This window comes from Akebia trifoliata, chromosome 9, assembly GCF_017979445.1.
Source record: "Akebia trifoliata isolate Shusen 1 chromosome 9, ASM1797944v1, whole genome shotgun sequence".
Classification (NCBI taxonomy): Eukaryota; Viridiplantae; Streptophyta; class Magnoliopsida; order Ranunculales; family Lardizabalaceae; genus Akebia; species Akebia trifoliata.
The window spans coordinates 2,437,752-2,498,699 of NC_141383.1; the positions used below are offsets into that span (position 1 = coordinate 2,437,752).

The 60,948-nt window shown below is 36.8% G+C and overlaps 3 protein-coding genes across 4 annotated transcripts; 2 read left to right on the forward strand and 1 right to left on the reverse strand.

The window, feature by feature from the left end:
• Positions 1 to 32,698: 32,698 nt before the first annotated feature.
• LOC147394049 (uncharacterized) lies at positions 32,699 to 36,698 on the forward strand. The gene is given in 5 exon segments (XM_086454535.1): positions 32,699 to 33,505; positions 33,796 to 34,123; positions 34,840 to 35,421; positions 35,424 to 35,857; positions 36,687 to 36,698. Coding segments are annotated over 5 exon segments (2,163 nt in total).
• Positions 36,699 to 46,228: 9,530 nt separating this feature from the next.
• Positions 46,229 to 51,921, forward strand: LOC147394050 (uncharacterized). Its single transcript, XM_086453177.1, has 7 exons — positions 46,229 to 46,749; positions 48,585 to 48,826; positions 48,917 to 49,039; positions 49,459 to 49,575; positions 49,709 to 49,891; positions 50,256 to 50,397; positions 51,554 to 51,921. The coding sequence occupies exons 1-7, from the start codon at positions 46,284 to 46,286 to the stop codon at positions 51,718 to 51,720; spliced, it is 1,440 nt and encodes a 479-aa protein (XP_086309303.1). The 5' UTR covers positions 46,229 to 46,283; the 3' UTR covers positions 51,721 to 51,921.
• A 2,255-nt stretch (positions 51,922 to 54,176) lies between these two features.
• On the reverse strand, positions 54,177 to 58,910 carry LOC147394051 (GDP-L-galactose phosphorylase 2-like). 2 transcript variants are annotated; one of them, XM_086453178.1, is made up of 5 exons: positions 58,398 to 58,910; positions 57,007 to 57,422; positions 56,739 to 56,924; positions 55,613 to 55,873; positions 54,177 to 54,761 (listed from the first exon to the last, which is right to left on the reverse strand). In XM_086453178.1, the coding sequence occupies exons 1-5, from the start codon at positions 58,501 to 58,503 to the stop codon at positions 54,402 to 54,404; spliced, it is 1,329 nt and encodes a 442-aa protein (XP_086309304.1). In that variant the 5' UTR covers positions 58,504 to 58,910; the 3' UTR covers positions 54,177 to 54,401. The 2 variants fall into 2 exon arrangements, with proteins under 2 accessions (XP_086309304.1, XP_086309305.1); XM_086453179.1 differs by having other exon boundaries at positions 58,416 to 58,909.
• Positions 58,911 to 60,948: the final 2,038 nt, after the last annotated feature.

Below are 60,948 nucleotides of genomic sequence, written 5' to 3' on the forward strand. Positions count from 1 at the left end.
TGATTTCTTCAACTGCTTGATCACAGAATTATCTTCTTCGATTTTTTCTTTGATAAGATCTTCTCTTTCTTTTCTTGCCAGGACTACTGGATTATCAACACAGAGTTCTTGTGGCTTGACAACTCTTCTTCCTCGAGTCATATATCTAACTTCATCACTGGAGAGGAAGTAAGGCTCATCTTCTTCAGTTAACAAGTATGGGTCTTCATTTGTCAAAGATACTGGACTTTTTGGGTTCATCTGAGCTAACAGGTAACTAGTGAATGCGGGACTACTGTAGCGAGATGGGGATAAATAATATGTATCATCCAAGGTTAAATCAAATGGTTCATAGTTTGTAGTGAAAACCTCATCAATGAAGGCCATCCCGACAAGGGAGTAACTAGGCGGTTTGACTTAGATGGGATGGATAAGAGAAACATGATCAAATGGCAATGGTGTGTGAGAAATCATGTTCAGGGTTAGTAGATGTTGATAGGTAGGTAGTCGATTAGTAGTGACATTTGGTGGGCTAGGGATTGTGACCTTTTTGTTGTCAATAAGGTTTTGAATGGCATGGCGCAAGGTGATACATCAATCCGTGTGATAGCTAGGATTTTGATGGAACTCGCAGAACAAGTTAGAATTGTGTCCAGCTGGCAAGGGATTAGGTAAAGGTCAGGATTGGATAGGGGTAAGAAGCCATTTTTTTCACCAATTTGTGAAAAGCTACAATGAGACTCATCCCTAGATTGGTAAATTAACGCAGAGTTCGAGGTTGACTTGGGTGAGCCTGGTTATTAGTTCAGACTGGGGGTTGAGCTAGGGTAGCTGACGTGTTGGCTATGTAGACATGGTTGGTGCTAGGTTTAGAAACATAGGATTTCTTAGGCTTGTTATCCGAGGGGTTAGAGAAAATCCCAGAGACAAATGCATCCTCGAGTTGGCTTCCGGTTTGTAACAATGACTTGAAAGTAGAGAGATATTGGGCCACTAAGTGCTGAGCATATCCTTGTAAGAGGTTATTTAGGATAATCTCCACTTGTTCCTTTTCCGAAGGTCTATCCCACATTTGGGCAGCCTTGGCCCTTTAGCGACCAATGAAATCAGTGAATGTCTCCCCATTTTTCTGATTAGTTGGCTCCAAATCTCTTCTTGAAGTCTCAATCTTGATACTGTACTTATACTGATGCCAGAAGGCCTTTGACATGCTCTCCCAGGTACCCACAGTAACTGGATCTTGAGACATTAACCAGTGTAGTGCTGATCCTGATAAAGTTCTCTGAAACAACAACGTCATATGTTCGTCGCTGAGCCCCATAATGCGCATGTTAGTAACATACACCTTAAGGTGTGTTTTTACACACCTTATACCACTAAATTTGTCCATTTCCGACATTACAAACTTCTCTGGCAAATGGATTTTAGGGATACGATTCAGAGCTTCAATGTCTGCTGTAATTTCATCGATACCATTTATACTCTTCATAGCTGACTCTAATTAAGACATTCTCTTAGCTAACACCAGATTTTCATCAACATACTCTTCGTCTCTATTAAGTTCGAAGACTTCACGTAGACGTCTCTCTTCTGCCCTCTTTCCTTTTGGGTCATCTAGGGAATTGTCCATTGATTTCGAGGTCTGTTCTAACACTTTCACTTTGCCTTTTATACTATTGATATCATTGGCAAAGGCTGCCAAGATCTTATAGATTTCTGTGAGTTCAGATTCTGAAGCCATCTCTACTTGTTGACTTGGTATTGTAGCTCATTCTAATCGACTGGACTTACGACTCTAACTAGGAGGTGGATACTTGAGTTTGGGCGCAATGATAATCCTTCATGACCCCATCAAAGGTAAATTTAGTCAATTTTGGTATTACCCTCCTGATAACATTTTAAGAAATCATTTTATTGAGGTTTGTGCACCAATCCATTAATTAATCCATTCATACAATGAACATTCAAATAAATATTTATTTGAGAGAAAAAAAAAAGCTTTATTGAAAATGATTGACAAAGAAATGTTCTTATTAAAAACATCTTTCAACAAATTTGACTTGAACTATTTTTACATAGACCATTGGCTTTGTCTTGATGGTCATCAGGATTGCTGTCAGGCTTGACCCTCTTGTTCCAAACCTTCTCAATGAAATGCACTAACTTTTCAGTCAAAGGCTCGGGGGAAAAAAAGCTTTGTGCTGAGGTAAAGATAACTCTATAGGTACGTCGTACTGTTCTGGGATCAAATTAGGATGGTAAAAAGATGTTTCTTCTAAACTGATCAGACGGACATAGTAGGATCTTTTGGTTCCTAGAACAGGGGGATCAGTCACCCACCAAGGGCTCCTAAAATCGATATGACAAGCAAGGCGAGAGTCTAACCATTTGCTCCAAGCTTTGACTGAGTTGCAACGCACTAACAGTTTCTCTTGGAAAAGTGTTCTGGCCCATATTCGAGGTTTGAAGGAACATCTACAATTTTGAGATGATCACAAAGTCACATATAGAGTAAGTAGGGGCTTCCTTTGAAGCTTTTCCGCTCACCATTTTTTATGGCATTTAGACCTGAGAAAGTTTCAGCTAAGATGAGAGGTACTAGGTTGGCTTTCTTGGAGAGTTGAGAGGTTATATCTATGAAGGACTCAGGGATAGTTTGGCCATCACTATTAGAGGTCAGTATGTATTAGGCTAGGATTCCTAGGCACAATCGATAATCTCTAGTGGCTCGTCAAGCTTCGGGTTTTACATTGATAGGATGACTGCGGGAGCGATACGGACCCAGTAAAGGTACTAAGTCCAGTCTCCCGTTATGAACTAAGGCCTTGGCTTCTTCCTTGGAAATGTTCAGTACTGTGGCAAGGTCACCAGAATATCTAGTCTTCAATGAGGGCTTGACTAGAGGTCCTGAAGTGGATATCCCCATGATGCCACAATAATCCTCGTGAGTGGGGCACAAGTGCATATACCCCATATGGAATATATGAAGATAGGGGTTCCATCGCTTAGCCATAGAATGTAAGAGGTTCCAGTCTATCTCAAACTCGTAGAAGTAAAGAGTACTTTTCAACATGAATCTCCTAAAATTGATCTTCTCTACAAGGTGCATCCTTACGACGGTTATTTTGACTAACTGATTGATTGGGTTATCGCCTGCGACTAGCATCTTGGTTTGACACAAAAGGGTATTTTAATACTCTTCCAAGGTCCATGTAAAATATCAATTTTCTTTTTATTTTATTTTTAGAAAATATTTTCCTTTCGGAAAATCTTGTTCTTATGGAACACATTTTTTTTCTAAAGAACACTTCTTTTGGAAAACATTCTTCTCTAGAAAATATTTTCCTTCTATAAACTATTTTTTCTTTGAAAATTCGATTTCCATGTGGATTTAAATGGTCCGGTCCATCATGATTGTTGGATTGGGATGGACTGAGTCATTATTATAAAAGAATGGATTATTTATTAGGTCGGTGCACCCATTTTAATCAGGTAAAACAAAATCTTAATCATTGAGGACAACAAAATATTTTGATCTCATACGTACATTTTAATCTCATCATTCACATCAATCACAAAGTCTCATAAGGTTCCATTCAATGAACAACCCAAGAACACCCACAATAAGTTTGAGTCGTGACCTATAGGGAAGGTTTCTAAACTCTAAGTTTACTATGTGCAATGCATTTTTATCTGGCCACACTTGCCTAAGCACACTTATATACCTCTCGATACGTGGTGACTTGGTTTGATATACTGTATAGATGATAATCTAAAACCTCAACTCACTTCTTTGAAGTCAAAAATAGCCAGTTTGATCTCCAGTTAAGAGGTGGCGTACAATGCTGAGCAAGGGCCCACTTAAATACCTCTCGCCTAGAATAGACGTAGTCTATCCCCCTCGTACAGTAGGGTACAGCGGGGCAAGATTCCGCTTAGGCACCGATTTTGATCAAAAAGTACAATTGATATACTTAGATTATCTTTTACATACCTATGGGTACGAGTCAAGAGTTGTAGCTTTCATAAATGGTTTGGCATCCCACGAGAGGACCGACCATGTACTAGTACTACGTTGGCAATCAGGACATGTGACTGTGTGGCTCATAATAGGTCAAAGGCTCAGGTTGCTCCAGCCTGGGTGCATCAATATACCTTTCAGAATCACCTGATCAGACAGTATTGATGCCCCAGTTTGATATACCCTAAGATACGTGACTGGAGTTGTGGTTTTCATGAATGACGTCGCATCTCCGAAGAGACCGGACCACGCACTAGTGCCACGTTGGCTATATAGGACGTGTAAGTGTGCAAAACAGTAAACGTGCATGTGGTGTATGCAACACAAGGTGGGGTGTGCCCGGGGCCTTTTCAAAACACATGGGTCGAAGGGTCCAATTACCAATCATTATAACATGAGCCACATGAATATTTAATCAAAATCAACACCATTCCAATCACATAAGTAAAGACAGGCACATTAAGCATATCAAACATATATCAATGTTAGAAACAAGTAATTAATTTGAAATATTTCTTTATATGTTCCAATCAAGGGTTATTTTGGATGGCCCAAAATAATTCAGAAGCATATTGAATTGAGGATAAATGGATAGTTGCTAGGATGGAGATTTTAAAATCAAATGACCCTTCTTAAAAAAAAAAAAAAAAAAACAACATCCTAATAACAATTAGCTAACACGCGGATTGTTATTGACATACCATCTTTTACTAGTGTCACCCCAATTTCTATGTAAATCGTTAAATAATTACTATAATTAAGGTGACATTAGAACAATTGGTGCGTCAATAACAACTCACAAAGAAACCATAATCATTCTCTATTTAATCATAGGGAGGGCTGTTACAATGTTTGGGATAAAATTTTGAGACATTATTAGCATACCCATTATTTATTTACAACACCCCAATTATCTTCAAAAGTGAATAATTGTTTACATTTAGATTGGTGTATTATAAATAAACGATGGTGTGTTAATAATAATTCTCTTAAACTTCTCATCAAAGAGTACTTCAAAAATAAAAATAAAAATTTAGGTTGCTGCCAATACTAACAATCTATTTGATTTTTTTTCAAAACAAACTCTCTTCGATTATTGCCAACACATGAGTCCATTCTTTTCTTTTATCATATTGCTGCCACACGCCAAAACTTTTTTTTTTTATTTTAAAAACACATTCTCTTTGCTAGATTTCAAAACAATATGTAATAGTTTGCTTAGAAATTATATTTGAACGCAGCCCTACTCGATGACCTTAATCCAGCCAAAGGGCAAAGATGCATGGTTCTGTTCTTCAAGCTTGGATACAACCCAAATCAAATCTCCAAATTTCCCCTTTCATCTGACCACATTAATCTATGTCCGTCCAATTTGTGATGTTATTACAACATTCGATTTGAAAAAACAAAACAAACAAAAAACAAAAACACAAAAATCTGATTTACACATGGATTAACGTTCAACTGGTGCTGCCATTGCAGCTCGAGATCAGATTCTTTCTTTCTCCTATTTTTTTTTTTTAAATGAAAAATTGAGAACGAAAACAAAACATCAAGGATTCATCGAGTTCATCGTCGAGATGAACATCCACAATAATAGGTTAGAATTCGTTGGTCCAAATCAGAAGAAAAAGAAAGGAAAAATCACATGAGAGCCTTTTAAAAAAAAAAAAAATTTACCGATAAAAACAAAGAGTTTTCCCCTTCAATCTCGACAGATTCAAACCAAATTTCTCGTTGTTCCTCAGTGACTTCAAATGGACAGATCTTAAATTAGATCTTCCTTAATTTTGATCGTCAAAATCCAATCTCAACAACTTGATTAAAGTTCTTCGACCCAACAACTTCTAAGTTTTGTTCCGAACAAGATCTGTTCTTTCACTTTGGATCCACAATCTCTTGTTGATCTGAACCAACATCTCCAAATTTCTCTTCGGCCGAAGGAAAAGAGATCGATGAAATCACTTTAATTTGAGTTGGTTTCGACAGGAACTATTGGTTCCAAACTCTAAATCAAGAAGAATTAACTATTTCAACCAAGAGTTACAAATCGATTGGGCAGAGATTCCAGCCGACCGAACGGAGAGATTGGTTGGTTTCTCTGTTAAAAAATGCTGAAGCAAAGTTGATCTTTTAAAGAAGATGGTGTGCAAAAAGGAATATATTTATTTTGTGTGTAACACACCTCTCAAACATTAACGTTGTTGCCGTCAAAGTGGTGTGAGACGAGAAAAAGAACAGAATTACTCGTGGCATACTACACAAACAGTATGCTGTTTCTGTTCACAGAACCTTAATTTTTTTTTTTTTTTTATTTTAATTATGGGAGATTTTTAAAAGGATTGGCTTACTTTGTTACACATCAAATCTCCCAGCCCATTATTATTATTATTATTATTATTATTAGAGCCTAGAAAAAAAATGAAAAAATAAAAATAAAAAATGTTGAAGGATACATCGCCTACAAAAAAACTTTATTTAAAAAAAAATGAAAGAAACCAAACCTACGTGATTACTTAACCATCACTCCATCCTCAATTAAACTTCTTGATCCTTTTAATTATTTAAGGTCATTCTAAATAACCCTCAATTGAGCCATAATAATAAAATAAAACGAACATGCAATAGCGGAATATTCAGGATCCAAACACATGATCAAACATTGAACAATAGGATGAAAAAAAAATTAAAATAAACAGGTGAACAAATAAATAAACAGATAAGCTAACATCTAAAAAAAAATTAGATCGCGTTAGCAATGCTCCCATACTTGGGGTCTTTCAAGTCTGATCATCAATGGTCCCCAGTGGAGTCGCCACTGAAAACGCCCTCGATTTGCTGGGTGCGTGGATCCGCTTTTGACTCTTGAGGTTTGGGAGTCGCCACCTAGTTCTTACGGTCTAGGAACCAGATGCTAACTCTAAACAAATAAAGAAACTAATCTACTGAAGAAAAATTGAATTCGATGATCATATTACGGGGTTGGAAGGTGTTAGGTACCAACCTCGCCCGGCCAATGTCGATCTCTACTTATCCCAAATAAGACTACATTGCTAACAACAAAATCTAGATAGAAAAATAACATAAATTTTACCTTCGATACGCAAAGATCTTATTCCCTTAGATCTGATAAAAACTGCTCATTGTACCGTACTCCTTGCTTCGTTCTATCTCTGGATCTGATTTCCGATCTCCGAGGTAAGCTATCTCTTTCTTGGATCTAGATTCTTCGAATTTGTTATGGATTTTGGGGTGTTTTTGAAGGGCTTCTAGGTATTTTTCGGGCTAAAATCAAAGTATGGGTGTTAGGTAAGGAGTTGGGGCTTCAAAATTAGGGTTTTGGGAAGGTTGTGGAGGCTTCTTGACCTACTTCTCTTAGGATTTATGATTTGATACGAAAATAGGGTGTGGAGGCTCCTATTTTTAAAGTTTTTTAGAAGAATTAGGGTTTGATTAGGGTTTCAATTAGGGTTTTAACTTTAGTCTTATGAGATTGACTTAGTCTTTAGGATTTTAATTTAGGGTTTTGACTTTAGTTTTATGAGATTGAGTTGATTAGTTTAGAGTAGGGTTTTGACTTTAGTCTTATGAGATTGACTTGATTAGTTTAGATTAGGGTTTTGATTTAGGGTTTTGACTTTAGTCTTATGAGATTGACTTTAATATTTTGACTTTAGTCTTTCTTAGTTGGCTTTTAATATCTTGACTTTAGTCTTACTTGATTGACTTTAATTTTTGGAGAACCCCTTTTTTTATTATATCTTTAATTCTTTGGGCCCCCAAATGAAAATATCCTAGCAACCATCAATAATTTTGCTTGAAAGCCTGATTGAACGATTTTTTGGTTTAAAATTTTAAATTAATTTTATTAATATTTCACTTTACATTTTTAATAGTTTATTTATTAATTTTAAAATTTTTAATTATTAAAATTGTGAAATTACTGTTTTGCCCTTGGAGAGGATTTTTTACGTTTTAAGTCATCTTTTAATGTTCCAGGATATTTTGGAATCAATTTTTCATAAGGAATTCAATGGAAATGTTAGTTTTTGTCATTTATAAAGTTTTTTGTATGAAATGATCGTGAACTTTATGAGGGCATTTTCGTAATTTTGTCAAATTTTGTGAAAATTGACGAAATGATTTATTTGATTTCAATTTGTTATTTTATGTGTTTGAATGAGTTTTGTTAACCGTAACGTAGGCTCTAGGGTTATTTTGATGTTAGGGGTATTTTGGTAATTTAATCATTTTTAGTGATTTTTATCGTGAAACTTCTTTTTGGTCTATAAGATGATGATTTCTATGTTTCTGGGGTCGTATTTTCCTAGCGTAGCGTGATTTCTAAAGTTTTGTCAGTTCGAGATACCTCATTCGGATTTTTGAAATATATCTGGTAACAAAATAAAGCATCGGAATAAACATCCATTATTGGGAACCGTTGCGATCAGGTTGACGAGTTGATTAATCAGACGAGTGTAAAAATGGGGTGTCTATAGATGCCCCTCTTTGGCAGAGGGTTGAAGTAAACTAGATAGCAAATTTATTTTCGTAGATAGTGCGATATCCGAATGCCAAAGCTAGTGACGGTTCATTTTGCAGCCTGATTTAGCAATTCGTCGGGGGTTCGGATCCTTGAGGGTAAAGCTCTCCTCGAATTAAAAAAATGTCAGGTTCAAAAAACCTGCTCATTCTATGAGTCAAAAAGTTGGAGTCTCGTTTATTGGACTCAAACTCAGGTTTGTAGGCACTTCAAAAAACCTACTCATTATATGATTATAAAAGAGTCGGAGTCTCAATTCTGAACTCGAACTTTGTGGAGCTACGCTTCTTGGGCTTGAATTAGTTAAAGACTCGGTATTATCGAGTTCTAAGTTTGAAAGATTGGCCTTTATTGGCTTATCATGCATCTGGATTCATAATTATCATTGGACTTTTAAGCTTTTGTAAGATTTTATTTTTATCATGTGATCAAGAATGAAAACTTTAGAATCACAGTTATTCTAAAAAAATTCCCCTAGTTTCAAGGTTGTCTTATAACTGGAACTTGACTATGAAACTGACGAAATTGATTGCACTTGAAAAATATGAATGAGTAACTATGGACTCTGATATATGATAGACAGAAGAATCGACATTCCTTTAAATTCAAGACTCTTAAAATTATAATATGTGCAATAAGGAATTTGATTAATTTCTTTTGAGAAATACTGAACTTAAAAACTTGATGATTATTATAATAGAAGATCTTTTTTTCAAAGTGGTCGATGGTTCTACATTTTCCTTTGGTGAACACTTGAACAAGTAAGCATACTCTTAAATATCCTACAATGTTCAAGATGACTTCTGAGTTTCTTCGACTTCAACACTATCTTCATCAGATATGAGCTTTCAGCTGAAAATGAATGTTGTGACTTGAATAATTTTCTACATCCTCTAGTAAACTTCCTTCTGGATTTTTCTTTTTGATGGGATATTTCCTCCCATTTGATGATGTCCTAATTTTTGCCTAGATCGCCTCTTCAGATTTTCAATCTAGCAGGCTTTGTTTTTCTTCTTTTGATGATGTCTTGATTTTTGCCAAAGTCACCTTTTAGGTTTTCAACCTAGCAGACCTTATTTTTTATGATTATGCCCTAACTTTTACCTAAGTCACAATTTCGAATTTTCAACTTAACGGTTTTCTTCTTCTTGATGATCTTGAATATTCAACTCAATAATTTCTTGGTTCCTTGGACCTTAATCGAGTCAATTAGTATTCAGAAGGACTTAATAGGTGGATTTAGGATATGGTTTAGAAAGAAAAGGTATAAGGCTCAACTTCCCAAAATATCCCTAGTTTTGCATTTTTTTTTGTAAATTTTTTTGACTCTTTTTTTTTAAATGCCATTAGTTTGGCATTTTTTGTACCTTTTCAATAGGGGATTTTCCTTTTGGATGACACTTTTCTTAAGAGAATACATTTTTTTTTGTGACCGAGCTTGAAGTAATTTCTCAGGTTAGTTACGTACCCCAAATATTTTTTTTCTCTTTTGGGATCAAGTCAAAATGTAGTTCATACTAGACTTCCCTCTCAAGGTTGGTCGGTGTGGTTTAGAAGGAAGAGGCTATTGATTTTTTTAAAGGCTACGAGGGGCTAAAGAAGGTTATCTTTTATTGGTAAGACAGGTAAATGGTTCAACCAAAGAAAGCCTCCTTTGATGAAATAATACTTGATTTGGTCAAGATTCTAGGAACTCGATGTCTGGATTGTTTTGTTGAGTACGATATTCTTTTGAGAAGGAGTAATCTTCAGTCTTCTTCTATGAAATTGAATGTGATTGAGTTCTTTGTATTTGACATTGGTTCGTTCAATATTTTCAGAACTTCAAAAAATCTTTTATTCTTTTGTGAATGAGAACTCTCCTCATGATGGATCCCTTCATACGGATCTTAGCACTTTTGTGGATTGTTTCAACTGCATTATTCTTGATCGATGAACTTTGACTTTGAAAATCACCATTGACTTTATATCTTCATAAGACCATGTAGGAACGTTGTTGGATTTTTCAAGTGAGTTTATTATTTTCTCATATTCCCCTGAGGATAATGTTATACCAATTTGCACTTCTTGAGGTACTCTTTAACTCTAATATTCATTAAATTTGATTAGTAAGCTTTGAGGCATTCCTCATGTCAAATTTTATGTTTACGTCATTATTACACGCATGATAATCCAAAGTTTCTTTATTTATTGGAATTAAAAAAACATAGACTGACAAACCTGACTAAAAGTTAAAAATTAATAAATCCTAACATAAAGGAATTGACCAACTAAATTTAAAGACTGACGCAACTAACACTTAAAAGAAAAATCAAAATGGAGATATGATTCTGAATGAGAGGACACAATGCTAGGGTCTATGCCACTTTAGATATCTTCACGATGGATGATTCGGGCTCGTCCGCTTTTGCCACATTTTCATGTTCTGATTCAGGCCTATTTGATATTGAAAAATCTATTTCTTCAATACTTTCGCTGTTTTTCAATTCTGCCACTACCTCAAGGTATATGGGTTCATTCTTGCATGGTGAGAATGTACTATTAAGACCAATCGAGTGAATGAAGGAAATCGGGTTAATGGATTCAAGTTTGTTTATGGATATTAGGTTCAAAGTAGGAGGGGGTTGATTTTGAAATGTAGGTAAAGGGTTAGTTTTAACACTGGACGTAGTAGGAGTGGGTATAGTGACCTTTCCTTGCTCAATAAGTCTTGAATGGCATGGCGGAGACTAAGGCATCTATCAAGAATATAACAGGATATCTGATGGAATTCACATGATTGCCCATTTTCCATGTTTAGAGGAAGGGGATTGGGCAAAGGCTTAAGTTGTAATGGTGTCAGCAATCCCTTTTTCATCAACTTTTGATAGGCAACACTAAGGAAATATTCCAAGATTGACGAATTATCTCTAGGCTTGGCTTGTAAGGGCTGGATGGCTTGAGGGGTTAGTGTGAAAGTTGTGTTGGCTACTTGTAAGGAATTGACACTAGGTTTGAAATGTTTGGGTTTTGACTCAGACGAGTTACCAAAAAGTCCCAAAGAGTAGGCATCCTCAACTTGATTTCTAGCCTCAAGGAGGGATTGAAAAATGGGAAGGTACTGAGGCATCAAGTACTTGGCATAATTTGGAGTGAAATTCCTGAGAATGATCTTGACTTGTTCCTTCTCCTGAGATCGGTCCCACAATTGAGCAACTTTAGCTCTCCATCGAGTAATGAACTTAGTGAAAGTTTCTCTGGACTTCTGTTTAGTAGTTTATAAATCTCTTCTTGTGAGTTCAATATCCATGTTGAATAAATACCGACCAATAAATTCATTTATCAATTCATGTCATGTTCTTACCCGTGATGAATCCAATGACATTAGCCAGCGTAGGGTAGGACCTGTAAAGGTTCTTTGAAAAAGTTGTACCATATGTTCTTCACTCAAACCTTGAGATTGCATGATGCCGACATATACTTTTAAGTGAGTCTTAGGGCATCCAATCTCATCAAATTTCTCCATGTCTGACATTGTGAACTTCTCTGACAGACGAACCATATAAAATAAAGTCATTACCTCTAATCTGAGAGTAAGATCATCGGGGTCTTTGATATTCTTTAAAGTAGTTTCAACCTGAGTTATTCAATGAACTAAAATAGGGTCGACGTGTAATTAATCATCTTCTTGGTCTTCGACAAAGTCAAACACATCATGAGGTTCTATAGCTTTATTTTTTTTTTCAGTCTTCAGGGCTTCAATTTGTATTTAGACATAAGTGATAATTTGTGCTTGAAAAGATTCTAAAATCTGACGAAGCGCTGCTTCATTCATGGTACTTGTTTTTTCTTGTGGCAAAGACTGACTACTTGGCAATGGTACTCTGGAAAGACGATTTTTTTCATAGACCTAAAGTGGTACAAATGGAGGTTTAAAACGTTTGAGACCAATTATCACCTGAGTAGAAGTATACCAAAATTAACCATTGATTTTGAAAGTTTGATTCTTAACCACAAGATTAAAATTTTGAGAGTAGCCTAAGTCCGGTAGGAAATATTGAATCCAATTGTACTATAAGTCTATAGTAATCAAGAAAGTGAAAAAAGGTTAGTCACAGGTCTACCTCTGATTGGGATAGAACCTTTAATCAGACAAAATAATTTGACACTAAGCTCGAATATTTTTAGTATAAAATAGTTCGAGTCTTTGAAAGTAAAACCAATTGGTCCAACTGGTTTGATGTTAATCAATTTGATCCATTTGTTTATTGGGCCAATTGATTTACATTTCACACATTGGGTCGGACTGATATTGTGGGTCTAGTTTAAACGGTCTAGATCGGTTCGTCCACTTATCTATTTGTTGGATTGATTAGAGCAAGTCGGGAACAGCCATAGTCAGTTTGGGTCGTGACGTATAGGAAGTCTCTTAAACTCTAGGTTTACTACGTGCAAAACAATTTATCCGGGCACCCTTGTCCAAGTGCACCTATATACTTCTCAAATGTACTTAATCAGACGGTACGTGGTGACTGGGTTTGATATACCGTATTAGGTGATAATCTAAAACTCCAACACAAATCTCTGAAGTCAAAAGCAGCCAGTTTAATCTCCAGTTGAGATGTGGCGCACGATGCTGAGCAAGGGCCTACTTAAATACATCTCGTCTAGAATAGAGGTTGTTTATCCCCCTCGTACAGTAGGGTATAGCGGAGTAGGATCTTGCTTAGGCACTAATTTTGACCAAGAAGTGCAATTGGTGAACTTTGATATACCGTATAGATACGAGTCTAAGGTTGGTGATTGGGACATGTGACTTTACGGCTTACAATATGACAAAGGCTCAGGTCACTCCAGTTGGGTGCATCGATATACCTTTCAGTATCACTTGATCGAAAAGTACTGATGCCCCCAATTTTATATACCCTAAGATACGTGACTAGAGTTGTGATTTTCATGAATGACATCGCATCTCCGAGGAGACCGGGCCATGCACTAGTGCCACGTTGGTTATAAGGGATATGCAAACGTGCAAAACAATAAATATGCTAGTTGTGTGTGCAAAATAAGGTGGGGTGTGCCTGGGGCATTTTTTCAGATAAATTGGCCCATAGGCCAGACCAGACCAGATCACAAGAGTATGAATTCCAATTATTGATCAAGAAATACACACAATATTCATAACATCAAGATCGAATCAAGGCATGTACATCAAGGATATGTATATTAAAGATCATAACATGTTAGATAGGCAAAATTTATAACACAAGAATAATCAATATGATCCCACATTGAAATAAGCAAGGAGGAGAAATTTATTTTTAATCCAAACAAAAGAAATTTTTTTATTTTATTATGGTCCAATCAAGGGTCCCTTTTGGGCAATCCAAAATAAATTGAGATTTTAATGAATATTGAATTGAGGATATGATGATAATCGTTGAGATAAGGGGTGATGACTTTTTTTTTTTTTTTTTTTTACAATTTTTTATTGGAATCCTCTCCTCATCACGAACAACATTAAAAATAATAATTTTTTTTATTTCTTAGCGCATTACTCACAAATAATTTATTTGAGAAGAAGATGAAAAATAAAAAATCATTTTTTTGCTAATGGCACACCACGCATAAAAATAAATTTTTTTTATTTTTTATTTTTTTTATGATTTTTTATTGGAATCCTTTACTCATCAGGAACAACATTAAAAACAGAAATTTCTTTTTGTTTCTTAGCGCATCACTCACAAATAATTTATTTGAGAAGAAGATGAAAAATAAAATATCATTTTCTGCTAACAGCACACCACGCATAAAAATAAATTTTTTTTTAAATTTATTTTTTTGTAATTTTTTATTGGAATCCTCTACTCACCACGAACAACATTAAAAAGAACAATTTTTTTGTTTCTTAGCGCATCACTCACAAATAATTTATTTGAGAAGAAGATGAAAAATAAAAAATCATTTTCAGCCAACAGCACACTACGCATAAAAATAATTTATTTTATTTTATTTTATTTTTTGTGATTTTTATTAGAATCCTCTACTCCTCATGAACAACATTAAAAAAGTAATTTTTTTTGTTTATTAGCACATCATTCACAAATAATTTATTTGAGAAGAAGATGAAAATTTTTTCTACTAACGGCACACCACGCAGAAAAAAATATTTTATTTATTTTTTAATTTTTTTCCTGAAATTCTCTCCTCATCACGAATAACAGTAAAAAAAAGTAATTTTTTTGTTTCTTAGCGCAACACTCACAAATAATTTATTTGATAAGAAGATGAAAAATAAAAAATCGTTTTCTGCTAACGGCACACCACACAGAAAAAAATATTTTATTTTATTTTATTTCTTTTTGAAATTATTTTCTTGAAATTCTCTCCTCATCACTAACAATATTTAAAAAGTAATTTTTTTTATTTCTTAGCACATCACTCACAAATAATTTATTTTCACAACTTATCACCCATGCATAGTAACGTGCTAAAACTTTTCTAAAACAAAAACAAAATTCCATGACTCTCACCCCAACCATCATCATTCCATTCTCCATTCATATGTCACTTTGAATCTTTCATTGTTTAGAGTCATCCCAAAATAACCCTAGATTGAATCATAAAAAAAATATATGCCAAATCAAAATATCCAAAATCGAATCAAAGGATACCAAAGGATAATACAAACCCAAAAAATAATCCAAAAAATGGGTCAACACCTATTTTTCCAAAATACTTAGGATATAGCTAGATCCCTTTGACCCACATGGATCAATAGAAGACATCATTTATAACAGAGCAAGGGTTGTTTAATTACAAGCCATGCCATTCAGATTAAAAAAAATACTAGAATGACCTAGAGATTAGTCACCAAAATGTTTGAATATATGATTGAAAAGATGGTGGAGATCTATATCGATGATATGCTAGTAAAAATCAACAAAAAGAAAATCATCCAAAGGACCTCGAGGAAATGTTTGCACGACTTAAAGAATATTAGATGAAACTAAACCCAAAAAAACACACATTCAAAGTTTTATTAGAGAAATTCCCCAGGTATGTGGCCACGTAGAAAGGGACAGAAGCTAAACTAACCCATATACGGTCCTTGATTGAGATGCTGAGCCCGAAGATCTTGAAGTAGGTACAAATTCTTACCAGAAGGATATCATCTTTAAATAGGTTCATCTTAAGGGTATCAGATAGATGCCGACCGTTATTTGGACTATGAAAAAAGGGAAAGGGATTTGAATGGACTAAAAGTGTGAGACAACTTTTCATAACTTGAAAAAGGTATTTAGGGTAGTCATCCATACTCAATACACTCAAGGAAGGTAAGGAGTTGGGGATTTAATTGGTTGCCACAACACTATTCGTGAGTTCGATTTTATTTTGAATAGACCTTGAACGAGAATATTCCATCTATTTCATCAACAAAACCCTTGGTCAATAGGAGACAAGATACACGAGGTATGAAAAGGCCAATTTGGCTTTAATTTACTTAATCCACAAGCTTGGACCATATTTCCAATCTCATCAAATCTAGGTAATCATAGATTATCCCTTGAGAGATATGTTGCAGAAATCTAACAAATCCAGAAGAATAGTAAAGTGGGCAATGATGTTCGGGGATCATTATTTGTAGCTCGAAGGATGAACAACATTAAAATATCAAGTATTGGCAGACTTTTTAGTTGACTTCCTAATCAAGGATCTAAATTGGTAAGAATATGAGGATGTGGAAACAGAGGAAACAGGGGAGTTTAACACATAGGATGCTCAGTCAGGATGGAAGATATTCGTAGATGGGTCATCAAACTATAGCAATTCGGAGGTCGAGATAGTCTTGGTGACATCAAGCAATGACATGTTAGAGAAAATACTGAAACTTGGATACAGGGCCTCAAACAATAAGATAGATCATCAACCAGTGTAATGGGAAATATCAGACGAAAGATGAATGGATGGAAAAGTACTTGCTAGTACTGAGGAAGGAACTTTACAGGTTTGCCAAAGTAAAGATAAATAGGATCTCGAGGGATGAAAACAAGCATGCTGATTCATTGGTGTATATAACTTCCATTCTGGGAGACTCAATTTCACAAATGATATCTGTGGAGTATCAGCAAAATCCGAGCATTGATCAACAATTAGAATTGTGCATGCAAATTGACCGAATTCACGATTGATATCAACAACAATTAAAAAAAATTGTACGATCGAAAGGTACGGAAGATAATGTTCAAACTCAAAGACATGGTATTGTAAAAAGTAATCCAGAATATATGAGAGTTAAATAGTGGGAAGCTCGATGCTAATTGGGAAGGTACGTACATTGTACATAGGTTAAGAGAAGTCGAAACTTATTAGTTGAGAATAAGAGCAGGAGATGTAATCACAACACCATAAAATGCCTTTCATCTTAAGAAATACTATCAATGAAAATCTTTCGTCTCTAAGAAAATTTAGTTTTTTCTACTTTTGCTTAAAAGACTTGGCTCATCACGAGAGCCAAGTCCAGCTGTTTGGGTTGATTTTTGGAAAAGACTTGGCTCATTACAAAAGCCAAGCCTGATTGTTTGGGGTCGACTTATGGAAAAAACTTGGCTCATTACAGGAGCCAAGCTCGATCATTTGGGGTCGATTTATAAAAGAGATTTGGTGCATTGTGGGAGCCAAGCCCGACTAGTAGGGGTTAGATTAGATCAAAATAATTCAATAACAAGGCAAGTATAAAAAGAAAAAGAAATAGTTTTTTCACTAATTGGAAATAAGGATTGCAAAATGAAAAATAAAAGCTAAAAGAAAACCCCTAAATAGTGGGGGTAAAAAAGTCATCAATTGCCTCCTGACTTTCAACGTGGTCTGAAGACGGAGAGAGAGAAGAATCAACGTCGAACTAGGGGATAGGCTGAATAGGGTCATCTCCAACTTCCTTCTGGATCGAGGGAGTTGGATCTATAATTATATCGGAAGGGATGAAAATTTCTTTTACTTATAGGGCCTTCTCGACCTTCTTCAACTTTGCCTTTAGTTTGTTATATGCTTTTTCCCAAGCTGACTTAGCCTCGTCAATTTGGGCCTGATACTTATCAAGCTAATCTTACATCATTTTTTTTCTTCTCCTCCTCATTTGCAGACTAAATGGTCTCCAACCTCCCCTTCACCAAAGAGAACTCCTCTTGAGCCAAGGCAATATCCATTTTTGCCTACTCGAGCTACTCAAACGAGCTCTGGAGTTCAGACCTCAAGGTGACCAAATCCCTTTGAGTTTTTAGATTTTGGAATGTGGCAACATCCCTCTCGACATACATATTTGTATAGCTGCCTCGGTCATATCACAGTCGAAGATGGTCATGTCCCGAGATTATTCGAGCTTCAAGACCTCGTGTTGAACCTAAAAAAATAAAAAGAGGAAACGTTATAAACGACATAATTAAAAGGTAAAAGAAAAGTAAAAAAAGGGGAAAGGACGGTTTACCATGACTATTGCTCGAAAAATGTCACAAAAGAATCGAGCTAGGTCTTCTGTGAAGTATTTGTTCGTCAACGCTTTATCATTTGGGAAATAGGATGCCTCGAACATTGTCTACACAATCTGAGAGTTGGAAAGCATGGAAAATTGGTCAATAATCAGGTTGCCAAAGATCGAAGGGGTGATGACCCAGGGAGCGTCGGGAGGATCACCACCCCTAGGCCCCAAAGCAGAGGTGGTGGTAGGGCCAGGGGTAGGTTGAGGGACAAACCTCAAAACCTTAATGGCCTCTATTGAAATGAAAGAATGGGTTGGGTGAGCGACACCCCCTTTCAATATCTTCAGAGGAAGTTGTTTGACCTCCTTATCTCAAGGTGATGAGTGGCGCACCTCTTGAACCTCTACATCAAAATTGTCTAACTCCACTAGGGTTGGATGATCTGAGCGAAGAACCGCCATTTCGTCAAGATCATTCTTGATGTCGTCTCGTAAGCCTTTGAATTGTTCTAGCTCAAGAAATGATCTCCTGACTACTTGTTGCTCACCTTCATTGGAAGGCCCATCATGAGCTCAAAATTTGGTGACTTAATGGTATAATTCTCTATCGGAGAGAATGTGGTTGATTTCCACCAAGTCGCATACCTTATTGTCCTTTTTTGGATTTGTAAAATAGAGAATCTTATTTAGAAATAATCAAGGAAATTAAAAGTCGAGACTGAGTGGTAGATGGAACTTTCCAGCCCAGTTAAACGAATAGAAGGAGAGAGGGGGAACCGTATCCCCTAGAGCACACTCCAACTGACCAGTTATCTTTATCAAAAATAGAATCCAGTTCTTATCAAAGTCCGAGAGCTCAAACAAGGCAGGATTTCCCCTCCTTTTGGTCAAATAGTAATACCCTTTTTTCTTGGGGCATCTCTGTAAGGAGAATTGGGCTATAATATATAAGAGCATGATTTTCAGGCCTTTGTCATGCTGAGCATTCATATGCTCGATGGCATAAATAATTCATTAAAAATTACTATTCATTTGCCTAGAGCCCTTTTATAATGGTTCAAGACCTCCCAAGTCAACCTATTCAAAGGGACTTAGAGTCCATCCTTGAACTACCTTTAGTACACCATAGTAGCATTTTCGGGGAGGTTATGAGAGAATTAGGATTGCTTGAAAAAGGACATGTCTATATTATTAGGGATGGCATAAACACCCCCAATCTTAGACATGAGAGGGCATGTAGGGATATAGGATTTCCCCTTGACCATTGAAGAGGGAAGAATTAAAAAACAAAGAAGTTAAGGTTGGAGGAGGGGAAGGAATGTTATAGAGCATCCGACCTTTTTAAAAGTCTTCAATAATAACAGATGCACACAAACCAAAGAAACTACTTAACTAAGAACGGAGTTGCAAAGATGCTTGAGAGAGAAAAAGGGAAGCAAAAAATTCATAAAAAAAAGAAAAGAGATGGGGTATTTATAGACCCATAGACCCTTGAGATACGAAATAGGAGAGAGGTCAAGATTACCTTGTTAAACAACGTAATAATGGACTTTCAACAAATTAAATGCGCACAAGAATCAGAAAGGTTATAAACGAGCGTGCACAATCAACCAATCAAAAGATGACACATATATACGGTGCATAAATACGCTATTGAATGTGCCATCATGAAAGTTCAAACGGTTGGATTTTAAAATTAAAGTGAAGTGAAGGTCAAAAGGCGAAAGTCAAAAGGAACAACATATATTCGCAACCCAATGGGAAGTTGCCACGCATCATTTGATTATCTCTTGATCTTAGATTTTTGAATAATGACCCAAAAGACCAAGAGGGAATATTGTGTAGGATATTTTTTGTACAACATCAAATAGCGACACATGGCACACAAGAGCCATAGAGGAACAGTTTGTTGTGGCGCCAACTTCCAAGCTGAGAACTGTGTCGACTCAAGAACTATTTTTGGCCTTGATGCCTACGTCGATAAGGAATCCTATTCATTTAAACCCCATGTGTAGCTTGATGATTTCAACATTATTTTTGACACAAAGCTTGTGCTCCTGTACAGAGCGCACATTCACTAACCAACATCTTTATGTTCTCCAAGTATGTGGTCCAGACACCATTCTCCCAATTCCAAGCGCATGAATGCCTTTAGAAAACATATCAAGATTTATTGACTCTAATCAACGATGGTCTATATGATGATGAAAAGATGTATGGTCTTGGTAGAGCCTCCACTTCCAACCCTGAACCTTCGACCACTAGTAAAAGATTCGAATTGAAGAAGGTTATCAAGAAGTTTTTCTGGTTTTGTGTTCATCACAAAATGGTGCTTCTTTTTTATGAAAATGTCAACAAATAATTTTAAACCTTCTTTTTTTGGTAAGTAGGGGTTGGTCCACAAGGAAGTGTTGTTATCAAAGTTTAACGAAAATTAAGCGAGAAAAGAATAGTTAATTTTCAAAATCGAATTTTTGGAACTGTTAACTATGAATTGAATTGAAGAAAATAAATAAAGCAAGTAAATGAACAAGCAAATTTATACAAGTTTGAATCCGCCAATGAGACAAGTTAGTAGTTAGCTAAGTTTTAATTTATGTTTTTATTACTCAGGTTAAGGTCGCATCAACGACTCTTATCCCGAAAGATATATTTTAAGTTCGAAGTCCAATAGTTTGCAGTCCATTGTGTGAAAGTCCAAGTCGAAGGTCTCCTTTCCTTATGATGTAATAACTTTCAAGGATTTTTCATTATATTGAAGGGGACTTAACCCAAGGATGGTGGATAACGAATCATAATAGAAAATAAAAAGAATTACATTTAAAAGAAATTTAAGTTTCAAGGTATACGAATTGAAGCTATTAATATTGAAAATTTTAATTAGTTTGAGCATAAATTAAATACTTGCTTATTACTAAATTTGCTCATGGCTTCCTCAATTCCCTAGACAAGAAGAATCTAATCGATCATTGCAACAGTCAGATATATTAAAAGAAGAGAAGGCAAATAGAATTGGAGAAAGTGGAGTTTCAATTAATTCGTTCTTAAGTTATAATCTTGTCAAGACCTTCCTTCTTCTTCATTTATAACAAAATGAAATCTAACTTAATCTACTATTTACAAGAGAGTAGGCTCTCAAAGTAAAAAACAAAGAAGAAAATGAAGAGAAAAAGATGTGAAATGGCTAAGGTGCACTCCCAAGGTGTTGAACTAGGGGATTATATATAGAATGGGGAGGGGTTATTTAGTGGAAGGTAAAAGGATTAAAAAATGAAAATAGAGGATGACATAGGAGAAATTAGGTATGATTTAGTCTAGTCAATGGGCTAGGAAAGTTAGGTAAAAACTTGAGCATTGGGTTTTGGGCTTTAATATTGGGTTTTGGGTTTTAGAGTCCATTAAATTATAAATTAAAACAAATCCATAAGCTTTATACTTAATTTTGAAAAGGCCCAAAGGCTTTATTTTGGGTTGCACAAGCCTTTTTGACTCCAATTGCAAAAATGGGCATACGAGCTGAGCTGGATTTTCACCTTAGGAGCTTCTTCAAAACATCACCAGGCTCAACCCACTCTCTAAGAATCATGGCAGCAATTTCTCTAGGACTATGGCTGAGGGAGAACCTTTTGTAGAGCACCATGACATCATAGGCACATAAGACATCTCCATCTTTAGAAACCCCCATGAAAGGCCAAACAAAAATAGGTGCCCTCTCTTGAATATTCGAGCAAAGGGAAGGAAACTTTCAATAAGGAAAGAACGAAGAAGAAGTGTAGATATGAGATTTTCAAGTCTAAAGATCTCTACTACTTTGATTTGGAGTTGTCACCATTTATTTTTTAGAAAGAGGTATGAATGGGTACTCGAAAAATAATTTCAAAATTTCATTTTTGTTTGTAGTGACTCTCGTATGGATAAAAGATTTTAGTCTATCTAAGATCTAGGTAAAAAGGTTTATTTTAAGGAATAGGGAAGGTGTTTGGCATCCTATTCTCTTCACTATAAGTGGTAACTTTAGATTCGATTGTTTTTCGAGAAATTAAAAGAAAAGTAAAAAAAAAAATCTGGTTTTGTACCCTCGAGTGCGAGGGATTTCGATTTTGGCATAAAGTAGCGAGGGTTTCCTTATTGAGGAAGGGTCCCTTCTATGATCCATGCTTTCAGATATTTTTGAAAATTATGGACTCATTGGTCAAGGGCTCATTTTCATATGAAAATGGTTCAAAGTCTTAGTTTCAAAACATTTTGTGGTAGGTGCAAAGGTGTAGGGATTTTTAAGAAATTTTATTTTGAAAATGTCTTCAACCCCTATCCTTTTGACTGAGTCAAAGTCCAATATACCGGAAGTAAGGGAGGATATCCATTATATTTTAGGGTTATTCTAAAAATAAAATAAAGAAGAGAGCAAAAAAGTAGAAGAAGGAAAGATAGAAGTGGGAGAAGGGGGTAAATGTTATTTCTTTTTGTTCTTATCATCCTCACCCTATCTTGTTCTTCTTCTTCTTGATCTTCAAGAGATGAACTTTCTTGACTTTGAGCCTTTATACCTTGACGATGAAAATGGATAATATTTTTGGTATAAACTTAAGGTTGTGAGGAAGGTAATTTTAAAATAGTTGAATAATTACTTAGAGGGTTTTTAAGAAGATTGAGATAAAAAAAAATTGAAGCTTGAGAGGGAATTCAAGTCTTAGGGGTTTGTAAGATAGGGGGCTTTTATAGGATTTTGAAGTGATTTTTAGAGATAGAATGGGGTGAAAGTATAAAATAAAAGGAAATAACTTGAGACTTGTGAATTAGGTATATTGAATTTAAAGTTAGGGGAGGGGCATGTATGAAAAATGGTGTAAATGGGCTATCTTTTACCCAAATAGGTTGGATCTTTCAACCCAAAAGGGTTGACTATTAGGTGGGTATTGGTTAGAAGAATGGTTATGTAAGGGGGTAGTTGTTGATATTTTGAGAGGGTGGAGGAGATTGTGACAAGTGTCAAAAGAGGTATGGAGGTGTGTGTTAGGTGAGTTGATTAAGGATAAGGGGTGTGGGGTGGCTTGTGATAAGGGTTTGGAAAGAATTATGGAGGTAGGTTATGACTTGCATGTGGGTTGGTTAACTTTTTTAGAATGATAATGAGGTTGTGTAGATGGATTTAGGGAGGTGGTTGTGGTGGCAACAATTACTAATAATCATTGATTTTAATAGTGATTGATTATGAATGATCTTGGGTTTTACTAGGGGACTTATGTTTGGGCTTGGGATGGGGTAGTGGTTTATGCTGGGTTACTTTAGGATTGGTTTAGGTTTATTGAGCTTAGGAGTTGGATTGGACTTGATTAGGTTAGGGTATGTGCAAAATTGAATTGGCTTGAAAAGTGAATTGGTGAAGATTTATGGTGGGAGGTGGCACATTCTTAGCCCATGGACTAAGCAAAGAGACCTTAGGCTATTATTTGAAATTAAAAAAAAAAACATTCTTGAGGGTTAGGGCCCTTAAGCCCATATTGATTTTGAAGCATCATTTTTGGACATTTTTGCATGGGTCCCATTCAAGTTAGGATGTTTACAAGAAGAATAAAGACATGGGATAAAAATGAAAAAAGAAAACGAAAATAAGGATTTTATATATAAAAGAAGGGAGATGGACAATCAAGGTCATTTAAGGCGCTAATAAAGAAGGAGCACATTTCGAGAAGGAAAACGAAAGGAGGGATAAAGAACCAAACAAAAAATAGAATGATGAAACGCTCCATCTTCATTTATCCAAGGCATAACGGGTAAGAGATTATTTTTGTCGTCAAAAATAAAAATTTCTTTTTTCACCTTGGTGAATTGAGCTAACAAAAGGGGGACAATTATGGAGGTCATATCAGTCACGTCATACGATACGTACACATGTCCCAAAATAGAAACCAAAAGCCCCACTTAGAAAGAATTTTTTTGAACCCATGGGCCAAAAAGTAAGTTATCAAAACTACCATCCTAAGTAACATGGGAAGAGCTATAAATAGTTACACACTTTCCCCTTCTCTCCTCTCTCCCTATCATGCATAATACGAAGCATGGTTTGATTGAGAGAAAGAAAGTATGAAGAATACCGAATAAATAAGAATGAGGAAGCAAACCATGATCAGATTAGAAAAAATCATCGTGTATAAACACATATATCAAGCTTAGGTCACAAACCTCGAATTCACAAGTAATTAGGTATATAGTATATGAATAAAACTCGAGATAACATATGAAGCCAAACATATTTAAATAAGCTCAATAAATACTTGAATTCGACTGATGGGATACTATACGAGAAAGATAGTTTGCTTCACATTAAATAAATCTACAATACTTACACATCAAGTTCAATCCTACTGACAAGTGAAGGGCCCATCTTCCAAAGTACTCAAGTACACTCTAAATAGAATAGCTCGTCTAACACCTCGATTAATCGTGTGATGACATAGGTCTCTAAGTGTTCATCTATATAAGCCAAGTCATAAAATAAGTGTTTGTCGAAGGACCGTTGGCAATCCCACATTAGGGGTTTCATCCTTCTACCTTCTAATATCTTGCAACTTTGGAGATTACAAAACATCAAAGAAACACCCAATCCGTAGCCACAAAGGACATAAAATCAAAACTATAAGATCGAGTCTGATAAAAGATTGATCTCATCATATCACCATCTATAATGGATGAAAATCGATAAAAGAAGAGAGGAACAACCAGGTCAGTAGGGAAGGAAAAGTGATCAACAAATCGAAGAAAGAGGCAAAAGAATATAGTTTAAAGTCAAGTTTTCTGACATATGCAGACATCTAACCCAACACTGTTTTAGAAATGAAACCAAGAACAAGAACCAAGGAAGAAAGCCAAGAATAGGACGGTTAGTGGAAGAAGAAGAGGGCCAGTATTCAATACTTTGTTCCCTTATAGGAGGATGCATCCAACTTGAAGCCAGCAATTAAAAAAGATCGGGCAACCATTAAAAGAAAAGTTTTTGCCACAACAACAATAATTTGGAAGTGAATCAAGATACTTTCCCAAAGAAAATCCGAGACAAATAATGGAAATCAATGCCTTTAGCCAGGGGGGTCGGTCATAGTACCAAAGCATAAAAGAAAAGACAACTTATGTTATCAATCGAAGTGAATGACAACTTGTAGCCTGAGGTGTGGAAGGCCAAAAGGCTTTCGAGAAGTCTTGGAGTTAGCAGGCAAAAGGGCTCAGACCGAGATAGTCAAATTGCCATCATTAATCAAAATGATCATGAACCGAGGTCGATCACCTTTCCCACATCCATTAGTCACATCGGCCAAGAAGATAACAAAGGAACACAAGAGAATTGAAGTTCATCCATGTGTGGAGCAGATAAAAGATCATGACTAAGCTCAATATCCTAAAACACGCATCTCAAAGACTGGAAAGGCCTAAAAGCCTCTCCACATATTGCAAGATAAAAAATAAGATATTTACCCAAAATAAAATAAATAAAATCATAGAAAGTTACAAAGATAATGGATACCTGGTTTTACGATAAAGAGCTATTTAACAACAAAAAATTTGATAATCAAATAATTTTTTGAGTATTTTCATATCAGGTTGTAGATGATTGTCATGTGCTCCCAAATCACATATGTTAGAAGAAGAATAAGTGGAAGAGAAAAGGAAGATGGGATAGGGAAGAGAGAGAAAGCTTACTCACGCCTAATAGAGGATGAGACGAATGTATGTTGGCTATGCTCACCTATGTTTAGGGAAAGAGGAGATGAAGGCATGTTGTCTTCCAAAATATTTTGTGGAGATTTTTTACCTACAAAACATTCTGGTACTTTTGAGGTTTGTTGGTGATCTTTTACTGGTGAGCCCCATATCATATGTAGTTTTTCAGGGTTCTATGTAAGAAACAAGCAGGGCCTAAATTAAAAATATATACACCCTTTAGTCCATATATTGTTACAGTCCATCACATTTTAAATTCTGTGTGCAAACATCTCACTCTTCTCTTTTGTTTCATTTCCTCTAGTTTTTCTTTCATATTTTCATTGTGATTTTGAGGTTATCGAGGTGATTCTTGATTTAGTGAGGTTCGAGCGTGTAGATCCGTCAGCTATGGTGAGTCTGAACTTTGATTGCTTGAGTGCTTCTTATGCTCTTTGGTTTTTCTTCTCAAATAGAGGTTGCTTCGTCTTCTCCTTTTTAGATGCATTTTCTTTGAAAAACCTCTATCGCATGCTTACTTGTCTTTTGCTTTTGAACATGATATGTTGAACATGAATTCTGCCTTTTCATATGTATTTTTGTTTCATTCTTGCTCTTTTGAAAACCTTCATCACATGTCTATATGCTATGTCAATCGTTGTTCTTTATTTGAACTTAGGACACTTACTATGTCGATCTTTGCTTTTTATTTGAACATAGAACATATAAGGGCTACTTTGAATGGTGGGACTTGTACCTTGGGTATAAGCGCAATCGGGTTGATTTCTCATGGCAACCAAGTAAAAGAAAATACTCATCATTTTTCTTCCTAATTGGAGTGCAATAAGTAAAGTTGGGGGTGCTAGTCAAAGCTCTATTTATTTATTATAAATGCATCATCGGACCCTATATATCGGATTGGGTGATGATTGATCCGAAATCATTTTGATAAATTATCATATCCAATTCTTATTTGATCAGGTCCTTATTCTAACCCAAATCCTTGATCCAAAGTCTAGGCCCATAGTTATCAGATCAAACTGGATAGGATTTTAAGGATGATTTGATCCATTGACAGCCCTTCCATCAACCAGTGGACCTGGTTTAGTACTAATGGGTGCTATTGCTACCTCACTGTCAAATATCTAATTTATTTGCCTTTGTTTGTTCAAATCTCACATCACATGTTACACATGTTAATTTTAGTTCGAACATTTCTTATTTATTGTCCAGGTGATTTAGACACACCCCTCTACTTTTTGTCAATATTTGAAATACCCCTATGTTTTCAAACTGAAACATACCCTTGACCTTAGTCTTCTAAACTAGAAAACTAAAAATGATCTAAATGCCCTTGTCTTCCACATGTAACAAAAAATCCTTTAATAGTTTTTCCTAAAGGTAATTTTTTTTTCTCCCATATTCAACCTTAAGTATGCTATCTACTTCAACCTTCTTCGTACCTCAAGAACAAGATAATAATTTTGGAGAAGTAGAAGATGATGAAATTTTTAATTAAAAAAATCAAGGATTTTCTATTAATGATTAATGCTAGATTTGAAGCTATAGATTGCATATGAGGTTCGCTAGATTAAACATAATTTAATATAGAGGTTGAAAAGTTTGAACTTAACAAATATTTGGCAGAAATATAAGGAAAACACTTTCCTTATTAAGTAAATTATAATTTTAGGTTTTCAAAATATCCGAATGATATATTACTTTGAAAATTATAATTTTAGGTTTTCAAAATATCCTTGTCTACTATCTTAATATGACATGAATTGTAATAGCTTGAAATTTTTAACTGGTATCTCGAGAAAAACTTAGAGTTATGATCCCTAAAGATTTGAATTTAAACTAGGGATTAAAAATACGAATTTTTATTTACAAATTCTTAAGGAAATTTGACATCACCATTGATCCAAAATAGTAGGAAAACATACTTTTAACCCATAAATACACATCAATCTGAGTTTGGAGGAAAAAGTTATGAATTGAAGTAACAAATATCTATCCAAAATGGGGACAATTTGAGAGGAACATAATTTTATAAATCTGATGATACCATTGAATTCGTATTAAAAAATCACTCCAAATAGACTGTAGACACCCCAATTTGCACGAACCCGTTAGGAAAGTCCAAATTTTCTCGAATTGATTTTGAGTTATACTTAAACTTCTCAATGGACCCACATTGCCACTTGGCATCATATTCATGCATACATGCATACTATTTGCATCTCATATCATGCCCATACCTTGTCCCTAAACCTATGTCCATCACCCATATCCTAAGTCCAAACCCAAGTTCATATTCCAAACTCAAGTCCATGCCCTAACCCACTCCCAATTCGTGTTCATTTTCCATTAACCAATCCATTCTAAACCCATAACCTAAATCCATTACCTAGCCCAACCTAAGGCTAAAACCCAAGTCCATCCTAAGCCCAAACCCAAGTCCATATCCTCCAACCTAATCCAAGTCCACATTCTAAATCCAATTACCTAAATCTATGTTCTAGCCCAACCTAAGCCCAAGACAAAATCCAAACCCAAGCCCAACACCAAGCCCACTCCAAGTCCATTCTCTCACCCCTTCATAAGATGACACATGTTGATACCTCATAAGCCCCCAATGCCCAATGCATCACCTAATTGGAGGGTCAACTTCCTTTTTGTGTAAACTCAAGAATACCCTTCTCAAAAGGGTTAGTCAAACCAAAAAGGTTGTTTGGTCTTTGATAATAATCCATAAAGATGAGGGAACTTCCCATTATGCCCTCAAAAGGTGGAAATCTTCAAGTACATACATGGAATTCTTCCATTGGTCCATTTCAAAACTACACTTCCACCCTTGCTTTATTTGTTATTTACAAATGAATCAAAGTCAACTTTTCACCTACCACTTCACCTTTACACATGTCATCCTCCTATTCACCCTCCCAAATATGCTTTTGTTTTCCTATTGGTCCATTTCAAAACTACACTTCCACCCTTGCTTTATTTGTTTTTACAAATGAACCAAGATCTACTTTTTACCTACCACTCCACCTTTACACATGTCACTCCCTTATTCACCCTCCCAAAAGTACTTTTGTTCTCTCACCTCTATTTACCAAAAAACCAAGGATCAAAGCATGCTTTTAGGGTTTCTCCACAAATGTCATCTTTACCCTCATACAAATGAAAATTCCAAAAAGAAACAACCTAAACCTCATGTCCATTTTCATTATTTTTAGGGTTGGACCACTTTATCCCCAAAAGTTCTCCAAAAACTCTATAAATACCCTCAATTTCCATGAACAACTCATGCTCTCAAGCCCCCATCTCTCAACCTAAAACTCTACCCAAATTTCTACTCACTCTCTTATATTCTAAACTTCAACTCACTCAACCTTCAATCACCTCACTCAACTCTTAAGCTCACTTCTCAAGATCAAGTTCATTCAAAACTACCAAGGGACAAGGTAGGGTTTAACATGTAGTCTATCTATTTCAAAGCTTGCATCTTCTTCTTCTAACCTTCTACTTTATTTTATTTTTAGAAAGCCTTAGGATGTAATGCATACCCTCTCCCATCCCCGGTAGATTGGACTAAGGTTTGATCGAAAGGATGGGGGTTGAAGTCCTTTTCATCCCAATCTCATGCATCATCTTGTACACAATGCACACACTCACCTATGCATGGCAATGATGAAGAAATGTGTTACCCTCTTGATGGGGTGAAACACAAAGTTTCTAGCCATGCATACATGCATCAAGGTTGTGACTTCAAGAGAACTCCATTATGGAGTCTCTCTAAGAGTTCAAACCAACATTCATTTCATAAATTTAATGTGATTATATGGGTCATTATCTTCCATAGAATGCCCTTAATGTCATTTTGAAATCAAAACCCTTTTGAAAAAGGGGACATTTCACTTTAATGCACACACCACCATTGTCATACATTCTCATGCATCTCTAATATTTGTTTTATTGAGTTTTTTTACAAAATAAAATGGCCAAGCAAGGTAACCACCTTTGGTGGAGAGGATGGGATGCCTAACACCTTCCCCATTCTCTAACCGGACCTCCTTACCTAGATCTTAGGTAGACCGTGCCCTTTCCAACATATGAGAGTCACTACAATGCCATAAAAAAAATGATTTTCAAAATGATCAATTCGGGTGCCCATTCACACCCATTTCTAAAAAAGAATGGTGACGACTCCAAACAATGTAGTATTGAGGTTCATTGTGAACATTTCATGTCTACAACTTGGCGACTCCACTGGGAAACTTGTGGGTCCAAACCAATTTGACTTGGCCATTTTCTTTCAAAAAAAAAATATATTCAACTTTATTTCTTAGTTTATTTTTGTTACTAACATATTTGTTGGTTGATTCACTTTATTGTGCTTATGATGTTCTCTTCTTTGTGGGAATGCATGTAATATTTATTTTGTTTGTACTTGTTTAAGGTCGTAAGGGTTGATACACATTTGTAATGCACTTGTGCACATTCGATTCATATCTCATTGCACAAACCACCTTCTCCTATTTTAAAAACCTAACCCCGGATGTCAGTACTCTCAAGCCCCCTAGATCGTTCATTTGGGGAGGCGGGGAGGAGAACATCCACCTCAATCACCAACCTAAGAAGTGTACATTTCAATGTGCATGGAGGTTTGAAGATTGAGTAACCTCAAACCACCTATAGCCGCATGCATCAAAATACGATTAGAGGCATAGGACACAAATGTCAAGATGTATCAACCCTTGGGTATCTTGTAATGTTCTTTTTTAGCCCTTGAAGGCAAGGTTGTAATGTCCAAAGGGGCAAAGTTGTATAGATTTTAGGTTTTTTTTTCCTTTATTTTCTTACATGTCCCCCTAGGTAAAGGGGGAAATCTCTATATATTTTTATGCTTTGCATCATAAAAAAAAAAAAAATTTTTTTTTTTTTTTTTGACAAAAATTAAGGTTCTGGTCCGTTTTTAAAGAGCGGACCAGTACAAAAGCTCTTTGGTCCGTTCATTAAAAACGGACCCCAAAAAAAAAAAAAAAAAAAAATTTTTTTTTTTTGCTCATTTTGTTCCTTACATCAGTCTTGACAACTTTTCTCTTGGACTTTATTTTTCTTTTAAGTTTTAGGACTTGAAAATGATTAAATAAACCATTTCTTCGTAAAACTTAGGGTCTACCCCTCGCCACTTTGTGTTTGATCCAAATGGAGCTCGCCTCCATTCTACCTATCAAAGTTGATCCGGACCCAATGTGACACACTATCAACCTTACCCATAATCACTCCGAATTGGGTTCGCGACCCGTATCCACACCAAAATGGGTCCACAACCCATATCCACTTTTAATTGGGTCCACGACCCATACCTACTTCCAAATGGGTCCACAACCCATATCCGCTTCTAGATGGGTCCACGACCCATACCATATCCAAATGGGTCCATGACCCCATATCCACTTCCAATTGGGTCCACGACCCATACCATATCCAAATGGGTCCATGACCCATATCCACTTCCAATTGGGTCCACGACCCATACCATATCCAAAGGGGCTTACAACCCATATCCACTTCCAATTGGGTCTACGACCCATATCCACTTCCAATTGGGTCTACGACCCATATCCACTTCTAGATGGGTCCACGACCCATACCATATCCAAATGGGCCCACAACCCATATCCACTTCCAATTGGGTCCACGACCCGTATCCAATCCCAATTGGGTCCACGACCCGTATCCAATTCCAAATGGGTCCATAACCCATATCCACTTCCAATTGGGTCAACGACCCATATCCATATCCAATTGGGTCCACGACCCACATCCATATCAAATTGGGTCCACGACCCATATCATTCCAATTGGGTCCATGACCCATATTCATATCCAATTGGGTCCACGACCCACATCCATATCCAACTGGGTCCACGACCCATACCCTTCCAATTGGGTCCACGACCCATGTCCATATCCAATTGGGTCCACGATCCACATCATTCCAATTGGGTCCACGACCCATGTCCATATCCAAATGGGTCCATGACCCATATCCACTTCCAATTGGGTCAACGACCCACATCCATATCCAACTGGGTCCACGACCCATATCCTTCTAATTGGGTCCACGACCCATGTCCATATCTAAATGAAGCAACAACCCATATCCGTATCCAATTGGGTCCATGACCCATACCCACCTCAAAATGGGTCCACAACCCTTATCTACTTCTAACTGGGTCTATGACCCGTATCCTTACCGAAGGGGTCCATGACCCATAACCACTTTAAGATCCACCTGAGTGGGGTCTATCTCCATGGCCCACGTATATTTCGAGTCAGGACCACAACTCATACCCAACCCAAATCAGAGCTATCAGTTAATCTACTTTTTACAAAATACATTTTTAGCTCGGTGTTAACAAACCTCCGGCTCCGTGCTGATGAACCTTTGGCTCCGTGCCGATGAACCTCCAGCTCCATGCTGACAAACCTCCAGCTCGATGCCGATGAACCTTCGGCTCCGTGCTGATGAACCTCCGGCTCTGTGCCGACAAACCTCCGGCTCCGTGCTGATGAACCTCCGGCTCCGTGCCGATGAACCTTCAGCTCCGTGCTGACAAACCTCTAGTTCCGTGCTGATGAACCTTCGGCTCCGTGCCAATGAATCCCAAGCTCCGTGCTGACAACCTTTGGCTCCGCGCCGATAAACCTCCGGTTCCATGCCGATAAACCTCCAGCTCCGTGCTGACAAACCTTCAATCCATGCCGATGAACCCCAACTCCGTGCTGACAAAAAATCCAACTTCAACCAAATTCAGGATTTTCTTAGTGCAACTTTACCAATTAAACCGATCTGACCTAATAAATCATCATGCATCTTCATTATGTAAATTATATATTAACGCCTATCTCTTATCCACAGGTGGCCAAACGACCTAGAAAGAAGTACTTGCCACCTGACAATCCTCCATATTTTCTACGCTCGCAACCAATCATGAGCACTTCAGAGCAACCTCAACAGACAGTGACAGAAGTAATAACAGATCTCACCTCAAAGCTAGATATAGTAGTGAAGGCATTGGAAAAACACGATAAAATTTTAGATCTACTAATGGCGAATCCAAGCATCATTCAAGCTGTACAACATCAGGCATCTGGTTCGAATCAGGCTATACCCGAACAACTGCAACAACAACTTCCGCAAGCACCGAATACCTTACCACCCACCCTCCCTACCAATCAAGGACCACCAATTCACATTCACTGCAATCAACCACGACATGAAGTTATTCAAGAGGAAGAATGTGAATTTAGGACAGCTGAAGTAAGGAGTACCACAGAAGAGAAACTTGCCAACAAGCTTGAGGCAGTCGAGGAGGAGATTAGAAAGATGAAGGGCAAGGACTCCGTAAGTGGAATGAGGTTCAGAGACCTCTGCCTGTACCCCAATGCACCATTACCACCAAAGTTCAAATGTCCTGATTTCGAGAAGTATAACGGCATTGGATGCCCTCTATCACACTTGAAGCTTTATTGTGGATCCATGTGCCAATTTGGGGATGACGACAGGTTGTTGGTTCAACTCTTTCAAAGGAGTCTAACAGGGGCAGCTCTTTCATGGTTTTCACAATTGGATCATTCTCGAATCAAGAGCTGGCAAGATCTGGCTACAATTTTCTCAGAAGAATACAGATTCAATACGGACATGGGATTAGACCGGAATGACATGGCAAAAATGACACGAAAGCCTAAAGAAAGTGTGAAAGAGTATGCCCAAAGATGGCGGGAATCAGCCTCTAAAGTAAAGCCACCAATGACAGAACAAGAGATGAACACCATATTCATCTCAACTTTGGGCCATTCATTTATACGCATCTAGTGGGTCATACAACTGCAAGCTTCTCGTCATTGGTCCAAGTGGCGGATCGAGTTGAAGATGGTATTCGGTCAGGTCTGATCTACGACTTGTCCAGTCTAGGGGCACCAGCAAGGGGGTCTACTCAACGGAAATCGGTAGTCTTGAACAAGAAGAAAGAAGAAGCACAAGTTAACAATGTACAACCTGTTCGACCTTTTTTCATCTCAAACCAGAGGCTGCCAATACCTCAGGTCCCTTTCAAGGTGAACCCACCTCAAGCTGCACCGGCTCCACCAGTATTTCAGTTTGGTCAAAATCCAGTATTTGGTCAGAACCCACAGTTCGTCCAGAATCATCAAATCGAGCAACGTAGACCCAACAGAATCCCTCGAGTCTTCACTCATCTTCCTATGACTCTATCAGAACTACTCCCAGCACTACTCAGGGGAGAATATCTCACCAAAAGGCAGCCAAACCCTGAGGCGATTAAGGGACCAGGGTACAATCCCAATCAATTCTGCGAGTTTCATATGGGTGCTCCGGGGCACGCCACCGACCAATGTTGGCAGCTTAAGCACCAAGTCCAGAATCTAATCGACAGAAAAACGATCATCTTGGATGGTCCGACAACCCAAGCACCTCAGCAGAATATCAATCAGAATCCGCTACCGACGTATAATGGGGGAGGCAATGGTCCGACAGTCAATGTCATAGAGAGGGATGAACCAAGCTTCAACCCTTCAGTTTTGATAGCACCCATTGGCTCTAAAGTCAGAGTCAATTTGGGGAAAGAACCAATATCATCGAGCATCAATGCATTACCACAAGATACAACCTACCAACCACTATCCCAACTTCCCGTCAGACTGGCCAATCTCACAATTCACTAAAACTCACAAACCTCAAATCCTTCATGACCACCTCTCATTATACCCTACACATCACCAATTTCAAGCTCTACCGCTCGTCCACCTCTCATTATACCTTGCACCATACCGACTTCAGACCCTTCTTCCCGACCACCTCTTGTCATACCCTACACCGCACCAACCCCTCAAACTTCAAACTTTTCCTTCCGACCACCCCTCATCCTATCTTATACTAACCCACAAATCCCAAACACCACTACATCAGTCGTCAAGCCCAACCCGCCACCTCTTATCCTCCATGTAAAGCCAAATCTCAACCCATGACCATTATATCCCCTAAATCGTTTCCATATCGCTCAAGTCAAACCATCCCATGGAGTTATGAGACAATGATTGTGACATCCGCAGGGGTTGAGAAGCCGAAAGAGGCGATGATCACGGACATCGGACATATGACTAGATCAGGGAGGTGCTACAAAGTGCCAGAAAAAGAACTAAAACGGCAAAACGAGGAAGAAGACAGAAGAAAAGAAAAAGGGAAAGGAAAGTTGGTAGAGGAGGAACAAACACTTCAAGGGGAACCAGAGAAGAAAAAGAGCAGGGTAACTGACAAGGAGGCAACAGACCTCCTCAAGCTCATTCGAAAGAGTGAGTACAACATAGTAGAGCAGTTGAACAGAATGTCGGCTCAAATCAGTATCTTTGACCTACTTTTAAACTCAGAGCATCATCGGGAAGCACTACTCAAAGTCCTTAGTAATGCGCATGTACCTGAGACCACCTCGCCAGAAGAGTTGGAAAAGACAGTAGGTCAGATCATGGCCCCGAATCCGATCACCTTCACCGAAGATGAACTTATTGGCGGAGGATGTGGACACATTGAACCATTGCACATTATGGTAATGTGCAAAGGTATGATGGTGGCAAGGGTACTGATCGACAATGGTTCAGCTCTTAATGTCTGTCCTCTACAAACTGTGCATAAGCTAAACGCGGATTTATCTTACCTCAGGCCAACTAGAAGGTAAGGGGTTTTGATAGTAGAAAAACTGAGTCGTTAGGAGAACTAGATCTCCCAGTCACTATTGGATCATGTACTTTCGAAGTAACATTCGAGATCTTGGACATACCCTCGGCATTCAATCTCCTTCTAGGAAAACCCTGGATCCACACCGCAGGGGCAGTCCCCTCTTCCTTGCACCAACGAGTCAAATTCATCATGGGACAGAGGATGATATCAGTCATCACAGAAAATCTCATACCAGTCGATCGATTGCCGGATGTGCCTTATATCGATGTAGAGATGACCGAGGATAAGGAGGGGTTTCACGCCTTTCAGTTCACATCTATCAATCATATCCAAAGGGGAGAAGGAAGGACAAAGGCAAAGTTGTCAAACCTAATGGTCGGACGAGTGATGAAGAAGGCGGGATATCGTCCGAAACAAGGGTTAGGGCCTAAAGGAAAAGGCAGGGTCACTTTGATCAGCATACGAAAACACATTCCCTACTTTGGTCTTGGATTCAAGCCTACGAGGAAGGACATTTCTGATATGAAGGATAAAAAGAGGGAGCTTCGACTTGCACGAAGACAGAACCGAGAGCCTAATGTGTGGAACTTGGGCAAAGTACCACATATCAACATCAGCTTCCCACCATCCTTGAAGAAGTCAGATGACTCAGCAGAACTGCCATCGACAAACCACACAGGAGAACCAAGAGTTGTAAGTATCGAGCCCGTTCATTCGCAAGAAGACTCGTTCGTTGAGTCCCCACATTCCTTTATAGATGGCATGGACATCTTGTTTGGAGGGGATTCCGAATGGAGTTAAAAGCAGGAAGAAGGAGAGCCCGCCAAGGCGGAAGTCGCAATATGCGAAGAAGAGAAATCATTGTTCCCTTTTCAAATCAATTGGGGATCTGTCATAATTCCACCCACCTTACAAATTCCTGGGCCCGGATTTGACGACAGTCACCCGGAAGTGATGGTTATATCTGAACCATCAAGGGAGTCACCTTCCCAACTTATCCGCCCTACAGAAGAAGGGCAAAATTTCAAGAATTGGGAGGAATACCCAATCACTTACGAGGTCGCCATGGGGTCCAGAATCCCTACGGCCTCCAAAAAAAAACGTCATTAGCAAAATCTTGTCTGTCCGAGGACCATAATGAGCCCTCGTCCTCGGAGCAAGACTGTTTTGGGGGCTCACCTTCGTTGCTAATGAATTTGCATGATTTTTCCTTATCTTGTTTCAGGAATATAGATAGTCCACAAAATCCAAAAAAATCAAAAAGTTTTCAAAATCCAAAAAAATCAAAAATCTTTCAAAATTCAAAAAAATCAAAAACTCTCCAAAATTCAAAAAAATCAAATATTCTCAAAAATTCAAAAAAATCAGAAATCTTTAAAATACCCAAGGTTTTCAAAGAATTTCCTCAGTTGAATGAGCCTTGTGACAGAACAGAGTATGAAAGAGAAGAATACGACTTTGACCTCGAGCTCGACTTTGATCTCATGGGGATTGAAGAAGAGTTAGAGGAAGAAGTTGAATATCCTCCAAAAGAAATCAAAGAACTCATAGAACGTCACGAGAAGGGTGTTCAGTCAAATATAGAGGATACAAACTCAGTGAACCTAGGCACCGAAGATGACCCACGGATCGTTAAAATCGGAACCCTATTAACGATTGAGCAGAAAGAAGAGATGACAAAGTTTTTACAGCAGTACCAAGATGTATTCGCATGGTCCTACCAAGACATGCCTGGTTTAGACACAGATCTAGTCGTCCACAAGTTACCAATCAAGGTGGGAAGCAAGCCAGTCAAGCAGAAATTACGAAGATTGAAACCAGAATGGACACTTAAGGTCAAGGATGAAGTAATGAAACAGTTCCAAACAGGGTTTCTCGCAGTATCCACCTACCCTGAGTGGCTCGCTAATGTCGTTCCTGTACCAAAGAAAGATGGAAAAGTACGTATGTGCGTGGACTACCGTGATCTGAATAAAGCCAGTCCTAAAGATGACTTTCCATTACCGCACATCGACACTCTGGTCGATAATACAGCTGGGCACGGCATGTTCTCGTTCATGGATGGATTCTCGGGTTACAACCAAATAAAAATGGTAGAAGAAGATCAAGAGAAGACTGCATTCATTACACCTTGGGGTACCTTTCACTATAAGGTCATGTCATTCGGTCTCAAGAACGCTGGGGCAACTTACCAACGAGCCATGACGGCCTTATTTCATGACATGATCCACAAAGAGATAGAGGTATACGTGGACGACATGATAGCTAAATCCAATCTCGACGAGGATCATTTGGTAAACTTGAAGAAACTGTTTGATCGATTAAGAAAGTACAGCTTAAAGCTTAATCCGGCAAAGTGTGTATTTGGGGCCACATCAGGGAAGTTATTGGGGTTCATTGTCAGTAGAAGAGGCATCGAAATTGATCCTGCTAAAACGAAGTACATCATAAATATGGAGCCACTCAAGTCAGAAAAAGAGATCAGGGGATTCCTAGGGAGAATTCAGTACATTAGTCGGTTCATCGCGCAACTAACTCCGATCTGTGAGCCAGTATTCAAACTACTAAAAAAGAATGAGCCGAAAGAATGGAATGAAGACTGTCAAGAAGCTTTCGACAAGATTAAGAGATACTTGCTTAATCCGCCTGTTCTAGTTCCTCCTACATCGGGTCGACCTCTACTGATGTATCTTTCCGTGCAAGAAAACTCCATGGGCTGCGTATTGGGGCAACATGATGAAACAGGTCGAAAAGAGCGAGCCATCTATTACCTTAGCAAGAAGTTCACAAGTTACGAGGTGAACTATTCGACTCTCGAAAAAACATGCTGCGCCCTTGTTTGGGCATCACAACGGTTACGCCACTACTTGCTCAGTTACTCGACTATGCTCATTGCTCGGATGGATCCCTTGAAGTACCTCTTCGAGAAGCCGGCACTAACGGGACGCACCGCAAAATGGCAGTTACTATTATCTGAGTTCGACATCACCTATGTCACTCAAAAGGCCATTAAAGGACAAGCTATTGCTGACCACTTAGCGGAACACCCTTTGCCCGACTATGAGCCACTAAAGACAAATTCTCCTGATGAAGCCATCTTATTTGCTGAAGCCGAGAGCGACGATGAAGAATCTACTTGGAAAATGTACTTCGATGGAGCAGTAAATCAAAAGGAAAATGGAATTGGAGCAGTATTGGTTAAGCCAGACGGAACACATATCCCCATTGCAGTCAGATTAAGGTTTCAGTGTTCAAATAACGAAGCAGAGTACGAAGCATGCATTGTGGGGTTGAAAGCAGCGATCGACCTCGAAGTGGATGAAATAGATGTATTTGGAGACTCAAGTCTGGTAGTCTACCAGACAACGGGAGAATGGAAGACCCGAGAACAGAGGCTGGTTCCGTATCACGAGTATCTCGAAGATCTAAGTTCAAACTTCACCCGAATCTCCTTTACTTACATGCCGAGGGCTAAGAACCAGTTTGCAGATGCACTGGCTACTCTGGCCTCAATGATCAGCATCTCTGAAGACACCATAGTCGACCCTCTTGAGATTGGTATTCAAGATGAGCCAGCATATTGCTTGCCAGTGGAGATCGAAGAACCTGAAGAAAAACCATGGTATGCAGACATCAAGGCATTCTTAGAGGATCGAACTTTCCCACCCGATGCTACAACGACGGATCGAAAGACTATTCAGAGATTGGCGGGACAGTTCTTCTTGAGTAGCGGAGTCTTGTACAAAAAGTCGCATCACGAGGTCCTCCTCAGGTGTGTAACACAGACAGAAGCTCAACGCTTAATCGAGACCGTGCATGGAGGAGTCTGTGGACCTCACATGAATGGACATATGCTCGCAAAGAAGATTATGAGAATGGGTTACTACTGGATGACTATGGAGAGCGATGGGTACCAACATGTTCGGAAGTGTCATTTGTGTCAAATCTACGCCAATAAAATCAATGCACCACCTTCAGAATTGCACAATATGACTTCTCCTTGGCCCTTCTCACTCTGGGGAATGGATGTTATCGGGCAGATCAATCCTCAAGCTTCCAATGGGCATCGCTTCATCCTAGTCGCCATCGACTATTTTACGAAATGGGTAGAAGCAGCATCTTATGCCAATATTACGAGGGGCAATGTCTTGAAGTTTGTGAAAAACAACATCATATGTCGGTATGGCCTCCCAAGCGGGATAGTAACCGATAACGCCAAAAATCTCAAGAACAAAGATATGTCTAAGATGTGCAAGGATTTTCAGATCACCCATCACAACTCAATCATTTACAGACCAAAGATGAATGGAGCAGTTGAAGCTGCCAACAAAAATATCAAGAAGATCATTGAGAAAATGGTCGTTACTTACAAAGATTGGCACGAAATGTTACCATTTGCTCTACATGCTTATCGAACGTCAATCTGAACTTCGACTGGGGCAACACCCTACTCATTGGTCTATGGAATGGAAGTAGTCCTGCCCGTTGAGGTTGAGATTCCCTCCCTCCGAATCTTAAAAGAAGTTGAATTGGATGAGGCAGAATGGGTCTAAGCCCGGTTCGACCAGTTAAACTTAATAGAGGAGAAACGACTTTCAGCAATCTGCCATGGGCAAACTTATCAACGAAGAATAGCACGTGCTTATAACAAGAAGGTTCGACCTCGAGAGTTCGTACCCGGAGACTTAGTTCTAAAGAAGATTCTACCAATACAAGAAGATGCGAGAGGAAAGTTTCGTCCAAATTACGAGGGGCCATTCGTCGTCCAAAAGGTACTGTCTGGAGGAGCGCTGATCAATGCTGATATCGTTAAAAAATATTACGCCTGAAGTCATCCTTTGAAATGAAGAGATGCCATCTTTCCACTACTTGAACAACTATCTACCCTTAGTTAATCCTTTTGAGCCATCACATTCATTTCTTAACCCAAGACCGGGGCAAGTCACCACAAAAAAAAAAAAAAAAAAAAAAAAAATCATCTAAAGTCAAAAAAAAAAAAAGCCAAAGTATTCTCCTGGCCCGCATGAGGATAAACTGTGAACGGCTAAAAATACAAAAAAAAAAATCAAAAAGTAAAAAACCTCAAATGTCTAATCTTAAGCTCGACCCAAATCTCTTACCTAAACAAGTTCGTATGACGATGGGAGGAGACATAGATCATATTTTCAAAATAAAAACAGACAAACCCCATGTCCAATCTACCCATCAATAAATCCAGACTCAGCCTTTCTTACATCCTTTCACAACCCTAGCCTAAGCCTATGTTTCGTCCTATTTAAAGTCCTTTCAGATCAAGGAATGGCTCAAGGTAACTCGATCACGGTGGAAGCATGTCATGAAAAACATCGTCAGGGTATAATTGATTTTGCTACTTAAGTCAGATTTCAAGCTACCAAAGTCGTTGGAAGACCCGAGAGGGGAGACTAGATTGAATATTCGAAAAAAAAGAGCGACTCGAAGTGTAGAGTCATTAATCTCGAAGCTCAACTTGAGTCACCGTACCATGAAAATCGTCGGAAGAACTCGAGAGGGGAGTCCAGATTTGTTACTCAAGAAAGAGCGCCACTAGAAGAGTAGAGTGTTCGATCTCGTAGCTCAACTTGAGTCACCAAGCCATGAGGGGCACAGAGAAATCAAGGAGGTATTCAAAGTGAAAACCTATAAAGTAAGCATAGACTGAAAGGGCATGGTGAAAACCCGTCAGGGCACTATGAGTAAAAAAATCAGTCTATGGCAAGATCAAAACCACCGGCACGATGAAAATCCAAAAAGGGCGTCGATGCGCAAAAATGTGGAAATCGGGTCTGGTGAAAACCGTAACTGGCGCCAGGGGCAAAAATGATATAGAAAAAAAAAAAAAAAAAAAAACCAAAAAAAAAAAAAAACTCTTGGCCCGCAAGAGTATAAACTGTGAACGGCAAAAATCTCGAAATCCTCAAAGTTCTAACGGATACAACGAAGATAACTGAGTCAAAATTATCAATCTCGGGGATGACTCTAAAGAAGTTAAGGATTAGCTGACACTTGTATTCTCGACATTTGGCAAAGGCATCATGATCGTTAACTTTCAGAGTTTTCAAACACAGTCTGTCACAGATTATTCGACAAAGGCAATCTTTTAAAACCTAAAACAAAAAAAATGCATCATCAAAATTACTATTTTTGGCCTATGACGAAGAATCTAGGACTTTTCTTAAAATCAAGTGTTTTCGAAAGCAGTAGATATATCTGAGGCCACTATGTAAAAAACCTATTTCATTCATTTCAAATAGTGCTATATCATTCTCATTAAAAGCAGGGTACAAGAAGGAACAGCGGGCAAAGAGCCACTTAAGCATTTTCCTGGAAAGTGTAGTAGGTCAAGTTATCCTTTAAGGCTTCGATCTGAGCAGTTTGGTCAACAATGATTCTCTCCATATGTGAGGCATGACAACATACCAAATACTCAAATATCATACCATCATGCAAGTCTCTCTCAAGGACGGACACGCTACGCTAAGCTCTCTCAAGATGATCCTACAACTTCCATGAAGGAGAAACTAAGTTCGAAATTCAAAACCAACGACGAAAAAAAGGAAAAAATATCTCAAAATTGCATTGCATGGTTTAAAACGTCAATCATTTAAAAAAAAAACATAAAAAATCAATCCAGATTTCAAACGAGCTCCGTGCCACAAAATTAAGGGTTTCAAAAAGGCTAGCCCTGTCAGACCCCGTGCTTGGGTAGCCACATCTTACAAAAATCTTCAATCCATCCGACGTTTTTAATCATCATGCAATAAATTACTTCGGATTCGTACAAATAAAGGGTCTAATTTATTCTTTGCAGTTCTTTGCAAGCAACTCCTGCAAAGAGGGGCAGCTGTAGACACCCCAATTTGCACGAACCCGTTAAGAAAGTCCAAATTTTCTCGAATTGATTTTGAGTTATACTTAAACTTCTCAATGGACCCACATTGCCACTTGGCATCATATTCATGCATACATGCATACTATTTGCATCTCATATCATGCCCATACCTTGTCCCTAAACCTATGTCCATCACCCATATCCTAAGTCCAAACCCAAGTTCATATTCCAAACTCAAGTCCATGCCCTAACCCACTCCCAATTCGTGTTCATTTTCCATTAACCAATCCATTCTAAACCCATAACCTAAATCCATTACCTAGCCCAACCTAAGGCTAAAACCCAAGTCCATCCTAAGCCCAAACCCAAGTCCATATCCTCCAACCTAATCCAAGTCCACATTCTAAATCCAATTACCTAAATCTATGTTCTAGCCCAACCTAAGCCCAAGACAAAATCCAAACCCAAGCCCAACACCAAGCCCACTCCAAGTCCATTCTCTCACCCCTTCATAAGATGACACATGTTGATACCTCATAAGCCCCCAATGCCCAATGCATCACCTAATTGGAGGGTCAACTTCCTTTTTGTGTAAACTCAAGAATACCCTTCTCAAAAGGGTTAGTCAAACCAAAAAGGTTGTTTGGTCTTTGGTAATAATCCATAAAGATGAGGGAACTTCCCATTATGCCCTCAAAAGGTGGGAATCTTCAAGTACATACATGGAATTCTTCCATTGGTCCATTTCAAAACTACACTTCCACCCTTGCTTTATTTGTTATTTACAAATGAACCAAAGTCAACTTTTCACCTACCACTTCACCTTTACACATGTCATCCTCCTATTCACCCTCCCAAATATGCTTTTGTTTTCCCATTGGTCCATTTCAAAATTACACTTCCACCCTTGCTTTATTTGTTATTTACAAATGAATCAAGATCTACTTTTTACCTACCACTCCACCTTTACACATGTCACTCCCTTATTCACCCTCCCAAAAGTACTTTTGTTCTCTCACCTCTATTTACCAAAAAACCAAGGATCAAAGCATGCTTTTAGGGTTTCTCCACAAATGTCATCTTTACCCTCATACAAATGAAAATTCCAAAAAGAAACAACCTAAACCTCATGTCCATTTTCATTATTTTTAGGGTTGGACCACTTTATCCCCAAAAGTTCTCCAAAAACTCTATAAATACCCTCAATTTCCATGAACAACTCATGCTCTCAAGCCCCCATCTCTCAACCTAAAACTCTACCCAAATTTCTACTCACTCTCTTATATTCTAAACTTCAACTCACTCAACCTTCAATCACCTCACTCAACTCTTAAGCTCACTCTCAAGATCAAGTTCATTCAAAACCACCAAGGGACAAGGTAGGGTTTAACATGTAGTCTATATATTTCAAAGCTTGCATCTTCTTCTTCTAACCTTCTACTTTATTTTATTTTTAGAAAGCCTTAGGATGTAATGCATACCCTCTCCCATCCCCGGTAGATTGGACTAAGGTTCGATTGAAAGGATGGGGGTTGAAGTCCTTTTCATCCCAATCTCATGCATCATCTTGTACACAATGCACACACTCACCTATGCATGGCAATGATGAAGAAATGTGTTACCCTCTTGATGGGGTGAAACACAAAGTTTCTAGTCATGCATACATGCATCAAGGTTGTGACTTCAAGAGAACTCCATTATGGAGTCTCTCTAAGAGTTCAAACCAACATTCATTTCATAAATTTAATGTGATTATATGGGTCATTATCTTCCATAGAATGCCCTTAATGTCATTTTGAAATCAAAACCCTTTTGAAAAAGGGGACATTTCACTTTAATGCACACAACACCATTGTCATACATTCTCATGCATCTCTAATATTTGTTTTATTGAGTTTTTTTACAAAATAAAATGGCCAAGCAAGGTAACCACCTTTGGTGGAGAGGATGGGATGCCTAACACCTTCCCCATTCTCTAACCGGACCTCCTTACCTAGATGTTAGGTAGACCGTGCCCTTTCCAACATATGAGAGTCACTACAATGCCATAAAAAAATGATTTTCAAAATGATCAATTCGGGTGCCCATTCACACCCATTTCTAAAAAAGAATGGTGGCGACTCCAAACAATGTAGTATTGAGGTTCATTGTGAACATTTCATGTCTACATAGACGATAAGCTCATTGAAAATGAAGCTCAGCACATAAATTTTTATTATAATATGGGATGCACATGGGAGTAGCATCACATTGAAATCCGGGATATTCATTTGTATCTTTACTAATAAACTATGTGATTTAAAAATAGTTTATAGATGTGTAGAGATGTATACTAAGATCCATATGTTCGTTTCATAGGCTTAAATGAAGATGATTAATTAATGATCATTAACAGTCTTGAGTAATTGAACATATTGACATTTCGTGAAAGGACCTATACCTTATGATCGTAGTCAACAATCAACTTAAATTGGATAAATGGTCACCTAATTGTGGTAAGTGCAGCACCAGGTCATAAAATTAATAACTAACGGTAGGATTCCACACCGGTAAAGTCTAGAACATTTTGAGTCCTGACTGAGAGGTATCTAGTTGTGCTTTTTAATACTCTTATCAACTACACTACCATTGTTTGTATTTAGATCAATTATACATATTTCTTTTATTCAGTTAAGTTTAATTACAAATTGTTTAGATGATGTTACTTTTATATTTAAATTGTGTTACTTTTATATTTCCAACATGATTATACAATACTGCTTTTATTCACATTGAAAAACTTGCATATCTTTCAAATGCTTTATAATGATTTTTAACCTCATGTTTAGGAGATTGTTAATTTTAGATAGTTGTTTCCTAATGGATAATTCCCCTATTATTCACCCTACTATTTCAGTTGTTAATTATCCCTCAGTTGAGGAGCACTTAGAGAAGCCTCCAGAGGAGTTCTAGCTTGTAGGACATACGGATGATCAGAATCTACTTCCAAGTAAGAAATGGAATTACTTCTGCTAGTTTAATCACCAATTTAGATGTTCAGATCTTTTTTTTTCATTTCTTTGATTGAGTATGAAAACATGAGTTTGATTTTAGTGTGAGGATTTTTTATTTTTCAGCAATGTTATTCTAGCATTTGTTTTTTCGTTATACTTTGAGTTTCGTATTTGAGTATTTGTACACTCAGACATTTTGTGGGTTATTAACATTTATAATTCAAATTCTTAATTTTTTCCTTTGCTATATTATAATTTATCACTGTTTTATTTATTTATGCTATTATCATTTTTGGGAGTTTCATATTAATGTCTTGAATTCTAGCATGGAATCATGGGGATTCGTGTTAGAATTTTGGGATGCTATATGAATTCTAATAAAACAAAAGAATTATGATGACAAAATAGAATAGTCTAGCAACTATCCAAGATATTAGGAAAAATGTTGAATGCTCTAATATTATTTGACTCGTCCTGACCAAAGCCAAGCAATTCGAGTCAAGTCAAGTTAGATCTAAATTAAGTGAAAATGTAATGATTTAGATATGATACATTTACTAATCATAGGTGTCCCCACCCTTCGGGTAAGACTAATCCCACGGTCACACACACCACCCCCTCGAAAAGTCCTACGTGCAACTAGTTGAGTCAAGGGCCAATCGGACCCTAGATTGAGATATAAATTTCGATCCATATAAAAAAAAAATTCAGATTTGAATATGGATATACTCAGATCTGACCCGACGTCCTAGTTTTTGAATGAATGCCTTTACGTCTTTTTTCCATTAATCTATAAGAGAAGACCTAAGTCAAGGAGCATATCAAAATTTCGGAAAAAACAAGGGTATCTCCAATATTCACAAAAAATAGTGAGGGGCTATTTGTAAATTACCCTTGTTTTTCTTAATAAAAATCAATTTTGTCTGAGACTCTCAGCAGCCATTTAGTTCAGCCCACTGGGTGTGAGAGAGAGACGATCATGGCGTCTCCTTCAACATGGAGATGGTCATGGAAGACAACTAGAGATGCTTCTCTAACAGTTTCTTCATGTTGTAACACTTCAATTTTATCTTTGTCTCTCTACAAACGAAACACTAGAAGAAGAACCCATCTTACTAAATTCTCCTTAAACCACAACTCTTCTTCTTCTTCTTCTTCTAAATCTTCTGAGATCCATAGTTCACCTTCTACTGAAAATGGAATTTTGAAGAAGAAATCGATCCAAATTGAGAAATCAGTCGACCCAACTTCCTTAATTCTTATAAATGAAGGATCCCCCAATTTAAATCCAGATGTAACTACATTTGGGGAAAAATTGAAGAATGGGAGCTCATCGATTCGAAATTCTTCGTATTTCGGTAAGAAACCTTTGTGGAGAAGGATTTTTTTTGCATCTAAGAAGGTCAGGAGCATTATATTGCTTAATGTCATCACCATCATCTATGGTATAATTCTTATCCCCCCCTTTTTTTTAACAGTTTCATTTTTTTAATAATTTTTTTTTTGTGGGATTAAGATAGTGATAATTTAATTTGTCTGCTTGATTTGTTATGTAGATACATAGAATCTCAAATTTGTACCACTTATAGCAAAAAATTAGCTAATTCATTTAACAATTTGGAAGGATAAGAATTAGGTATCAAATCGGCTTAGAATATGATTGATTATGTTACCTAATTTTGATGTACCCATCAATGTAAGGCATTAGGTGATTCACAATTTTAAAATTGAGGGACTGATAAGATCCTAGATCCTTATTTTTGGCCCTGAGAAGACCATAAAATTTCAGACTTTGGTTTCCTCTTGAAATTCTTGCAATTCGTGGGAAAATCAGGGTTTTGTTTGGATATTTAGATAATGTTGAACTCAATGTATTAAATTTTGATTTCAGTGTCGATTTTAGTCAACCTGGAAATGAAATATTTCCATTAGAGTAGCGTAATGAACAAAATATTAAGTACTAGATGTTGTAAATTCTGAATCTGGTTTGTTGAAACAATAAATTATAAGCAATAGTATAATGTAAACAACTCGTAGAAATTGGAAGAACTTATTGGCGACTGAGGCCCGGAGAAGCTGCTGTCCTTAAAATCAATTTTGCCCCCTTAGGAATGAATCCTCAGTGCAGACAGTCACTGTTTGCTAACCGTGCACTCGGAAATAACAGATCTACAACGAACTCAATTAGATCGAACTTTGTACAAACAACAAGATTTTGTATCAAAGAGACAAGAGAAATCAGAAAATTCTTGAGAAGGGAATAATCTAAGTATTTTTAAGGGAATAATCTAAGCCCAAACGGTAAAAATATTAACTCGCAGATCAACGGTTGAGATTAAATAAAAGTTTAGAAAAAACGGGCCTGTCACGTGAGGCTTAAATTACGAGATTTGCATCCCCCCTACACGCGCATCTTATGTGCGTTGAGGTTTTCCGAGAGGTTGGCCCCAAACACAATGGGTTGCAATCTCACGGTGCCTTTGGCCCCCATGTGCACACGAGGCCCAGTCTATATCTCTCTCACACTCGAGCAATAAAGAGAGAGGGACCATATATAAGTTGAGAATTTTCCTTGTATTTATCCGATGTGGGACTAAAGAATGAAGAGTTGTCTTTACAACTCTCATAATTAAAAAAGCAAAAAGAATCTTTGATTTTCAACTAATACAAAAAAGAAAAAAAGGAAAAATACTCTTTTATGTTTCACCAAAAAAGGAAAAACTACTTTTTACAAGTAACACTCAAGAGGTCTTGAGTTCAAATCTTATCTTCAACATTATATGAAATAAAAACTATGAATTTTACAAAACTAGATTCATGCCTTATTATATTTTTTATTCCTCAAAAATATATAAAAGCAAATTACTAATATGGGCGATTGTATGTGTACGTTTATATAAATATTTTAATATGTTTATGATACATCAAAATAATGATGTAGATACCTAATTTCTATTCCATTTATCTTGATAATTGAATTCATTATTATGTTCAAGTTACAGATCTTTTCTACTAGTAATTTATAAATTTTTGTTATTATTATAAATTTTGTAATATTTTAATAATCAATGTCATTTTATCTCAAGAGGGCATTTTTCACATTTCAAAAAAAAAAAATTCGTCTTGGACAAAATCTTGGCTCCGCCCATGGGCAGGTCTCAATTGTATATCAAACCTATGTCAGAAAGTTGTATGTTCATTTTATACCTTTGCATCACCCGGCATTTATATCTAAGCGAAATTATTTGTCTTTCTAAATTATTTTTCATTCTCATTTCAGCGAGTGACATTTCAGTTCTGAAAGAGGTTGAAGCCATTATGGACCCAGCAGCCTTTACGGCTGTGCGTTTTGCTTTGTCTGCAGTCCCATTTATACCATTTGTATTTCATGCACGTGGTGATGTCCAGACCCGTGCTGCAGGAATAGAGTTGGGTTTCTGGGTCAGTATGGGCTACCTTATGCAAGCTCTTGGACTACTTACATCCGATGCTGGGCGTGCATCATTTATTTCTCTTTTCACCGTAAGTAATCGCTCTGTTGAGATTTACATGTTTCACGAATCAATAACTGAAAACTTAACAGTTTTAAAAGATCATTTGTTACTTGTGCAGGTAATAGTGGTGCCCTTATTGGATGGCATGCTAGGAGCAACAGTGCCTGCCCGTACTTGGTTTGGAGCTCTCATGTCTGTTGTTGGGGTGACTATGCTGGAATCAAGTGGATCCCCTCCAAGTGTGAGCAATACTTTACTAGACTATTTTTCATGCATGTAGTGTTAGTACTACAGTAGAAGATGCAGAAAAGCATGAGGAGCGGAACTCTTTGAATGGTTGATTTTATTGTTAATTCGGCAATAGAAAGCTTCAGAAAAAATTGATAAGGTCAGGAAAATATTGGATAAATTTAAAAATAAAAACAATTTTTTCAAGGATAAAATATGTATTTCATATATTAAATGATAACAATAAAAATAATCTGTGATTTTTTCAAAAAATATTTGATCAAATCACGACTAAACGTGATTTTTTTTTTTCAAGAACTTCGCGATTTTTTGGAAACATCGACAACTCTTAAAATCGTGATTTAACAAGATTTTTGTCACTATGGGTAACAGGTAATCATTCTCGCAAGTTCACATTGTATTGTGTTTCAGGTTGGAGATCTTTTGAACTTCTTGAGTGCTGTATTTTTTGGTGTCCACATGCTCAGAACCGAACATATCTCAAGAAGTACAAATAAAGAAAACTTCCTACCACTTCTTGGTTATGAGGTTAGTTTCCGTGGCAGAAAATAACTATATCCCACAAGTTCATTTTGTGCGTCGCCGTGTAAAAAATTCATTTAATGCGGCTTGTCATGTATTAATTCCATGGGTGTTTGAGCTACCTTTTGTGTTCATTCAGATTTGTGTCGTTGCTATATTTTCAATAATCTGGTATTTCGTGGGAGACTCGTTTAGTAGCATAAATGGATGGGACCCTGGATCGTGGACTTGGACAATCGTGTGGCATTGGATGGTTGAATTTCCATGGGTACCTGCACTCTATACAGGCGTGTTTTCAACTGGGTTATGCCTATGGGTAGAGGTATGGTTATTTGGTTCCATTCGCCACTTTTTTTTTTTTGATAGGTAAATGCAAATTATATTGAATGTGGTTGAGATGACCCATGAGGAGTACAAAACAGACCAGCAAAGCAACTAAGACAAACTACAAACCCAATCCCATCTCCCCACAAAGTCTTCAAAGAAGACTCCTCTGAACTTAACAAAAAATTTACACCACGAAAATGAAAAGCGTTTGGTTGACACTACAATTTCATTGAAGGAAGCTTCCATTGGTCTGAATATCTTGCACTTTTCTTCTTTCAATGGAAATTTGTGGAATCTTACTTAAACAAATTATGTCAATTTCCATTAATTTCTTATGAAATTTGAATTTATTCATACAGATGGCAGCCATGCGTGATATATCAGCAACGGAAACTGCAATAATATATGGGCTGGAACCGCTATGGGGTGCTGGCTTTGCATGGTGTCTCCTAGGTGAAAGATGGGGCACCGCTGGATGGATTGGAGCTGCTCTTGTATTGGGTAAGATAACTTCTATGTTTAGACTCGTTCTTTATTATGTCTTATTCTCAAAATCCAAAATTTAATCTTAGATTTGAATATGTATATTACTCAATGCCCTTGAGCTTGGAATGGGCAAAGATTGTAGCTTTGTTTCAGTTTGATAGAAAAAGATCTGTTAAACTTTTTGACGTTGGATAAATTACTAGGACATTTTTTTTTTCACGTTTTAGGGTTATGTTTATTTTCCATGACAGTTCATAATGTTTTATGGGTTGTAGCAGGTGATTGGAAATTTCTGAGACAAATTTTATCTTTTCTCAAATGTTGTTTCAGGAAAGTAAGAAAGTCACAGTGTGTCATACAAATCCGAATTGAACCACACTAACCCTACACAATACACTTGCTACTGTCTAATGAATTAAGAGTTACATATTTAAAATAACTTTAGTTTATGTAAGTACGTAATATTGAAACTGACAAATAAATTTATGTAAATTAATGTCATATATGGGTCTGAGCTATGGGCTTGGACCCATAGCTTAGTTGGTTTGACACATTGCAAAACAACTTTGAGGTTGTTGGTTCAAGTCCAGCTTAACCCTAAAAGAAATGTTAAATTTCTTCCATCAAGCGCTCTTCTATGCCTTCCGTTTTAGTTTAATGCAACACTTCAAGATATGCTTTTGTCTTACTAATTTAACTACCTAGTACTCTCCTTCATCCTTACCAAACCCTTCACATTCTACGGCAAGATTTTCATAATATGATAACCCATTTTAGTAACCCTCTTACTTTGTTTTTCCTAGTTCCTTTATCAATTATCAATTGATTGGAGAGGTAAGCTTTTTGTTTTTGCTCAATCACCTTCTTAGATATTGAGTAATTTGATTTTGGAATTTCACTCAGAGATCCTCCTTGGAGACTTCGATGGAGTCCTTACTGTGAAATTTCCTACCTTACGTAACTGCAATACCAGCATGTTTGCGTATCTCTTGTCCACTAGGGCTTGTGTCTCTTTCTTTTATTAATACAGTTTTGCTTTTCCCGAACAAAATTTGTGTTTTTATTAGTCATTATTACTTTGAAAAAAGAAGAAGAAGAAGAAGAATGGCCATTATACTTTGTTCTTGCACTAAAATTGAATTATATTTGTTTGGGCCTTTTCTTTTTGTAGGTGGTAGCTTGTCAGTGCAGATCTTTGAAGCGACAACTCCCACTAAATCCACAGAAGAAAAAGAGAACATTGGGCAAATTGATCACCTACTGGTTTCAGATAAACGCAAGAGTATTTCTGCTTCACCAGTGGTTGTTAGCACAAGAAAGACAGATCTACTAAAGTAAGTTTATATATTTGGCCAAGTTCAATAGATCTTACTATTGGTAATTCTCACTAGTTAATCAATCAGTTGATGTACTGTCCCCCGGGGACTGTAGGCCCCCTTCTCAAACATGTATATATACATATACACATATAATAGCCCATAGAATTGTAGCTCCAAGAGAAATGTAAAATAAAAGTGGCTTCTATTTTTCTTTCTTTAATGATTAGATTCTGAAAATTGTTGAATATTGTCATTCAAAAATGCAATCATCTGACGCAAAAACAAGAATAAATTATACAAGAGAACCAATTTGAATTCATGCTCTACTACAAAAGAGATGGTGGGGGAAAGTGGTAGCGTTAGGAAAGATAAATAGAGGTAAAAAAACAGTAAAGTTGATAGAGATATAATGAAGATTAATAACTACATTGGTGCAATTTAAAGTGTTGGTGGCCCCAATATTAGGGATGTGGTCTTCATTAATCTAAACTGGGAGAAGAATTGAAAGGTAGCATATCTCACAAATAGGATAAAAGATGAGTGCCTTGAGACATGGTTGGCGTGAAAGATAAAAATGCATCTAGATGCAGTAGACAACAAAATTTTTGTGGATTTTGTAACAAAGGGAAACACACAAAAGAGTAGCTGAAAGAATTTGGAATCATTTACACTAACAGATGTGTAGTTATCACTTCGGCTTTGAGAAGCTTCAAATGAACTTTGATTGGATGTCTGTCTCACAAATATGGGACCAGATCCATCCAAGAAGAAAAAGCACTCACAAATGAGGATGAGTTCGGAGAAGGTTGGTGTCTCTTTATTCTTACTTGGGGTGTGAAGTGAAATTTCATAGTTGGTGTGTTATATGTAAAAGTTGGTGTGGCAATATAAATTATAGAGAGAACCATGGTAGGATGCCTGTCTGCCCTATACCTTTCCCCTTCTTCCTCTCCCCTCTGCATATACAAAATCCTACTAGAAGTAGGTATCATAAGCAAGTTGTGGTTGCTCATAATTCTACTACCTCAAGGACCACCCAAGTTGTTGGCATCATAGAATAACAGCATTTGGGAATCTGTTTGAGGGCACTTTTGACATCAAAACTAATTCAAATCTCTTTAACACTTGCGAGAATCTGACAAAACTTGATGTTTTGAGAATTTCGAATGACAATACAACTATTTATTAAAAAATCATTAAAATGCACTCCAAAATCTTTCTATGATAAAAATTAAGAGATTCTATTCTCACACTAACTTTTACTAAGAGCACTCCAACATGTGTGTTAATTCTTCATTAGTATCATATGAATGGGGGTGCTCTTAGTAAAAGTTGACGTGGCAATAGAATATCTCTTAAATAATTAATGATCAAAATGACCAAACATCTTAGGGAAAATTACTTAAAAGGACTCTTACGGAAGGGTTTCTTTCTAAATAGTCCTTAAGTCTTGCGCGTTAACTTGACAAGACGTTTAATAAACTTTTTTCTTTCTTAATGGTCCCTCATACCGTCGAGTTCATAATTTTTACTATCAAATTCAATGCTTTTTTATTTAATGTCAAGTTCACATTTTTTTACCGTCAAACTCTATCACTATTTATCATTGAATTTGACGTTTTTTTAATTATTGAGTTCACCGTTTTTTAAAATAAAAAGTGGTGAACTTGACACTGGTAAAATCCACCCATTTTCAATTTTCGAATTTTTTCGATTAAAATACATGAAAAATCGATTAAAAACTTGAGATAATGACTTGTTTAAATGATTTCAACCCAAAAGAATCATTGTTGATCAACTTTTGTCCAAATTCAAAGAAAAGAAGTGAAAATACTAATATTTTACATCCATCTTCAAAATATTTTAAAAAACCCTTGAAAATGATTTTTTTTTAAAATCATTTTCGAAGTAATAGAGTCTCTGAAATTCGATTCAGATATTAAAAATCCAATTTTTAAATGAAAATGATGAATTTGAATTTTTAGGACATTCAATTGTGAGAAATGTGGGAGATGAGGTCCAGGGACCATTTAGAATGAAAAAGTAAACCAAATGTCTTGTTTAAGCAACCCCTGAATACTTATGAACTATTTAGAAAGAAATCCTTCTGCGAGATTCCTGTCAGTAATTTTCCCAATATTTTAATGTAATTGCCAAAAATATCAACCCACGGAGTGCAGTTTGTGAATATGTGCTTGGTCCCATAACAGTATATGTTACTTTTCTATGATGAAACATCCTTGTATAACACCACAATCACAAAAAACATCAAAGAAGCAATTACTAATCATAAATATTTACTCATGTACCAACATAAACTTGTGATTCCTGCACAAATTACCTTCAAAAAATAAAAAACGAACTTGTGATTCCTTCCTACCACTTCACATAAACCTTGTGTAAGATGTTAAACTGATTCCTGACCAAAGAGAGATCACCAATCCAAATTTAAAGATGCAGAACCACTTTCAGAGATGCTTAACAAATCCAAAATCCAATCAAAAGGAGACTGAAGCCTCAAAAATAACAAATACGATGGTAAACATGACATTTGATGTCTCCACATAAAATGACTGAAACAGTCAAACATGCATAAATTACTACAAACTCCCAACATTTAAACTATAAATCAAGATAGTTTCTTGCACACTTACTTTGTACTAAACATCATTATCTAATAAAATGGACAGAAAAGCCAAACTAGTTTCCTCCTTCAATGCAGAACCAGACAGCTTGGGTGCAATGGGGGGCCACTGAAGACTCAATCGGTGAGTCTTCTACTTCTTCCTCGTTCAGAATGTTGACATGTTCATTGTCTACACAAACCAACAACTCTTGCAACCCCGTAGCTTCAAAGATATATGACTTCACCGCATTGAACCTCTCCTCTGAGAGAGAGACCTCAGCAAGGAGTCTCCATGCATAATCCTCAGATGCATCCTCGTAGTCTTTCTTCCTTTTCAATACTATATGCCCGCTGATCTCCCAAACTGCGGGGTTCACTTGCGTGTCCAGAATCTCTTGGCTCACTTGTTGTAGCGTTTGTTTCTCCGCGTAGCACTGCCCATTCATTTGCTAGCAATAAGTGTCTTAATTTCATTTGCCAATATTAAAAAAAAAAAAAATTACCAGTCTTTAAAAACAAAAAAATAAAAAATTGAGAGGCTTTAAGCATCAAACAATTTTATCACATTTGATGAAAAAAAAAAAAATATATATATATATATATATACAGATTATAGTTCAAGAACCAAGATCAACAAATAAAGTTACATCATTCTATAATTTTACACACTACACTACATTTACTTAACACTGTCATTCTCCTTACATGATTTTGTGGGATGAACTTATTTTTTCTCTCTAATGAAATAATAATTAAAAGATCAACTTAAACTACCATTACTATTTTAAATTATCATAAATAAATAAAAAAGGTCTAAACTTATTATTTGAGAAATAATGGTCTGCCTCCCAAACTAGTGATGTTTCCAACAATGAAAATTTGGCATACAAAATCTAAAATCTATGAGTATTAATTACAAGGAACCTTGAAGTGATCTCCAAACATTGCCTAGCCTAATAGACAACATGTTTAAATATAACTTGCAATCTAGTCTGACCAAGTTCTAAGTTCATTGAACAAAGTATTATTGATTAGATAATCTGAAACTTTTTCTGAGTGTTAACCCATTGGTTATTAGCCACCAAAACCTCCAAGAATGCAAAGCAGTCATCTCCCAAGATGTGTGCTAATTCTCTGGTGATTTACATATGAATTGGGGTAGCATTAGCAAAAGTTGGTGTGGCAATAGAATCTCTTTTAATAAAATATGACTTCTTAGTTGTGAGCATGACAAAAATAAAGATCAAGGAAAATATTCTAAGAATTGTGAGGAAGGCACTACTACCTGAGGGAAGATGAAGATCCGTTTCCCGCAATTAGAGATGAGCACATTGTAAGGGATGTTGCTATCTTGGAGACGAATGCAAGAATTGGCCACAACATCAGCTAAATCCCGCATCGTATTTCCACCCTCAAAAACAAGACCTCTCACTGGATAATTCACCAATTGCGAGACTATCACCCCATTATCCAGCAGCCCTTTCACCATGGCTATTCTTTGGGTGTGGGCCTTCTCAACAGGGAATGGCGTCGAAAAGTAATATGCCTGTGTGTAATACATATAGAACTTGTGAAACCTCGGATACTTAAAATTATCAACTAGTAATAAATTAATAATACAGAGCTCCTATTGGCATCCCAACTTTTACTTGTTACACCCCAATTTCTTAAATTGTTTATCACGCCCTTATTAAAGAGTAAAACACTACCATTCAAACATTACAAAAGTTTGGTTTAAGTTATTACATCAAAATTACAAAGCATTATTGAAACAATTTCAGCAGTTATTTACAATTAGGATTAGGCCCATATAAAATCCTAACCTAACAAATAGAAAGAAAAAAAAAAAAAAAAAAACAGAGAGAGAGTGATAGTTTCTATTGGCACCCCAACTTTTACTTATTCTCAATCATGGACATACTTTTTTAATTTTAATTGGGTGTGATAAGTAAAAGTTGGAGTGCCAATATAAACTCTTAAATAATAAGAATCTTGGGATTATTTCCCTCACTCCTTCATTTTTGATTTCTCACTGTCATCACAATGAATGGGATGAAGGGGGGCCAGCAAATGAGGTCAGTGTCTGCTTCCTAGCAGGATCTTTACTATTATAATGAGAGAAGGTGGAGTACAAGTGGTTCGACACCAAAATTTGAGTTGTCATAAATGACCCCATTTTCATATTTAAATTTAATATTATCCAGGTCATTTTAGTCAAAACCCCATAAAATTGCAACTGACAACCTTAGAATTACGTTGATTAGATTTCAATATTACAAAATACCCTTTTTACTATCTAATCTACAAAAGTCCTTTAATAGATACTCTAAATTACAAACAAGCCCTTTTGGTTCATGTGCCGTTTGCACAAGCCACCTTCCAGTAATGATTAATAACGATAAGCTAGTTACCTGAAAGTGGAGGTGATTAATGGTTGCAAAGGCACCCAAACTGTTGTAACCCAATCTAAAGAAGGGATTAGCAACTTCGGCGGCCATATGAAGAGCAAGTAAGAAGCTTTCATGGTCAATCCTCTGAGGCAAGCAGTCGAGGACACGAGGAATCAGAAGCACATGTCCATATTCAATGGGACTCACCTGAAAATAAAAATGTATCGAACCCAAGACCATAAACAAGGAAATAAGAATCAAACTAGAAAAAAGAAAGAATCGGGCTTACATTGATAGCGACAACATTGGATGATTTGGAATCATCACTAACAACCGAACTGGAGAAATAATGGGAAATCACATCTTCGCTTTGCTCGAACCTAAAGAGCACCTCTTCTTGGCCAACTTTGGTGAAATTGAACTTTTGATCATCAAAGGGTTGAAGGACCTTATCGACCCGGAACTCGGTGGGTCGTTTCTTAAGGTGACGACCCTCGTTAAGCTGCGCAACAAACCCGTATTTCCCAGGTATAACCTTAGTCTCACAAGTTGTTACGTCATAGCGGAAAAGCCCTCGGTTCATCCGATCCTCCCATTGTCCCAGCAATATTGTGCTCAGGAAGGAAAATTGAGGATCCTCTGCACCACCCACTTGAACCGAGTCAACCATGTCCTTCTTGAAGGCATATAGAGGGAGCTGTGATACTGAACCACAAATATCTCTCAATTAAATTCAAAAATCTCCTTAAAATTATATAACTAAACATAAAAAAAAAACAGAACATTCATTTGGTTCAGATTCTAGAATCTGATCCTAACCCATAATCAGATATTACATTTGGTATGGATTATTAAACAGAATCATCCATAATAAACAGAAACAGAAATCAGCTAAAAAAAGAAACGATACAGGACCCATTTCTTGCCTATTTTGGTAATTTCAAGTCGCATTTTTTTTTTTTAACATCTCTCAATTAAATTAAAAAATCTCTTTAAAATTATATAACTTAACATAAAAAACAGAACATTCATTTGGTTCAGATTCTAGAATCTGATTCTAATCCTTAATCAGATATTACATTTGGTACAGATTATTAAACAGAATCATCCATATTAATCAGAAACAGAAATCAGCTAAAATAAGGACCTATGCAGGATCCATTTCTAACCTATTTCGGAAATTTAAACTCACAAATTTTTTTTTGTTGTTATTTTTCTTTTTTTAAAATCTCTCTCAATTAAATTCAAAAATCTCCTTAAAATTATATAATTAAAATAAATACCAGAACATTCATTTGGTTCAGATTCTAGAATCCGATTCTAAGACATTATCAGATATTACATTTGGTTCAGATAATGCTACAGAACCATTCATAATAATCAGAAACAAAAATCATCAAAAATAAGAAACAATGCATGACTCCTTTCTTGCCTATTTTGGAACTCCTTTTTTTTGCCTTTATTTAAATATTCCAAAATCACAACTACAGAAACAAAGGCCACTAAAGGGAGATTCTAATTCTACATTCAGAAATTCAAAAAAATAAACAACTTATTTCAAAACGAGATTCCACATTCTGAAAATCAATTTTCATAACGTGACTCTCTAATCATCCAAAATCGGAACAAAAGTCCAAACCAAAATCCCAACCTAAAAAAGAAGAAATCAAAGAATCTTACCAGGCAAACAACACTTACCGAGACAGTTTCGTCCACAACCCAGATCCTCCGAGCCATCTTCCTGGTAATTGGAGACAACAGTAGGAACCCTTTTGATCGTCAACATGATTTATTCAACGGTGATTATGATAATAAGAAGAAGAATTGAGATTGATATGTACAATTAGGGTTTTCTTTGTTTGTAATTTAGCGAAAAAAGGGAAATTAATGAAAAGGGTTAGAGTTAGAATTAGGGTTAGGATTAGGGTTTACGAAACGACCACCACCAGCAAGAAATAGAAGATCAGAAGGGCTTCCACCTTCAGAAGGCAAGGCACCTCTACCACCGTGAGGAGAAGGGATTCTCTTCTCAAATTGATCCAATTGTGAAGAAAAATTTCTTCTTTGGTGGTGGAGATTCCACCCGATTGATCCAAATCTAGCCGTGATGAACCAACTCGATTTTCTCTCTCACCCACCTGTCTCTCGCTCTCTCTCTCTCTCTCTCTCTCTGTTTTTTTTTTTTTTTCCGAACTTTTTCCTTCTTTGGGTCAGAGGAAGAAGGAGTGGTGGACGCTATATAGGGCAGTCCTTGTGGAGAATATTCGATGGTTTCTTAGAAGACTTCATTACGGTCCAATAACGGTTGCGATTTTCTAAAGATTTGTATTTGTCCTCCAGATTCATTTCAGTTTGTAATATCTTTACATCTCATCCGTTTGTTACATACTTAGTGTCCAACGACGTTGGATGCTAGAATTTTTCCTGTCTTAAATTGGGTATCTAATACGTATTGTATTTTGACTTTAACAGTAACTAGGATTCCGTATTGTTTATTATGTACGACTCTACGTGTAGTCTATTAATGGGTGATTTAGACATAACTCTCCATGTTTTGGTGAATATTTGAGATACCCTATATTTCTTGAAAATTATGAATTACCCCCTTGACTTTGGTCTTATCATATAGATTAATGGAATTGACCAAAACAACCTCTTCTTGTACCTCTACCAAAATATCCTTGGGTTTTATCCCAAAATTCTATCAAACTTAAGCTCTTAAACCTCTATGGTGAATTATTTTTAATAGAATTGAACTAGTCTTCAATTCATCATTTTCAACCTAGCTTTAAAATCCTACAAGAAAATCCTTGAGTTTTCTAACCAGAATTCACTTGTCTTCCATTTTTCCAAAAATCATATTTTGTTCTTGAGGGTGAATTATTCTTATTTTATTGATAAATTTAGTAAAAACTCTTACAAAATTGGCAATATTATTTATTCTTTGCAAAATGAAAGGTTAGGTTTAATCCAAAGTCCATGATGAAAATTCAATTTTATTAAAATTTTAATAATTTAAATATTGAAGGGGATTCTAAAGGATAAGAAATCAAGATTTCACTGATAATTGCTCCTTGTTTAAAGACGTTGACTTCTTATTAAGGGAGTAGACATACTTTTGCATTTTGCAGGGGTAAACCTAATATCACCAATTTTGCAATGAGTGTGGATTTTATGGTATCAACAATCCTATTTTTACGAACTAAACTTTGAGGCTTGAAAGTCGAGGTAGTCAGATAAAATCTTAAAATTGAAGATAAAGGTAAAATATTTTAACCCATTTGTCGAAGATGAATGGTTTTGGAAAGAATAATCAAAGGGTTTACCTAAAGATTTAAGATGAGGTCATATAAGTCATTTTATAATAGCCTATTGGAGAAAACGGAGGTCAAGGGAGATTGTCATCAGTTAGAAAATGTAGAGGGGCATCTCAAATGTCCACAAAACATGGAGGGGTAGGTCTAAATCACCCAAAAATAATAAGCTGCAAGAAGAATTGAACTTGATGCAATCCAATGGATTGTTGGATCAGATTTGGATCCAAATAATGAGATCCATTAAAACCCAAACAATAAATATCGGATTGAACCAGGATTAGGTTCCACTCACCAAAATTAAATTTTTAGAAGAGGACTCATTTTAAGCTGCGATCCATAGCTTATATGAAAAATTGAAGAGCTTCTCATTAGAGAGTTTTCCATGCTTTCACTTGCAACCAAGTGATAATGAACTTATATGAAATGTCAGGAACAACGATCGAAATTTGCATCGATAAGGGCAAACATATCTTGAACTTAAAATAACAAGAAATGACTAACATATCAAAGAGAGATGCTCAAAAGCTAATAAAAATAATGTTTGATGCTATAATCCATGGTTGGGAGCATAATTAGTAAATTCGCGATTGATTCGTGAATTAGACGTATATTATTTTTTTCGATCATAATTGTCGTTGGATTTAAATATTCAGATTAATTTGTGGATCTTTGAATCCCAATGATTAAATCATGATTTGTACGTATATTCCGTAAGTATTTTATTAAATAATGTCATATGTCCCTGTTTTCACTTCAAAACTCAAGACTTAAGAGAAAGGAAAAACCCTAAGTTGAAAATTGCCCCACCAACCCACTATGGAGTTTACTCGTTGGCCATCCGTCGTCCAGTGAAATTTTCATCTACTTCGCATTAATAACATTTTAGAAATGACAAGAAATTTTTTTTTGAATTT

Bases quoted from the DNA above. Each gene is read 5' to 3' on its own strand.
- LOC147394050 (XM_086453177.1), top strand. From the start codon at position 46,284: ATGGCGTCTCCTTCAACATGGAGATGGTCATGGAAGACAACTAGAGAT. The intron at 46,750-48,584 runs GTATAATTCTTA...TTCTCATTTCAG, and splicing joins TGTCATCACCATCATCTATG to CGAGTGACATTTCAGTTCTG. The intron at 49,892-50,255 runs GTATGGTTATTT...TTATTCATACAG, and splicing joins GGTTATGCCTATGGGTAGAG to ATGGCAGCCATGCGTGATAT.
- LOC147394051 (XM_086453178.1), bottom strand. From the start codon at position 58,503: ATGTTGACGATCAAAAGGGTTCCTACTGTTGTCTCCAATTACCAGGAA. The intron at 56,925-57,006 runs GTAAGCCCGATT...TTTTATTTTCAG, and splicing joins CCAATGTTGTCGCTATCAAT to GTGAGTCCCATTGAATATGG. The intron at 54,762-55,612 runs GTAGTAGTGCCT...ATGAATGGGCAG, and splicing joins GGATCTTCATCTTCCCTCAG to TGCTACGCGGAGAAACAAAC.